Consider the following 72,089-nt stretch of genomic DNA (forward strand, 5'->3'; position numbering starts at 1 on the left):
ATACAGATGAATTAAATATAGATTTGCTGGAAGACATACATAACTTTAAACTATTGCCTGCCCCTTGATTTTCTACTCTTAAGATATTTAACTTTAGAGAAACTGTAAAACCCAGACACCCCTTTATTATTGCTAGAAATTTCAGGGAAATTTAATTTGGAGAATAAAATAGAGAACTGATGTAGATAAATGAAACACAAATATATAGTAAAGTTAGAGATTTTTTAAAATGAAACTACATTTTAACTGTCAGAATGTTTTGCTTTTAGTTTTTATTTTGATGTATTTGAGCTATTGAAAAATAATGAGGTCTTTTCCTTAAAGTCCCCAAACTCAACATTTTTCTAAAAAGGCATATGCAACCAACTTTCAAGTGTCTTCTTATGACCATACTATAATTCTTGCAGGTCTTATCAACAGTAAGAGTCCAAAAACTCATTCTATATCTTATGAGCATTATCTTTATTTTTTCTTTTTGCATTACCTTTATTCATTTTTCCTTATTTTGCTTAATTAAGCCAAATAAAAACATTGATGACCTACTAAATGCAAGGCATGTATACAGTTTGAAGGAAAATCTTACTTGATATTCTCCATTAGTTTGGTGCTCGATACTTTTCCCTCAAAGACTGGTCAATAGGGACAAGGTTGAATAGAGCCAAGGTAAAGAACTGTTGTCTATTTGTCCGGTTTCTTCTTCTTCTACCTCAGTGATTTCAACAGCTTTTTAAGCAGGGTCCTTTTAAGAAGAAACACAATGTCATAATAGACATAAAAAGCTAATTGCTAAGTATTCCATAAATGTTAGTCTCCCCCCCCCCCCACCTTATCTTCTTTATCCTTCCCTTCTACTACAGGCTTTCTCAAATCAAAATCACTATTCTTACCCTTGCCAGACTACTCCCCCCTCCCCACCCGCCAATAATAGAACTTTTAAAGCTGGTTGATATTGGTTCTGCAGGAGGAAGGAAAGAAAGTATGACTAGGAATCTCTCACTGCTTCTCCAGGCAAAAAATTTCTCCACTGATTCATTTCAGATCTCGTTTGCTTTTTGACAATTTAGTGGTATGTTAAAAACACTTGCCTGTATCACTAAAATGATAATTATACTGTAGTTCCATATTATGCTACTCATTAGTTTGCAAGTTCCTGGGTATCAGAAACAAAATCTCAGTACTCAAGTCCTATCTTGGTCAGAGTACAACATAACTATTTATTGAATGAATAAAAATGTGCACTGACTGAATGATTCTTAATTTAAGTGTATTAAAATCTTATGTAACCTTCTGGTAATGAGGGCACTACGGTAAAAACAAATTAAATTTTCAATAAGTTGTCTATATATATACCACTTTAATTTGGAAAGTTTAATTCACTAGAAGTAATTATTTAACAATAAATATTTCTAAAATTATGTTTATTTACATACATATATACATACACATGGGTTAAATGGTTTTTTAAATTGAGATTTTCATGTTATATATCTATTTTGTAAAATGAAAAATTTTGGTAGAAAGATTAGAAGCATCAAAAACTTTTGATTAAGCCAAACTGACAGGTAAGGGACTTTTATGTTGATAGCTGAGTCAAGTTTATCTGCTGGGGAAGCCAGGAATTCTTAAAATATTATAGACAGCAGTTAGATGTAAGTACTCTGCAGTTAAGAGCAGCAGTAGTTTATTTAACAGCTTGTTTGGAATCAAGTAGTACTTACTATTTTGTTTTTTGCTGACTTTTTCCATTTACAAATGAATCAGTGCCCATTTGAAATAGTTTCAAAATACAGTCAAAATGAAATGTCCCAAGTTCACCAATATATTTTATTAACTGGAATGATAGTACTTTTTAATGGTATTTTCCTGATACTGAGTTTGTGTATTTCTTCACACATTCTGTAAATGAACACCCGCCAAAATAAATATCTATTATATTTATGCCAGATTGTTTCTATGTAGGAACACCATGTTACACTGCTTGCTTTCTTGAAGGAATACAAAAGATTAGAAGTTGTGAATGTTGACTACAAACTTCGGTTTCTTTATTTGAAATGGTACCTCAAACTAGAATTTTCAAAACTGAAATTTACTGATATTAAAACGTACTCACAAAACAGAATCTAGGTAAATCAAAAAAAAAAAAGAAAGTTCAAATCTATAACCAACCCTCAGTACTAATTTTTATCAAACATCTATCAGTTTTTGTCCTAAGAAAGTATCTCAAAGTAATGACCCAATAAAACAATAGAACACCAAAATAGGCACGAATTTTTTTCTCATTTGTTTTGAGTGTGGTGCTTTGTAATTTCTATGAATGGTCTCTGAAGATCAAGTTCACTGTTTTTAAGATTGAGGAAAGAGACTTGCTCAAGCCTGAACAAAGAGAAGACTGCAGAGCCAAGGCCAGGGTTTCTGCAGTTTCTACAAAGGGCCTCCAGGGTTTCTCCAAGGAGCAGCAGGAGCCAATGGTGGGGCTGTGTAAGGGCTAGCAGGCAGGACCCTCACGTTCCCCATACACACTGCATTCTCTTTAACAAGAGTTGCTCAGCTTGCATCTCTCTGACATATTTGAAATTCTGGGTAAGAATAAGCTTGAAAAGAAGAATTGTGTTCTTAAAAATAAATATTTGAAAACCACTGTACTATCTTGTGCTCTATAGGAAGAAAACATGGGGACCCAAATTTGAAATGATGTCACTGTTAGTAGCTACCATGAGAAACACTTAGAAATTGCATTTCAAAATAAGGGAAAAGGGGTTCTGAATGTAGTTTCTATAAAAGTAAAACCTTTCTTCTTTTTCTTTTTTTTTTTTTAATACTTTGGTTATTGACTTGGTGGTTCTAGAAATTTGAATCCTATAGAAATGAAAATGAATAAACAAAGTTTGGTAGAGGAACTTCCAATTGTTTCAAAATACAAGGACAGCTGGAGCCTACAGAAAAGCGTAGAATAAACTAACAGAAATTAGAACACTGGAACGCTTTATGGACATTTTGACAGTAAGAGTAACATATGGGCAAAACACTAGGAAAAAGATTTCTGGAAACGAGGTGCTCAAGTGAGAGTAGAGGTAAAGGAAATGACGTTCCTGGTGGAGGGAACAACAAAGCTGAGGAAGGGAAAGCATGTTTATTGAAGAGAAAGATCCAAATGGAGAAGAATGTATGTGTCAGTGATGTATAAGCTCGAATTGGTAAAATGGGGTTATTTTGAAGAAGTACTTTGAAGGCAATAGAAGATGACACTGAATTTAAAGTATGCAAAAGGGGCAATGGGTACTACCTTTGGTACTCAGCAAGTGCTATAGTGCTAATAAGCCGACAGTGTATTTTGCAAGGCAATTTTCTTTTACTGTCTTAAATTACTGGTAGTAGAAGTATCAAAAGATACAAGATTGTTTTCAAGATTTATTTTTTTAAGATGTATTTATTTCAGAGAGAGAGTGTGTGTTTGTGTGTACATGCAAGGATGGCAGGGGCAAAGGGAGAAAATCTTCAAGCAGACTCACGGCTCAGCATAGAGCTCCGTGCAGGGCTTGATCTCATGACCCATGAGATCATGACCTGAGCAGAAAGAGCTGGACACTTAACCAACTGAGCTACCTAGGTGCCCCTGTTTTCACGAATTTAAATCACATATGCAATGGGCACAAAGAGACATTTTATATTTTTGCAATTGTGCTGGCAAAAAAATTAAAAAATAATAAAATAAATAAGAGGTAACTTAGCCATACTCCATGATCTAATCCATCTCTTTCATCAGATTATATAACACATATAATTTTTGTTTTTAATCATCCTTTTTTTTTTTTTTTGAGAGAGAGTGCACATGAGCATGTGGGGAAGGGAGGGGAAGAACAGAGGGAGAGGGAGAAAGCATCGCAAGGAGGCTCCATGCTCAGTGTGGAGCCCTATGTGAGGCTGCATCCCAGGACCCTGAGATCATGACCTGAGCTGAAATCAAGAGTCACATGCTTAACGGACTGAGTACCCAGGCACCCCCATCATTCTGCCCCACCCCCCTTTTTAAAGATTTTATTTATTTGAATGAGAGAGAGAGTGAGCACAAGCAGGGAGGAGGGACAGAGGGAGAGTGAGAAGCAGACTCCCCCCTTAGCAGGATGCCCAATGTGGGGCTCACTCTCAGGACCCTGAGATCATGACCTGAGCCGAAGACAGCTGCTCAACCGACTGAGCCACCTAGGTTCCCCCTTATCAGCCCTTTTTAAAGCATTTGGAAAATAAGAAATTTTGTTTAATAGTAAGTGCTCTGGGTTTGAGAAATATTTAAAATAGCCTCTCCTGGGGCAGTGTAGAAATATTTGTATACATTAGAAAAATAATGGATATTATTAGACAATTAAAACTGAGGAAAGAAAATTCTTTAGAAAATTTTGAATTAAATGACCCTTGAGAAGCGTTCTTTTCCATTTATAGCTTTTATTTTTGTTTCTTCACTATGCAAGATGTGGAGGCAAAATTTTACCTAGTATAATAAAATAAGTATTATAAAAAATAATCAATGAGCTAGAAATATCCTTCCAAGGTCATATCAATGAACAGTCTTTAGAAAGAGTTTATAGTATGATTATTAATTTTTAGGGAAAACCATATACGACTTTTTAGAAGTAACGTATCCTGTATATACATAAAATAGATCTCAAATGAAATTATCTCACAAAGATTTTTTAACTTCTAAATATTTTTTTCAATCTCTAGTGTCTTCAGACCACCCAGCCGAAAATGTTACATGTTTCCTCCCCTCCTTTCTTTCTCTTCTCCCAAGTTCATTGTGGAGGTCTGTGGCTATGCATGCATGCATGCACATTCCTTTGGTTCTTTCTAAAATCCGGTACAGAGAAAGTATTTTTTTTTAAAGATTATTTCTTTATTTATTTGACAGAGAGAGAGAGATCACGAGTAGGCGGGGGTGGGGGGTGTTGGGGAGCAGGCTCTCTGCTGCAGAGAGCCTGGTGCTGATGAGGGGCTGGATCCCAGGACTCTGAGATCATGACCTGAGCCCAAGGCAGAGGTTTAACTCACTGAGCCACCCAGGTGCCCCAAGAAAATTATTTTTTTAAGGAGCAAATTTTTTTCCTTCTTGGGAGTTACCTGGTTTTGCTGGGTAAATACTGTGATTCGCTTGTTGAGAGGTGTGCATGGGAAGTCTTTCAGGAGGCATGCTTGACTGAGAATAGTGGTTATTGGACAGTATTCTAAAATGAATGGCTACTATAACTGCAGTGTTTTTGTTTTTCTTAGAAAGCAGGCTTGGAAGGAGAGCTGAATTGCATTTAAACAAGACTATTAGGAGAGGGAAGAGAGGAGAGTGACGAAATGGCTGGTTTCACGAGAGAGTCAAGTATCCTATGGTTTCACTTATTTGTGGAGCATAACAAAGAACACGGAAGACATGGGGAGATGGAGAGGAGATGGGAGTTGAGGGAAATTGGAAGGGGAGGTGAACCATGAGAGACTATGGACTCTGAAAAACAACCTGAGGGTCTAGAAGGGGATGGGGGTGTGGGAGGTTGGGGGAACAAGGTGGTCGGTATTTGTGAGGGCACATGTTGCATGGAGTACTGGGTGTGGTGCAAAAACAATGAACACTGTTATGCTGAAAAGAAATAAAATAAAGTGATATATGTTTAAAAAATAAAAAAAAAATGGCTGGTTTCAGATCAGAACGTGGTTTTGAAGAGTAATGATATGCCAGATAATGTTGATTATAAACTTTTTGGTAACCTCACTCCATTTTCCAGTTCTGACAGCTAACTTCTGCAGCTCCCATTTCGTGCAGCTAGATCTGCCTTATGCATGGGAGGGGAGAAAATCAGAGGCTTCTTAATCTAAGAACCTCTGGATTACTCACAAGCATAAGTGCGCACACGTGCTTGCAGAACTGTGCACGCATGCACACAAATGTATATAACCATTAAAAATGTTCCTGCTGGTTAGCATAAGCCATTTTCCCTTTGACTAGGGGAGGTCAGTTCCTTTAAAGGTCACTCTGTTCTTCCAGTCACTGTGGTTATACTCATAGTTTAAAAAAATGAATTTTAAGAGCATGCACAAATTTATTTGGGCCTCTGATAAGCCACTAGAAACAGATGGAAAGTGCCAACTTTTGGGGGCTTCCAGGGACACACAACCTGTGAATATAATCATTTAGAAATTTCCATCATTTATCTTACTTTCTTTTGCCCAAGATTACTTTGTACTTGTGGGATACTAAGAACAAAAGCTATATACTTATATGGATAAAAGACTTCATTCTCATTTCTCTTTATAACTCAAGAAACATCACATCAAAGTTGTATTAGTTTTTCACAGTGGTGGTATTATGAATATAATTCTGCTAATTCTTAAAACAAGCAACTACTGTCAGAAAAAGCCTTTTGTTACATAATTAACTTTAACACTGGATCATTTTTGTTGTATGGTCTTATTGTTAGGTGCCTATCTTTATTTCACACCTACTTTTGTCCTATAATAACTAATATTTTCTGAACTAGAATAGATCTTAGAGATCATCTAATCCAGCTAAACTGTGCAGAGAAAGACATTTCATCTTATAGATTTCATGAAAATAACTTTTATGGAGTACTATACAAAGATGGATAACTTTGAATCCTGGAAACATAGATGTATTATATATATACTAAAGAACTTTCACAAAGAAACCTTTTGAAAATACTAATTAGAATTTGTAAGTTGATACTTAGGGATGAACAATATGTGCATTGACTTGCTCAATGAGAGGGCTGACAGAACTGTGTTAGTTAAGATGCCTTGGGCTGTAAATAACAGAAAATGCAATGAGAACTGGCTTAAAACTAAGGAATATTTATCTGATGCTAAAATGTTTTGAGTTAAGGTCGTCCCCAAGTTGGCTAATTCAGCAGCTCAATTACTTCATCAATGACAGGATCTATCTAACTTCCCATTTTGTCATCCTCAGTATCTAGGGTTGTCAGATTAAGTATAGGACATAAAGTTAAATCTGAATATTAGTTAAATGATACATATCCTTTGTGATATATTCATTATCTGAAATTTCATATTTAGCTGGGTCCCGGCATTACTGTTTCTCAAATCTGGGAAACTTATTAGCCTCTTGGTTTTTCTTTCTAGGCTAGCTCCACTTATCATCACAAGACGGCTACCTTATCTCTTGGTGTCATATGTATATGCCAAAATCCAGTGGCATAATAAAGATTCGGTTGCTAAGGAAGAAGGTGGAGGAGTGATGGTTTGGTAGGTAACCAAAAATACAGGTCGCCAGGCAAATCTGAATTTTTGTTGATTGAAACATAATTTCCTCTAATATTAAGTAGTTAATTTATCATAATATGTAATTCAGCCTGCCTTCTGATTCAAGGACAGGATTTCTTTTCTGTAAAAATCTATTTTTTGTTTTTGAGTCTCTTTGTTGGAACTGCGAAAGCCCCTATCACTGACTGCATCTAAAATAACAATTTTTATTGAGAATTCTGAACTAAGGGAGAGCATGGCTCATTTGCACATTTCCCCTTTCCACATTATTCATAGGGCACATTTAAGAGGTTTTCCATGTTCATGGTTGCTGCTTCTTTCCTGCTTCTTTCTGTCAGTTGTTCACATTATGCATGGCCACATTATACCTCTGTTTCCTATGTTCTCTTCCTCCTTCCACTCTCCCACCTTTAAAAACTTAAAATATCCATAGGGCCATATTTGTACTTAAATAATAATGGTTTTATATGGGCTAGATAAGCTAATCTGTGTTAATATTTACTTTACTAATGTGTTGTACCTCTGAGGTAATTTAAAGCTTTAATCATTTCAACAGTTCAACCTCTTTAAAAAGCTCTTCAGGAATGTTGCCAATTTCAGCATCTTAATGGCATGGCACTTTTGGCTTCCCTATCACATTCCCAGAGGCAGGTGGCTACAGGGAAGCTTGGCCTATATGACTCCACTGCTTGGAGTATGTTCAGTATGTCTGTCTGGTCTCTCTTACGCCATCTTTTATTCCCTCATCACATTTACATTGTAATCCACTGGTTTCTGCAGTTGTTTTCTCCACCCCATTTCATGTCTCATCTTGAGTGATTCATAAGTGACTTCAGTATTTATAGATGTGCCCCACCCAACACCCTAGATTCATCGTTTCTTGACCTCTTCTGCTGCACTGGCCTTTAACTTCTTTGGACTTCAGTGATCTACTACCAGTGCCATATTCCATTGCTACCTCGCCATTCCCAGCAACTCTTTACCCTTCTTAATGACACGTCACAACGTTACTCTCTTATTCTGAGTCCCTGCTGTTTTCCCTGATCCCTCTTCCTTACCTCTATCAAACGATTTGATTTCAAAGGAACCTAAACCTTAAGACTATAACAAAGATTCAAGTCTCTGAGCCCCTATATGAACCGGATTCTCTCCATCCTGCCCTATGTCTTCCATCTAACCCTGCATGCTATGGCTTATCTCATCAACTAATCTCAACGTCCATCACACTCAACCTCTAAACTCCTATCCTGGATGGGTGTAAAATTTTGTCTTTTGAAATGCAGCACCTATGTACCTACTAAACCTGCTAAGTAAAGGTAAGCCATTGCCATTTATCAGCAATGCAAAGAAGACAAGAGCACGGACTCTGGAGCTAGCCCACAAAAGCTCAGTTCCAGGATCCTCCACTTATTAGCTGGGTACCCTTAGAAAAGAAGCCTAGGGGCACCTGGGTGGCTCAGTGGGTTAAAGCCTCTGCCTTCAGCTCAGGTCATGATCTCGGGGTCCTGGGATCGAGCCCCACATTGGGCTCTCTGCTCCGCGGGGAGCCTGCTTCCTCCTCTCTCTCTGCCTGCCTCTCTGCCTAGTTGTGATTTCTCTCTGTCAAATAGATAAAATATTAAAAAAAAAAAAAAGAAAAGAAAAGAAGCCTAACCACTTTGTGCCTCATTTTCTTCATCTGCAAAGAGGGGATAAGAGTCAACATATCTCTCAGACATATTATGATGGATAAATGAGCTGATATTTAAAAGGTGCCTAAGACAAACCATAAATGACTCTTAATCTCACAAAACAAACTGGGGGTTGCTGGGGGGAGGTGGGATTGGGAGAGGGGGAGGGGGCTATGGACATTGGGGAGGGGAGGCGAACCATAAGAGACTATGGACTCTGAAAAACAACCTGAGGGTTTTGAAGGGTCAGGGGTGGGAGGTTGGGGGAACAGGTGGTGGGTAATAGGGAGGACACGTTTTGCATGGAGCACTGGGTGTTGTGCAAAAACAATGAATACTGTTATGCTGAAAAAAATAAATAAAATGGGAAAAAAAATAAAAGGTGCCTAGAGTGGTATATAATGGTTAAATAAATATTTTACTTTTCCCTTAGTTTTGTTTCCATTTTTAATAACAGCTATGCCAAACCTTCACTCTTAAATTCTACAACCAGCTCATGGTCCATTACTTCAGCAGAAGATCTGGCCTAATTCTTAGAGTATATATAGGATATTAGGTGCTAACTCCTTTAAATTATCGTCCACTGGGGGCGCCTGGGTGGGTCAGTTGGTTAAATGTCTGCCTTTGGCTCAGGTTATGAGCATCAGGTTCCCTGCTCAGTCAGGAGCCTGTTTCTCCCTTTCCCTCTGCCTGCTGCTCCCCCAGCTCATTTTCTCTCTCTCTCTCTCTCTCTCTCTCTCTCTCATTCTCTCTGTCAAATAAATAAATAAAATCTTTAAAAAAATTATCTTCTCCAAAATTTAACTACATTGGTACACTGTATGTCTTTCTAATCTAAAAGAAAGAAATGACCTAAATGAAATAAATTTTCCTCCCTTTCTTAAGATCTTATCCCTCAAATACCTAACATTTTCTGTGTATATTTAACCTTTTTCTACTTGCTCTTGTCTTTAACCAATAAACATGGTTTATTCCTCAAAAAATAACCAGAAATCCTTCTTCAACTCTGTTATTTCCTTTTTGCTATTTTCCTATCTTCATCCTGTTCTTCATCAGATGTCTACATTTACTGTTTCTATCTCTACTTCTCTCATGACTATTCTTGACAAATAATAGTAACTATAAGAAGGTCTAATATTGGGCGCCTGGGTGGCTCAGTGGGTTAAGCCGCTGCCTTTGGCTCAGGTCATGATCTTGGGGTCCTGGGATCGAGTCCCGCATCGGGCTCTCTGCTGAGCAGAGCCTGCTTCCCTCTCTCTCTCTCTCTCTGCCTGCCTCTCTATCTACTTGTGATCTCTCTGTCAAATAAATAAATAAAATCTTTTAAAAAAAAAAGAAGGTCTAATATTAAAATTAAGTGGAAATAAAGTCAGAGGGGTCAAAACTTTAGAACTTGGCTTTTGCCCAACTTTATCCTGACATAGATACTCACGATCTTGAATGGCCATATATCTATATAATGGTTTTCTTGCTCTTTTGTTCTGTCTTAACTAATTAATTGTTTTAGTTTGACTGCCCCTGCTGTTTCCTGTTTCCCTCTTCTAAAACAAAACCAGCCCCACAGAGTCCCACTACAGTCAAAGCTTCACTGTTCACTATTCCACCACAATTATTATCAAGGGTAGCAACAACATCTGTACTGCCAAACCAAGAGGTCAATTCTCAGTCTTCATCTTAATCAACTTCTCAGGAAGTTGGTAGAGTTGATCATTTCCTCCTCTTTAAAACCTTTTTTTCAGTGGCCTTCAAGATACCACTTCTTTTAGTACTCTTCCCATTTTGCTAGTTATACTATTTGATCTTTCTTAGCTTGTTTTGCTGGATTCTTCTCACTTATCTGCCTTTAAAATGTAGAGTACTCCAAGCACTATCCTCAGACATCTCTTATTACCATTCTTCATCAATTCCCCCTTGCTGACCCCAATTAGTTTTCTAGCTGTAGATACTATTTATATGCTGATGACTCTTAAATTTATATTTTAGTCCAGATTTTTCCCTTGAACTTGATATTCATGTATCTAAATGCCTACACAACATATTCCCTTGGATGTCTAACAGGCTTTCAAACTTAATACATTCAACAAACTTTTGTTTCTCCCCAACCTTTTCCACCTATAGTCTTCTCCATCTCAGTCAGGGAGAGTGTATAAACGTGGGGAGCTCTGTGGGGAACACAACAATAAAGCTGACAAAAGAATGAAAACCAGTGAAGGAGACTGAGAAGTAGAAAAAGAGGAAAATGTAAGGTCAAGAAAGAAATGAGAGGAATGCCAATCCTGGAAAAGCTATAAAGATAACTACAAAGTGAGGGTTAAAAATTATCCAGACGATTAGCATTTCAGAAATCATTGATGACCATTGCTTTCGTATATTAGGAATAGTTTACTTGGGAAATAGAAACATGGCCGTCTAGTGTTAGTAAGTGCAAGCACACATATACCTTACAAAATTTAAGCCAAACATTCATCCAGAGTTTCAGTTCTGTACTGTATTTTTGAATGCTTCGGGCTACCTTTCCATCAGTATAACTTATAAGGACCTCATATCTAATATGTCCTATAATGAACTCATTTATTTTCCTTTCTCTGTTCTTCTTACTCCTAAACAAATTAATGCCAAATACCAAATTTTCCTAAATTCTCTATGATGTTGAACAACACCAATACCTATTCATGCACCTACAGTAGAAAAAACCTTAAAGATCATTCTGTTTCTTTCTTTCCACCCATTTCCAATTTGTCAAATCTGATGGAAGCCCCTAATCTCACCAGCCTAACTTGAGTCTCTATTGGCCTCCGTATCCTCAAGCCCCATACTAATAAGCCTTCTAACTGGTTCCCTTGCCTAACAACTTCCTATGCCCAACTCTTTCAGCTATATAGTTACTAGTTATCTTGCAATAAAGCACTTTAGTTAAAAACTGAAAGGTGCTTCTGACTTCCCAATCGCAATAACACAATCGTAGAATAACATATCAAGGCCTTTGAAATTTGGCTCTCACCTACTTTTGCAACCTCACTTTATGACAGTTCCTCACTTGCCTTAACATAATCAAACTGAAGTACATTGCAGGGGGCTTGCAAATATTTCCCATACTTCTGTCTCTGGAATAAATAGCTAGAGTTTTCAAGGTTCAAATAACTTTTTCTCCCTAAATTGTAAATACAATTTCAGAAAGTTTGGAAAATAAAAGAAAAAAGCCATAAAATTGTCATTGTAATATAACATCTTTGTTTCCCTCCTAATAGTAAACATAAGTTTGCATAATATTCTTGCATAGTTAGCTATTCCTTGTCGTGGTGCAGAAAAAGAATGTCAGAAACTATATCATATTATTTTGAGGAAGGAAAAAAATAGAAGAAAAAAAGGGTGGGGTCAAAACAGAGCTATGAATAAGGTTTAGGATGCATACCATGATGACCTACTCATCCTCCATGGGTGAGCCACACATTTGGCTTTCAATTTTCTAGCAACCAATGTTAAAAACAGAAACTTTGTTAGTTATCCAAGTCCCGGTGTCCATGAGATTAGAATAAAATGTCCCAGTAATTTCAACTCATCTTGGAACAAATACTGTAAAAAGATGTTTCTTCTGAGTTTCTCCTAAAGAGAACACCAGGAGATATATTTAACAACTTCTGGAAAGACTCCTTATTAGAAAAAACATGTCTCATTTCACATAATTGCTCATATTGAGAATCAATATAGATTGGTGCCATTTCACAAATCAGAGTGATTTTGCAAAAACCATCTTTTTGGAAATCATTTGATACTTTCGAGATACCCAGATCTTTGCTGGTCTGCTTTAAATCATGGCTAAATATTAACACATTGAAATACTCACATATAGTATATATTAGTCACAGCAGTGGCTGAATTTTACCTGTCAATAAAACTTTCTGAAAAATGTTTTTCTTAAAAACAGAATTTTAAATAGTTCTTGTAAAAGGTGAAATCTTAAAACTTCAGGTCTCCTACTGGGCAGTTAGGTCTTATTTGGAAGACTGGACTTTAGGTTAAGAAGTAAAAATTCTCTCTTCTTGAGCATGCGTGTGATTCCCCCTGAGAAAGTTCTTGTGGCTGAGGCAGGGATGCTACAGTCTTGGGTTTTTATATCTAACAGAATATAGGATGTTATCCTAGAAGGACTCAAAATTAGTTGAATAATATACTCTAGTTTGCAGAGATTCTCACTGTCCCCAACCTTGAGTCCTCTCCACAAAGATAGCTAGGTACAGCGACAAATTTTGGGCCAGACGTATCACCTTTATTGTTAAATTGTAATATTACATGTCCTTAAGAAGCTTAGATACTAAAATCTTTGTTTTTACATTCTCTGAGTTTTTTAGAACATTTGATAAGATAAAAGCAGTTTTTCAACCTTTGCTTTTATCAATGTTTGTACGGTTTTGAGATATGGATTCTTGTCCCTAATTAATTTTGTCACTAACTAGATGGCCAACCTTGAGCAGGCTACTTAAAGTTTCTGAGCTCAGTTTCCCTCACTTTGTAAAATGAGGTAATTGGCTCCATAGGATTCCTTCCAGTCCTAAGTCACACTGACCCTCTGCCCCTCAGCTACAGGGGAAGAATCTCCTTAGTCTGAAGAGAGTAAGTGGTTACTAATGTTTCTCTAACAGTGGATCTGGAATACTAGGTAACAGTCACACATCTTAGGGGAGAGACTTTGCAGGGGAAAAGTCCTTGTTCTAAGCTGCCACTTACTAGTACATTGTCTGGGGCAAGAATTAACCTCTCTGAAGCTCAGTTTCCGTGACTATAAAGTGAGAATAATACAGGCCCTTATAGGGTTGTTGTATTAAACGGGACACTATAAATCCAGCCCTAAAAGTACAGTGTCTGGCACATAGCAAGTGCTCAATCAAACATATCCACTTTCAACATTGTTGTTTCCTTGGGTCCACTGAAATAATTGCTCTTCTAACAGCGTTTCTCCAAAATGAGTATCAGCACTATTATAGTTACAGTATTTAAAGGTTTTTAAGGTGCCAACTTGGCTGACTAGTAAAAAAATTGGAAAGACACCGGCTCAGGGGATTTTTAAAAAATTAACCAAAACAACCTGTGTGTTGACCTTTACCCTGTAGTTCTTTTATATAATAACAACCTATTAATAGACATAACTTTAAGCTGTTTGATTTAGTGCTAATGTAATCCAGGCCAAATATGCTACCTTTCTTGCCTGCTACGAAGAAATTTAATGGAAGTTTTCTTCATTTTTCTGTTTGATTTGAAATAAGATTGTGGGGAAGTTCTTAGTTTTGGGTTCCCATCAATAGATATTTAGTCCCTTTAACTTCTGATCATTTGTTGATTATATTTAAATACAACTAAATGTGATAAAATCATTCTTAGATTGTTGAGATAAGCTTTGAAGGCTGTATAAGTACTTATTTTATAATTTAAAAACAATTGCCTAACCATAAAAGAAAAGGAAAAAATTCCCCAAATGTGGGAAACCAGAGTTCTTGGCTATGCTCTTAAACTACAGCAGGAAATATGTGTTTGTTTATTATGACCTTAGTGCTTTCATAGCCAGATTAATTCAAACACAGAGTTTTCATTCCTTTTAACCCATAATTGTCACCCTGACTTGTGGAAACTGATAATTTGCAGGGAGTTCAAGGAGAACATTTGCATAGTTCCATCTAGTAGAACCTGGATTGTCCCATAGCCTAGAGATAGACCCTTTGTGAACAATTCTAACCATAGGGCCACCTATAGCCTGTGTCAGTTACCACAAAGTAACTTTCTGGGTCAACCTGTGTTAAAGGTGGCTTTCATGGACTATCAAATTTTATAGCAAAGGAATTCTGAATTATCATTACAGGTTTAAGAATCTCTCCTTATTGATTCTTTCTAGGTTTCTCCTCATTCATGAGATGTGAACCTCAACTGATTTGTACCAAGTTGTGGAAGAGTAATTACTTGTATTTCTGCTAGAAAGTTCTCTGCAAGATAAAGGGTGAGTAATATGTTATATAGATAGATAAAGAAGAATCTACACTGATTCATAAATCTTGAATACCTGATTGTTAAATATCTAAAGTGTATCAAGCCATTTGTATAGACTTTCATTATATTAATTCCATTTCAAAAGTTTTTTTAGGAACTAGCTTATTATTTTCTGTCTCTATAGCTCTATTTCCTTTAATATTTTATTGTTTAATTAACTCTCATGGAACTTCTCTTATTTTAGCAATTTTAAAGAATTGTTTACCGAATTTATATACAACTTTCTAAAAACTGCCTATAATTATTATTAATTTGTCAAAATTGATTTAATTAGAATAAGAAGATTATTCAGTGGATACGTCTTGTAGCTTCTGAATTAAAAAATGACAAGAAGGGGGGCTTAATTGATGCTAAGATATAAGGGATCTGCTGTTTCTACTCAGTATCACAGTGGTAGTTGAACTGAAATGTTTGTGTTTTGATGTCCCACCTGCTCAATCTTATACTTTTTGGTTAGTATGGTAAGAAAAATTGGTAGAGTTGAATGTAAGGAATAGACAAAAATGGTTTAGCAAAATCCTGTCTGAGTCTGGCAGAAATCCTGCTCTCTCCCCATTTTGTCCACCCTCAAACTTGCCAAGCCTTGTTCACTTTGGCTTTATTTTAAAAATGCATTTCTGGTGAGTGAGGAAAGGTTTTGTACTGTGTTTTCAATGACTCACCCAAAATAACTCCATTGAACTTGTAAACGGTCCTGTTCTGAATGCAGATTGTGTTTGTTCTGAGATGGGCATGAAGGAGCTGCAGAAAGGAGATTAGAGAAGGGAAATGTGGGAGAGGCAGTGCAGTTTATATTTATTTAGGTTTAGGCACACATAAGAATTATTTTTAAAAAAGACATTGTGTATGTGCGCATGTATGTGTGTGTGTTAAAGAACTGTCTATGAGGTCAGTACCATTTCAAGCTTTTAAAGATACATTAGTATTAGATATGGTTCATGTAGCCACCAACCTCTTCTGATTCTTATAAAATGAGGTAGGAAAATTTACATGTGAATATATAATTCCAAATATATGCATTGTGAAACTTTTTAAACTGCTAAATGGCTTCAAATAGGAAATAATAATATATGTGATGTAAGCCAGAAATCAATCTTAAAATAGTAAGAATATATCTATCAAGACATTGATCATATGATAGGACAGTGTTAAAACTGGGAAATGGAATAATGACATCCTCTTGTTTTGTTGTGTCAGCATAAAAATGTTTAATATCAAGTGGCATAAACTGAGTATTTAATACTGATAGATGTGCTTCTTCAAAAGCTTTTATGTTTGAAAATGTCAGAGATCTTTAAAACAATATTTAAGTCAGAACTGAAAAGAAAAAGAAAAAAGGACTGATCTAAATTTTCATGAATTCATGAAACAGACCAAATCAAACTTATTCTGTTACATAATTTTGCTTCAGTCAATTGTTGATGAAGAATAAATGAGCTATTCTTACCTGTTGCTCAGAAACACCAAAGAATTGAGCCACTAGGGGAAAAAAAACCCAAGCTATCTACAAGGTTTTACCAGGGAGAAGGTAAATTTAGCATTATGTGACAAACTGAAGAAATTGTGATCTGAGGACAGTGAAATGGGTGATAAAATGACAAGTTTTTAACATGCACAAATTAGAAAGTATGTAAATTTACCCAGATTATGTAAATAATCTGCAAGGCAAAGTTCTAGTGGTATTAACACCTGCTTCTCCTTCTGGTGTGTACTTGAGAAAATAAGGGAAATCAAAATAGCAGATTGTTATGCTATATTAATGCTTACTTAGGAGGATAATGAACTAGTATAATACTCCCTAAATTCTTCCCAATGTGGAAAAACCCTAAGGATAAATAATAGGTTCAAATTATAGACTACACAAATGAATTTTATTACTTTAAAATATACACAACTAGAAATACTTTCATGACTAATAATGACTTAAAGAAATATATTGGAAAAAAATCTCAAATCAGACTAACCACCTTTCCTCATTGTTCATTTATATGGTTTGTAAATAAATCTTTATTGTAAATAAACCAGTATTTATTTTCAAAGATTTCAGCCATTGAATAATATTTTCCTTTCATCCTCTTTTATCCTGTTGCAAATTATTCCACTGTTATCCCTGAAAATGTTAATAGCTATATTGAGCAGGCCCAAAAGATTTCATGTTCAAATGAATTTTAGAAATACTGGGTAAAATGAAGTTAACCAGTTTTCTTTTTTCCCAATAAATCTTGAGAATTTACTTCTCAAATCTTTTACATTATTGACTGGATTGGGTTGTGAGAGGTGGGGATATAACATATAGTGTTTTCTAAACTTATTTCATACAGAATTCTTTCTCAGGCAATCCTACTGAAATAAAAAATGCTGCTCTGTTTATTTAATCTGCAGTTCTACTTATCTGATACCTCCCAGCTCCCTTTTATATTAACAAGGGCTGAAAATTTGGTAAACTGCAATGTTACCACTTTCCGATCACTCTATCATTAAAATTTTGATGCATAAAATTTTGATTACATAAATATTTTTGAACAATGTAATAACTAGAATAAAATGCCTTAGCTTAACCAATAGTAAATCTTGTTTAGTAATTTTGAGGCATTTGTTAAGATCTGAAAAAAACAGAAAATAACTAAACTAATTAAACCGAGCAAAATGTTTCATTTCTGATATAAGCTTTTCCATTTAAAACTGTCTAACCAGAGTATGTTTTCTGTCCTGGTCTGAAATTATGCCATTTAAAAAAATTCATCTGCATTAGCATGTAGATGTCACTTACCAGTATAAGAACAATCCCCTTATTATAGAATTGATTTTTGCCTTCTGCAATATAACAATTCCAGCAGCTATCCTGAGCATCTACTTCCATGTGATTCCATGTGATGCTCACATCAGTTTAGGAAGGTTGTTATCATGATTGCTATTGCACAGATGAGGAATGTGATGGCCAGAGATAATAGCTGTCTTGCCTTAGGACATAAAACTAGAAAGACACAGAGACAGATTTCAAAGTTCAGTCTGACACCAAAGACCCTAATGTTTCCACTACAACTTGCTGAATGGAATTATCCACATTTTATATAAATTTGTCTATTCCTCTACCTTGTAAGCACAAGTGAATCAGACATCATTCTTTATTCAGAGCTTCTGCAGTGTGGATTTGCAGTTGGTCTAAATACAGTACTTTTGGGTGGGAAAATCCTTGAATAACCACATAACAAGACTCTTCTCATGTGTGATATGGCATTCATTGCTAAATAAATGAAACACCTTGGGCATTTTTAAAAATTTCAAAGTTGAGAATGCAATTAAAACCCTTTATGTTTCAAAATAGCTTGCTATTTCAAGGATTTCCTTCCCAACTACTTCTGTACCCTCAACATTTTGCATTAAAAATTTCCATGTAGAAGAAAACATACAATTGTGCTATTGGAGATTCAACAATTTCTATATTCTATTCTAATGTTACCTGCTGGCATCCTCCCTACCCCTTTCTTTATTGCTTGACTCTGGTGGTTGGTTTTTAAATTTAAAATATGGTTCACTGTTGCCTTTCTCAAAACTTCTTTGCTGTCTAAAAATATTTAAACAACAAACCTAAATAAAAAATAATAGGCCTTAGAGGGGTACCTGGGTGGCTCAGTTAGTTAAGTGCCAGACTCTTAATTTCAGTTCAGGTCATGATCTCAGGGTGGTGAGATCCAGCCCCAACGGGTTCTGTGCTGGTAGCAGAGCCTGCTTAAGAGTCTCACTCTCCATCTGACCCTACCCCCATTCTGCCATGCGCACGTTCTTTCAGTCTAAAACCTTGAAAAAAAATTAGGCCTTAGAAAAACAACATGAAGCAAATACTTTATCCATTTGTCCAACCTGAAGAACATAAAGAACAGAACATATACCTCAACAGTAAAGTTATCGTTTCTGGATTAGCACTGTACTAGAAGTATAGAGGGTACAAGAAGAATACAGAATAATGTTCTTTAATCTCTCACAGTTTACAGTGTGGCTGGGAAGTCAAACATACACCCTCAAAGGCCAGCCATATTATTTATTGCACAATTCAGTCTCAACATAAGTGACCTAGACATTCAGTTGTCTATCAAGGAGTTGTGGGAGAGATGTGATCAGAAGTGGTGGGAAGATGTGGTTGAGGAAAAGTTCTGACTCGGATCTTGAAATTTATGAAAGTATGGCACAGAAAGAACAGCAATAAACTGAGATGCAAGGATATAGAGACAGCAAGAGCACGTGGGGATAATGGAGTTGAAGCTGACGGGCCCAGAATGAAAATGTGAAGACAGCATATTTTGTTCTGTGTTGCTTTTGACCACCCCTTTCAGAGCCTCCTCTCCAGCTACTTCCCTTTCTCCCTTGCTTACCTTTTCTACAGGGGACTAGGCTCTAGCCTATTCTGAAGGGCCATTACATTATTAGGGGCATTTTGCTATTGGACTCTTGAAGACTGGAAAGTCTTTTAAGATTCAAAAAAAGAATAAAGTGAAATTTCAAGACAATGAGATGCTAGTATCAGTGTTCTAGCACCCCTTCTATTTTCACAGTACATACATTACATAGGCCCAGAATATAATGGTGGTTCTGGAAAGTTATTTGGATTGTTGATATGATCTTGTAGACACTGGTAAACCATCATAAGTCGGTGTGTGATATTTGAATAGGATTTTAGTCTTTATACTAAATGAGATCTAAAAGGGGGTGGGGGAGGAGGATGACCAACCGCATTTTTAAGAGTCCCTGAACTTTAACATCATTTGTTTCTTGAAACATCTTGTAAACACCAAAATCCAAGCAAATATTTCTACACTCTCCCAGCCATTCTTTGCTCTATTTTCCTTCATCTTTATGTCCAACTTCACTGTGGAATTTCAGATTAAACATTCTCAATTCACTTTCATATATAACAAAACCACGATAAATAACTTTCTTAAGCATGAAAGTAGCACTTCACGAAGTTTGGTCTTCTCCAGTTTGACATTTGACAAATACCAATTACGCGCGTTTCTTTCGTCTTCAACCTCCCTGGGCTTGAGTTAAGTCCGCGAGCCTAAACCGACACTTGTTTTGAAGCGATGAAGAGCGGCGCTTGGCCTTCCCACAGGTTTTCTGCGAGAGAAGTTGACAGGAAACAAAGATCGCTAACAAACAAACAAGCAAACAAATCTCGCCCACTCCGCAGGCCAAGGCCAGGAGGACCCGGCGTCCCACTCCGCGCGCGCCGCGCCACGCTCCGCCCCGCGCGCCCCCGGCCGGAAGGGGGCGTGGCACGCAGACGCGCCGCGGCGGACCGGGCCCCTGGCTTGTCCGGAGGAAGCGAGAGGCGGGGGCCTGGGAGCGGGGAGCGGGGAGCGGGACCCGGGCGGGCCGGCCGGCGCTCGTTCTCAGCCGCGCTCGCTCCGGCCACTCGCGCTCCCGCGCCGCGCCGGCTACATGTGAAGCGCCGGCCCTCTGCCCCCTCCCTCCCTTTCCTTCCCTCCCTCCCTCCCGTCCCCTCCTCCTCCTTCTCCTCCTCCTCCTTCTTTTCCTCCTCCTCCGCCCCCTCCCGCGCCCGCTCCCGCTTCCCGGGGCCCCCAGCCCGGCTGGGCGCTGACAGTAGGGGCGGGGGGTCCCCGCCGCCGCCGTGTCTCACTCAGGCTCCGGCAGCGGAGCCCCCGGTGCGGCCATGGACCGGCCTCTGGTGGCGTCGGCGGAGGCGGAGGAGGAACTGGAGTGGCAAGTGGCGAGTCGCAGGAGGAAGGCCTGGGCTAAGTGCCGCGGCTCCTGGCAGGCGTCGGAAGCGGAGGACCTGTCCACAGAAGCGACGACGCAGGACGAGGACGAGGACGACGAGGAGGACCTCCCGCGCGCGAAGCTGCCGGCGGCGGCGGGAAGAGGTCTGTGCACCCGGCCGAGCCCGGGCGGGCGGAGGACTCCGGGAGGTGCAGGCTGGCGGGCGGGGGAGAGTCTCGTGCGCCCTGGGCGACTGCTGTGAGTTCTGGAAGATCCTCCAGGGCTTAATAAGCCGGGGGAGAGGGGACACATTGGACCTTTAAATGCTTGCGCTTGGCGAGACGTTTCCAGAGTCAACACAGACACCCCGGTGCCATATCGTTTCCCTTCAGATGGACACTAAGACCTGTTGCTTTGGCTGCATTTACCCCTTAGATTTTCCTACATGGGAGTGTCCAGGTGGACTCCGCGGTGGGAGTCCCCCTGGGGTTGGTAACGAGCTGTCCCCTCACTCTGCCCCGCAGGAAACGTGCCCAACGAGAAGATTGCGATATGGCTCAAGGACTGCCGGTGAGTGTTCGCTTTCGCGGCTCGCGACCCAGAGGGAGATCCGCGGAGATGGCACTCCCGAGCGGAGTCACTAGAGCTGCAGCTGCTGTGGGTCCCGTGGCCGTTGCGAGCTATAAGCCGGAAAGTGAGCCGGCGGATAGTTTCCTCCTCCAAAAGATTAGAAATGGAGTGCTGTGACCGCTGATTATTTGGTGACAGTGTTGACTTTACAGTTGTTAGGGCTTCAGCCCCTGTGCTTGATGTTAGCATCAGAGATCAGAGACCTGAAACAAATAATCATGCAGTGTTATTATTCTTGCCTTGTTTTTATTCGAAAGGATTTTCACATTTCACACAGTATTTTATTTTGCCTTTGTTTTGACATCTGTATATCTGGCATGGAGTTATTTCCCTTTCAAATGTGTTTTAGATGAATTTAATTTACTTAACAGGAACTGGGCTTTAATTTTACTTTAGTGCCTTAATTCTATTTGGACAGCTATAAAACCATCTAGCTTTGTTCTTGAAGTTTACTCCTTGGATGTGCATTTGTTAAATGACACTGGAATGCACGAGGGGAAATAGAGCTTTGAAGGCATTCAGATGGCATAAATCTAACTACATGCTTTGGCAACTGGTACAAATTTTTGATAAAGTACAAGAGGAGATGAATTATATTGCAAGTAAATCTTACTGCAGTCAAAAAGGGCTTGTTTTATATTTAATTTTTTTCCAGTTTATTTCTTATTTGTAAAATCTCATATGAAGAATGTTACTTTTTAACGCAGTTAAGGTGTTTGTTTCTGCATATATTTGCCATCTTATTTTGGGCTTTTCTTAATCTTTTGTTCAGGTACCTACAGAGGTAGGGAAATGTATTTTGGAGGAAGAAGAAGTGATTTTTATATATGCCAACTTATTTTTCTTCCCTAAACACAGATAGAATATTGGCCACTACTCTACTGATGTCCTGTTTTGATGAATTTCCTGGATTTTTGAGTAATTTTATGAATTACAAAGCACTTTTCAGTACAAAACTCCTTAACCTTTATTGGGGGTGTCTTAGACCCTTTGAAATATGAAGAAGTATATGGACCTTCTCTCTAAAGATGAATCAGAAATAATGTTTAACAGCAAGAGAAAAATCACATTGTGTTTATTTTATGATGTATAGGAATTAAGATTATATGCGATCATATCAAGTAGATAGGACATTTATCTTGTAAGATAAATGCAGGAGGCAAATGGTATTCATCAGACAAACCATCTCTGAAAATTCCAAAAGTTTTATTGCTAATTTTATGTAGACAGATTCTAAAATTTGCTGCTCCTTCCCGCATAGGTTTCCTGTGTAGATTTCCTTCTTATTCCTTACAATTGCACCTATTTTGTACAAAAAGGGCATTCATTTGTACCTGGGAAAGCTAGAATAAATAGTCTTGTAATGTTAGCTATATAATCACAGATTTGCCTACTAGGATATATGCAACTCTAGTTTTTTTTTTTTCTATAAGTTTAGGATCCTTTTCAGTTAGGCCTCTACCTACTTTATACATTATAAGTGATCTAAAGCTACCTTTTCCCCCTTGATACAGTCTTACTTTTTTTTTTTTCTTACTGCTGTCCATGTCCTGAATAAAGATACCATTTGTCATTCCTTTAAAGGGGGATCTTTATTTTGATGATCATTTTTTTGACTAAGTGGAAATAAATTGCTTGAAATAGTACCTAAGAAAGGATAGTTTTTGAGAGAATTTCTAAGAGAGCAGTTTTAAGAGTGAGAAACTTGTTTCGGAAGGAGAATGGCAGTTACATTCTCTTTATTTGCCATTTTCTGTTAGTGCACCCCCCCGTAGAGAAATCTGCAGAAGGAGTAATATACTGTTTTGTCCTAAAAAAGTAGCCCAGGCAAGAAGAAGGACTTTATAAAGGCATAAATTCCAGTTTTATTAAAATATATGAAAAAACTTAGCTCAAAATTTTTTATTGTCTCTGTGGTAGCTGTGATTCTTTTACATTTCAAAAGAACTGCCATTTTACATTTTCAAAGAACTGCCAATGCTTGTATATTTGCTTGCAGAAAGTTTTAACATTAAATTGTCATTTCACTAATATTTTTTGAGACTGATATTTTTATGATCCTATACCTGATAGTGAATTTTTAACAGGTATAAACTGTTACTGATGAAAGGTTCAAATCACAAAACAGAACTTTCAAAATAAAACAAGTTTCTTAATATAATTTAGTTTTGAGAAAGAAATGAAAAACATTTTCATTTTCACATTAAAAAAAGATTTCTGAGTTATCTGTGTTTAAACAGAAAGAATGTGAAAGAATTTTAGCAATGGCTGCTTCTAAGGTTGATTCTCAAGCTGACTTTTTAGTTTTTAGAGTTAAATGAATTTATATATATTTCATAGTTTAAAAACAGATAAAATCTTAAACTTCTCCATTTAGACCAAAAAAGATAGTTGGAGTAAGGGACGCATTGAGCAATGCTCTAAAATGCTGGTGATAGGTTTAACAGATGATGTTTTAAAAAAAACTGTTGAGCTTATTTCTAACCAGACTCTGACTTTTAAATTTTATTAAAGTAAAGATTTGTTTTCTTTTAATTCTGTTTCCTGTTTCTAGGGAAAGGATTGAAGGGAGCAGACATTTTCTTAAATGCCTGCTGACATTCTTTTTTTTCTGTTTTTGTAAAGAAAAGTCATAATTACAGTTCTTGCTCTTAATTGTTGGCAGATCAAATTTGTGATTAAATCATTCCTGGTGAACTGACTTGAGGATAGGTGTTTGCTTAGTTAGTAGGACATTACTTATGTAATACACTTGAATTCCTTTTGTGTTTGGGGAGGAGAGTTAAACTATGATTAGAAGCTTGCTTGGCTATGATCCTTTAAGTGTAAAATTGTGCAGTGACAACCCTCCAGATAGCTTTTTAAGACTAAGGTTTATATGTTTATGTGGTTTCAGTACCCCTTTGGGAGCCTCATTGGATGAGCAAAGCAGTAATACGCTCAAGGGTAAGAGAAAGATGCCTTTCTAAATATGCTCTTTATGAGAGCCCTACTATTTGTCCTTTGAGTGAATGTATACATATATAAATTATAAAAGTAATGTTCACTTTATAAACTGTGCCATTCTGAGAGAAAAGCCAAAAGAAAGAAACTTTGTTATAAACCATAAACAGTGGATAGTTTAAGCAAATTACTGAATTTCCACAGTGTGAAACTCATATTTTTGTCTAGTCAGATGTTATGAAGACTGGTGAAATGTAGAAATATGGTATGGAAATATAAGAAAAATAGTAAGTGAACTGGGTCAGCTTTAGTGCAGCATTTCTTTGCTTACATTAACTGAAATTGCCACACCTGAAATTTTACCACCTGTGCAAGACAGAATTCTAAAGTTCAAAGTACAACAAGAATGTGCAGGTAGTGGCAAGGCATGTAAAAAAACATTTATAGTATTAGAAAAGTCTAGCTTGAGTTCCTGACTGTTAAGGGAGGTAAAAAAAAATGATTGTTCCAGGATCTGATTTTCCATGAAACTCTTGGATAAGATGTTAGCGAAATGAATATCTTCAAAGACATAGCATAAAACAGCCTATATGGGGGCTTTTAGCAACTTTACGTGGCTGCAAATCATGGTTTGTTTGCGATAGAGTAAAGCTTATACTTGATTTTTGAAATGATATAATCAGAATGATGAGTACATTCAGGTTTGAAATACTTTATTGTATCTTATTTTTTTGCTTGGTCAATTTGCTTTAGCTAAAACTATGATTTCATATGGGGATCTAGAAGAACAGAACACCAGGATGAGTCTTCTAATGTTTCTTTCAGGTGTACTTGTGAGAAATGGAGGCAGTTTTGAAGATGATTTGTCTTTGGGAGCTGAAGGTATATTTGTTTGGAAGTACTGTATTCCATACAGGTTTAAAATTTAAAAAAAAAAAAAAAAAAGGCAAAAAAAACCACCAGTGCTTTCAGGTGTACAGCCTTCGGAGCCAAAGTTAAAGGTCTTGAAAATGGCTCAGACACATTTTACAGAGCTTTTATATGTTAATAATCTAGTCAGAGCTTGTAGGATGCTTGTAGAAATGGCCCTGAAAACCACTGTGAAGTGTTCATGTCTTCCTTGGACTTAATTGGTTAAAGGAACTGTTTGGGGGCAAACAATGGTCATAGAACTGAGGGAAGAATTGCCCTACCAGAAGGAAGGAAACTTAAATATTTATACATGAGAAGACTAAATTGAAGCTTATTTTTAGTATGAGGTAGCCTTATGTCAGACTTACAGCTGTGGCCTGTCTTTCTCTTTGTATTCAAGTGTTTCCTATCTTTTTCCCTTTCTCTTTTTCCAGATTTTTAGCGCACTAAAGGACAAAAACAAAATAAAGTTATTAGAATTTAATTAGAAATCATTATGCTGATGTCTATTTCAGACTGCATTAATATTTTAAAAGTACATTGTGCCATATTTAAATTTTCACTGATGTTATTATTTAGTCCAGTAGATTTATAGTAAAGTTTTCCACAATGTAGAATTAATCATTTTTATTATTTTGTTATTTTACTGGTATTGGAAGATTATTGGTAGCTGTGTGGCTGGGTTCTGAATGTGTGCTTTTTATCAAAAAGAATTGAGGATTTTATTAAATCTTTGTAAATTAAATAAAGTAAAAATGTTATTAAATCTTTTCAAATTATAAAAGACTTAAAATGTAAATCTCTTAAATTATAATGATGACTAGTGAATTTATCCATTGAATGTAATATCCTTGATCTTTTGCTGTTTTAAATCAGTCTGTATGATAGATTACTTATTTAGAAACTTCTAATCTTCAACTTTAAATATGTGAATATATTAGGTTTTATTATTTCAATTAATGTGCTTTCAAGGAATAAACTCTGTAAAGAGGTTAAACTTTACTGCTTACCAATTAGTACAGTTGAGCATATTGTCAGCCCCTTACTAAAATGCATTTCAGTGTTAACTGTAAATAGCATTTTTGACATCTGACTTAATTTCACAATATGGAATTTTTTTAGACTTTATTTTTTTTAAGAATAGGTTTAAGTTCATAAAATTGAGGGGAAGGTATAGATATTTCTCCTGTCCTTTCTGCCTAAATATATACATGGCCTCCCTCATTATCAGCTTCCCCCACCAGAGTGGTACATTTGTTACAACTGATGAACCTGTAATGAGGCATCATCATTACCTGAAGTCCATAGTTTTCACTGGGGTTCACTCTTGGTCATGTATGTTCCGTGGTTTAGACAAATGTATAATGACATGTTATCTATCATTATATCATGTGTGTATTTTCACTGCCCTAAAAATTATTTCTGTTCTGCCTGTTCATCCATATTGATTGAGTTTATTGGACACCAAAACCTAAAAGGAAGTTCCAGAGAAGAATGGAAATATTATGTTGTAATACTGAAAATTATATCAAGATTATTTTCATTCATTCAGTAAATATTTATTGAATGCAATATGTTAGGCACCTTTCTGAGTGGATGTACAAAGAAATATAAAAAATTACCATGACTTTGCAGATCAGAAGTAAAAAAAAAATCTGGGATACTGAAATAGATATGTTTGTAATTATTCCCATTCTTTGTATTTGTCTATAAATGTTAAATGCAAGCAGTTTAACTCACTTTAAACTTAACATTAACAATACTTATCTGTTTAAGTCTAGAATAAAACTAAAAAGTAACTTCTTAAGAAAACTTATTTCGAAATGAATAGAAATTTTCAAAGTAGATACATAAAAAATTGGTTGTAACTGGGATGAATTTTTAGCCTTTTAAAAAGCACAGTGGATGTGCTTTTGGGGCACCTGGGTGGCTCAGTTGTTAAGCAGCTGCCTTTTGCTCAGGTCATGATCCCAGAATCCTGGGATCTAGTCCCACATCTGGCTCCTTGCTCAGCGGGAAGCCTGCTTCTCCCTCTCCCACTCCCACTGCTTGTGTTCCCTCTCTCTCTGTCTCTCTGTCAAATAAATAAATAAAATCTTTAAAAAAAAAAAGAAAGCACAGTGGAAATTTATGTATACTGTTGCCATACTTAAATAATGCTAAATCATGATTTTGCTCTTAAGGTCTTCTTTAATAACAACTTTTAATATATTAATTAGAACCACATTTACTACAGATGCTGTGTATCTTCTTATTTATTTCGAACTATTAAAGAAATTTAATTGGTTATCTGTATGTCTTTTATTTTAAACATTTAGTGAAGGGAGTTGTTTTACACAGTGCTAACAAATTAAAACAATTTCCTGAAGTTACTTGTTTTGTTTGTATTGATCTGTATGAGACTTTTAATGATTTAGATTTAATGAACCAAGACAAGAGTTTGGGATAGTAGGCATTTAACTGTAATATTTGGCGAATCTTCTTTCTTAATGACTGTATCACAGTTACTGTCCTACTAACAATTCTGCTCTGCATCTATTCTTTTACCTGTAGCCAACCACCTCCATGAAACGGATACTCAAATTGAAAACTGGTACGTAGCTCTGCTGTTTGTTCTCTTTTCAAGAATGAAGAACATTTATGAAAATAAGGTTTTATATAGTCTAATTTTGTTTATAGCAATAATATCTTGGCCAAAGAGAGAAGACTACAGTTTCATCAGAAAGGAAGAAGTATGAATTCCACTGGATCTGGGAAAAGTAGTGGGACAGTTTCAAGGTAACTTATTCTGAAATTATACTAGTTACATTGTGTTATAGATGACCTATTCTTACCACTTTTTTAGTCTTGCATTTGGCTTGATAGTATGAAATCAAAAAGAATCCAAAATGTTGCATTCATTGCTTTTTTTAAAAAAAGGTTAAGATTAAAGAAAAAGCAGCAAATGTGTTTATAATGATGCTGGAATTCTTGTTATAATGAGTATTTTGAGCCTTATCAACAACTTGAAAGAGGAAGTCCGTAGTGGAATAACTTCTTCCAAAATTCTCCAATTTTTTTTTAGGGTCTTGAGTTACTCTAACATAAAAAAAGTCAATAACCTTTCTAATATAAAGTTTGATATTTAAGCATAGACTTATCTTCAACACATTAAATCAAATTTCTTCAAAATATATATTAAAATAGGCAAGTACATGGGCCTATGGGACCAGTTTAAATTGTTACGCAGATTATTATATTGGAATCTGAGCATTTTCTCTGAAACGAATTGAAATTTTCTTCAGTTCAAGTTTCATCTCTAACATTTTCCTCAGTAAATCTCCTAAGGTGGATTATCACTGCTATGAAGAAGAGATAAGAAATGTTTAATTCTTTATGGAATCAGAGCAAGAACTTACCTTTGAATAACCCATTCTCTCCATACCTTCCTTACTCCTCCTACTTCCTGAGTGAAAGTGGTTAGAGAAAATTTGAATGTAGGCCCCTCCCTCCCTTTCTGAGTTCAGCTTGTTACCTGTATTGCATCTTCAGTGACAGCCAAAGATAGCAGAAAAGCTCAAATTCTGCAGAATGTCCTGTGCTACCAGCTTCCCAGTGTGTTTTCCCTTTTCATTTCTTTCTTAGTCTGTTTATTCCTTATTCTCTCTCAGCTGTCCTCTAATTATTTTAGCTGCTTTACTGGGACTCTTTTAAAATGACAAAAAAAATAAGGTGAGGAATCATTTTAGGAGTCTTGTTGAGTATCTGATCAGGAACTAGCTCTTTTTTCCAGTCCTAACAGTTTGAAAGAATGGGCTCTTTTTAAGAGTTATGTCACATTTACTACACAGAATACAAAGATGCTGAAATAAATAATGGTGTAAAGAGCAGAAGCTCTTTTTTATAATGTGATGTGGACTATAAACTTATTTTATATCTTGATGTTTCTTTTCTTTTTTTGTAGTGTTTCAGAATTGTTGGAACTTTATGAGGAAGATCCTGAAGAAATTCTTTATAATCTTGGATTTGGACGAGATGAACCAGATATTGCTTCTAAAATTCCTTCCAGATTTTTTAATTCATCATCATTTGCCAGAGGGATAGATATTAAAGTCTTTTTGAGTGCTCAAATGCAACGGATGGAAGTAGAAAACCCAAATTATGCTTTAACAAGTAAGGTTTTTAAATATTAACATCCAGAGTGAGATGGTCTTATTTTTTAAAACCTTATTAAATTTTAGGAATAGCACTGGAAACTTAATTATTGAAGTTAACACAATAGCTATTTTACTTATTCTGAATTTTTATTTTTTTGTTTATAGAAGTTAACTTCCCCTCTTCTCATTCTTAAGTGTTACTATAACTGACAGTAGAACCTTGTACTTATCTTAAACTTACCTCCAGATTGCTGATGTTCAAAGAGGGAAGAAGTAGGAGAGAGCCTTGTTACTATTAAATAAAGTCAGTGAATTTTAGGTGCTTTTCTATATATCTAAAATAGCATGGCTAATTTGCCAATTTTTATTTATATTGTATCTTATTTTTCTCTGATGCACAGAAGTTCCAAAAAATGGGATCCTAGGTGGTCCTTGGAACAGTTTTAAGAGGTTTATAAATCCAATCCTACCTCCCCCTTCCCAACAATTAGGTATAAAATGCATACTTACGTACATTTTCTTGAGAACATTTGGAAGAGTCTTAATGGAGTCAAAGACATAAAAACAGAATCATAGCTGTTGATCAATAGCTGGTCCTTTCTGTTTTATTCAGAGTTGTCATACTTTGTGCTTCTTTCTGGTTTTAAGTCATAAAACATAAATTCTTTTTTTTTTTTTTAAAGATTTTATTTATTTATTTGACAGAGAGAGATCATAAGTAGGCAGAGAGGCAGACAGAGAGAGTGAGAGGGAAGCAGGCTCCCTGCTGAGCAGAGAGCCCGATGTGGGACTCGATCCTAGGACTCTGAGATCATGACCTGAGCTGAAGGCAGCAGCTTAAACCACTGAGCCACCCAGGCGCCCCATAAAACATAAATTCTTAAATAAATTCTTAAAACATAAATTCTAGTGCTTACAGTGAAAAATCTTCCTCCCTCTCCCCAGTAAATGTAGAGAACTTTTAAATGTTGGATAAGGAAAAAAGTTCTGGTTTTATAACCAGATCTTTGTGGTCTAAGTTCAATTATTGGCATTCTGGAAAGTAGTAATATGTATACATATACGTTTTAGTAATGTATACATATATATGTATACACATATAAACAGATATATATATATAATTAACGTTGTTTCCTCTTTGTAGGTCGTTTTCGTCAAATTGAAGTGCTTACTACTGTGGCCAATGCGTTTTCTTCTTTATATTCTCAAGTCTCTGGGACTCCCCTCCAGAGAATTGGGAGTATGTCTTCAGTGACTTCTAACAAGGAGACAGACTCACCTCCACCTTTAACCCGAAGTAACACTGCAAATCGTTTAATGAAAACACTATCAAAACTAAATTTATGTGTTGATAAAACAGAGAAAGGAGAAGGTAGTAGTCCTTCCCCAGCAATCGAAAAAGGAAAGATCCCAAATGTTTCAGTGATGGAAGAAAGTGGCAATAAAAATGATCAAAAGTCTCAAAAAATTGTAAAGAAGAAAGACTCATCTTCTATGTTGGCTACAGTTAAAGAAGAAGTATCAGGTAGTTCAGCAGCTGTTATGGAGAATGCTGACGTTGATAGACTTTGTGATGAAGCCAATAGGAATTTTAACCAAAAAACTGAAAGTGAACAAAGTGAAGAAATTCAAAGTCATGCGAATAAACTGGGTGAGGAATCTGGTATTGTAGAATCTGACTTAGGTAACGATTTCAACATGTCCAGGCACAGTGAGCCAGAAAATGGCAATGAGGTGAAAAGTGCCCATGTGTCCACACCTGAGAAAGAGCCATGTGCACCTCTTACGATCCCATCCATAAGAAATATAATGGCACAGCAAAAGGACTCCTTTGAAATGGAAGAGGTAGGTAAATATTACTGAGACCTGTTTCAAATAATGAGTTAGGAAAAAAAAAAATGCCAAAAATATGTTTATAAAACAAAGATAGCTAATAGATTTACACGAGAAGAAAATCATCCTAATTTTGACTTCTCAAGTTTTAGTTCTGTGTTTCAAGAACCAAGAATTGGTCACAGGATTATGCATTGCCAGGGTAATGTGACAGTTCATTAGCTCCTCTAGATCCTCTGTTATTCATGATGATACTTGAACTTTAGCCCCCTTTCTCCGTTTGATGCCATGAAATTAAAATCAGTATTGCATAATAGTTAGAAACAGCCTCTGAAATAAAAGAGAAGTTTGAGTTCTTTTTTTGCTACTAAATTTCTATGTGCCTTTAGGCACACTTTTCTCAAAGTATCTTAGTGGAAAGGATAAGTGTGAATAAGGCTTTGAGAAAGATAGGTTTTTGGCATGGGACTGGGAAGAACCCAAAGATGGTATGTTTCTGAACGGGAGGATAGGGAACCTCAAGGAAGAAGGTTTGAAACACCATTGAATATAATTTCTGCAAGCCCAGAACACCAATGTTTGGTTATTTTTTTTTTTCCTACCTAGAGATACTACTGCATTTACATAAATTACATATTGGGCAAGATAGAGATTCATTTCGATGAGGTCAACTAAAACTACTTTTGAATGGCCAGAGCTAATACTTAAATTTGGCACTGTATAGTTTGAGACAGGAAACTGAAGTTTATCAAGACCTATGTTGTGGCAGGCACTGTACCAGATCCTTGAAGTACTTTTCTCTTTAGTCTGTGAGGTAGGCAGTGCTGGTCTTATATTACACATGAGGAAACTGAGGCACACATATACTGATGAAAAGTATGGCTGAAAGTTACATAACGGGCAGTTTTCTTTTTAAAATTTATTGCAGAATGGCATTAGTTATATCATAGTAACTCCCAGTAATTTTAGAATCACATGCTATTATTTTAGGGAGTTGAAAAATGGGATAATTGATTCTGCTCATAAACGTCCTTTTGTTGAGTATGTATCTCTCACATTAGTGAAGACTTTTCATTTACTGCAAAAGTTGTATTGCTGATATAGCTATTTATCTTTTTTTGATGTCTTTGAATTTATCTTTTAGTATTTTAATTCTAACTAAAAAATGAAAAGGGAGAGGAGCAGTCCTTTGAAATAGTTTACATTATTTGTAAGCTTCTTTTCCCCTTATTTCTTCATATATTCTTTATAGTTCTATTTAATTTCTGATGTATTTCTCATTATAATGAGTTCATAAGATGACTACTTCATTAAAAAAAACCTCTTTTTTTTTTTTTTTTTTAAAAACTCTTTTTGTTCTGTTTTATTATTTGATTCCTTTTGACTTTGTTTTGGTCCAAATCTGTCCTACCATTAATAATTAAAGTGTAATTACTTGCCTTTCGTTAGGGACCCTCTTCTATGACAGATATGTCAGTGGGTTTCTGTGTTTTAATTTAATAGCAGAGTATGAAAATTTAAACAAATTATGTTAGATATTTGCAAATCTAATACAGATGACTCTGATGAGAAGACACTTTTTAATTTGCTTTTTAATTCCTAGAGTTCCTGAATTTTAAGCTATATATTTTTTAAATTATTGCTAGCATACACAAAAGTCTTTAAAACATTTGTAAAGTACTAGATCTGCTTTGGTGGCAGGTTAACATTTAATGGTTTAATGTGTGGGGGTTTTGTGGGGGTTTTTTGCTCCCTCTGCTGGCAAAAGCAATTAATGAAGAAGGTAATGGAAGCTCACTTGGAAGTGAGCTTTTTTTTTTTTTTTTTTTAAATACAAAATTACAGGCATTGGTGGTTGAAGAATAATACAACATTTTTGTTTTCAAAAAAAAGAATATATGGATATGATCAACCATGACTGCGTTGTTAATATGGGGAATTTTAAGGATAACGAATCCTTGTTCTTCAGATGTATTTTAAATATAGATAAAAACCTCCTAGAACTGTGTTTTTATCCCTTTGGGAACTTTAAAGAGAGCTTGTAGAACAATGGATAAAGAAAGGAAATAATGTGTTTCTTTAATTTCCTCTTCTCCCAAGTGTGACTTGAATTATACTGACAAATGAAGAGAACAATCTTACTGAAGCAAACTTTTAGATCCCATTCAAAGTAGGTTGTTGCTGTTTTTCTTTTAAACTCCTTTCCCTTGAGGTTTTATTCCTATTGGGAACTTTCTTCCTGTAAAAACAGCAAATAAATGTAAGTTAGAGGACACTCCCTTTCTGTCTCTCATTAAACCAGTTCTCAAACAGATCAACTGAATGCCAGCTGCTTTGGGTAGCTAGGTGGGAGAAAATGTTGCAGACCTGACTCTGTGCATGACGCTGCCTCATCCTTCTGAGGCAAAGGTAAGCTCTGACAGTCACCAGGAGTGAAGACAGGAAATACTTCAACGTAAGGGGAATTAAATAGATGACAAGACTGATTCAGTTCTTGGAGAGAGAGTGAGAGTGATTACTTCTCACATTAAGAAAAAATAAATAAAAGGCCAGAGACTATTTTCAATTAAAAGTTAGTTTGCCTTATAAAAAAAAATGTTTTGTAAACTCTTTGTAATTTTCAGTGTGTCTAAAAGTTGTAAAACCCTCCTCTCGAGTTTTCTAATTCTTAACGACTTTCCTAGATAATTCTTGTTTCCTCTCAAAATAGCTAATTTTTATTAAGTACATCATGATAACAGTCTAGAGCCATAGATTTGTAGTATGAAGGATCCACAGTTAAACCAAAATGATCCTACTCAGTAAGCAATTGTTCATCTTTTAGGTGTAAAGGAAAAATTTCTCATACTTAAATATTAGAAGAAAGAGAACTTTTAGCTGTTTATTTCTGTAAATGGGTTGTTCTGTGTCTTACTCTACAAATTTATATTCAAATAGAGGTACTGTTACCTGACATGTGTATAATTTTTTAAGCTATTGAAGTTTTAGTGTTTCTAATTCTCCTGATTGTTGATCTACTATATCTCCTTATTTTTTAGTCATTGAATTTTAGAATTCTTTTTTGTTTTATTTATTGGCTTGAATTAAAATAATCTGAAATCAGTCAGATACTTGAGAGATAGTTAAGTTGTTCCTTTAGCCTTTCAAATTTGACTGTTTTGAAGACAAGCATTGTGTCTTAGAGAGAACAGAATGCAATAAGATATGAACTCTAACACGATACAAGCACCCGTCTGTTTTTTTGAAGTCCAATTAACCACCAAATTTTATTTGACATTTATCTAAAAGACTTAAATTAACTTTTGTTATATAAGCATTTACCTGATAGTAGAAACTAAACCTTGTAAGTAAAACCTGAAAGGTTTTTTTTTAAATAAAAATTTGCAACAAATGCAGAATAATAAACTGGGGAAGCCACTTGGCCAGCAAGTGCCATGAATAAGACTTGAATTCAGGTGTTTGTATAAACTTGCTGCATTTGACTACACCATACCACTTGGTAAAAGATCAGCCTAGCTGACAGTGTAAGACACTGGACAAGAACTTAAGTCATTTGGTGTACAGCCCCATACTACTTCTTTAGAAAAATAATGCTTTCATTTGAATTTTTTGAGATGTCCTTAAAAATTAGAATTTCTAAAACTCCAGTTTTGATTTTCTTTTTTTAAAAAACTGCTATATATATATATCTCTTTAAACTTTAGAGGAAGGGTTATTTGAGTTAGAACATTCCATGTATTGTTGCTTTATAGAACACCGCACAATAGTGTTGTGCCTGGAAAATGTGTATTAGGACAAATGTGACATGTTAAAAAAAACAAAAAAAAAAGGGCCAAAGTAGGTGCCTGCTGTGGTAGCAGGATATTGATTCACAAAGATACAGTTTTAATAAACGTTTTGTTAGAACATTTTTAAAAATGAAATAATGCAAATACAGTGTTACTTTAAAGCTATTTTCATACAGTTTAAAATTTCAAAACACTGAGACCAAGCGATTTTTCATTTGGTTTAGAGTGGTGGGGTTTTTTTTGTTTGTTTTGTTTTGTTTTGTTTTTTTGTAATTTTTATTATGGAAAGTTTCAAACTTACCCAGAGACCAAAGAAAATTGTGTAGTTGCACACCTGTTTTCCATTACTCAATTCAGTTATCAGTATTTAGCTAGAGTTAACTTAATGAAAGGCAATCTGTAGCAAGTGATGAGAATTGAGGATTTGAAACTCTTGAGTATCCTGCCACATAAATAAATCCAGGTTTTATTTGCTTCATAATTTTCTCTGCTATACTCCGTCTCCAATTTGCTTTCCTTCACACAACTGTGACCAGTAATAACACATACTAAGCTACGAAATTTAACTGTTACCACTAGCATGTCGTTTCATTTTCAGTCTTCAACAAGTGATTAATGATTTTATTGAGTAAGTGGGAAGAAAAATCCTGACATTAGTAATTTTATTAGTAAAATATGATCCTCTCAGCTTTTCTTTAAGGGTCCTTTTCTTTGAACTAACTATAGAGTTTGTAGTTTTTGTAGTTTATTTTTGTTTTGTTTTGCCATAGAGTAGCATCTTGAAAGATAGTATATTGAAGATATATATTCATTAAAGTCATATTATTTTGTGACTAATTTTGTAAATCTAAGGAGTGGAATATATGATAATTCTACATTTAAAAATTAGAGAGTATAGTTTGGTGTGTCATAATGCCCTGCCTAAACTGAGATTCCTAGAGTATAATTAAAGAGGCATTTGATTTCTGTTATACTTCTTTAGTCTGTTTGATTCTTACTTTAACAGAAAACTCTTTGAAGTAGGGTAGGCCTAAATAAAGACTAATAATAGACCTTTTGTTGAATATAAAAAGAAAATGCATTTATTTTGTTTCCTTGCACGCATAACAATGGTTTTCCTGTTGAATTTATGTCTGCTGTTTTGAAAAATATATATATAATTTTTCAGTAATAACAAAGAGGGTGGAAACTATTTTATATAATAATTTATAGATGATGATTTTAAATGACCAGTGTGTTTTAGTTCTCTAAAGTTTCTTAAATCTTGTTTATACGAACTTGTCTATACGAACAAAAATACCACAAATCAGAGCAGTTTTTAAATTAGGTAATAATATCTTTAACCTTTGAGATTTTTTTTCATGTTTGTCATTCCACTGTCATTCCTGTGGGATATTTCTTATTCATGGATGGATTCATAGCTGAAAAATACCAGGGTTCTACCTAAAACCTGTTTGCTAATTGCTTTCTCATTTGTTCAGGGTTGAAAACCCTGTTTGGCTAGTTTGACTACTTTTCTAGGATGCTGTTTGTTATTTTAAGTACTACTCATTACTGAGTAGTGTTAGGTATTAGTGTCTCTCCCTCCCCAAATGTTTAATCTCAATATAGAGTTAGTTATATTAGAGTATTTGGGAAATAGGATGGGTGTGGTGAATAAAGAATCTGAAAATTCCTAAAGTATGTAGTTGTGCAGGTGTGTAGGGGGGAAATATCGTAAAAAAATAACTTTTTTGTATTTGATAACTTCTCTGAATATAAGTTTCAGGGAGGATTTATGGTTAAAATCTTTCAACATTTTAGTTCTGTGATGAAACATGTTTTCTATTTATAACTCCCAAGTTACATCTTTAAAGACCTCTTATGTTAGGACAAAGTAGTCTTTATACAAGTATGGTTTTTGAGACACTCAAAATTTGTGGGGTTTTATAAAATTTTGTAATGGGAGCATGATACACAATTTTTTAAAGATGCAAGACTTGTAATTGCCTCAATTGTGTATCAGTCGTGATCTCCTGCAAAGTCCTGACATTTATCCTGGGATTGGCCTTACACTTGGAATTTTAACATTTATAGAACTTTTTCTTAGGGCTCTATTTTTCATTTAATAGCAGCTTTTTTTTTTTAATGAAGTAGTTTTTATACATGCATTCACTTCTCATTGCTAGCTACAAATTGTAGTCCTATTGTTAACTGGAAAATAGGTCATAAAATAAAGATGTGGGGCATTCTCACAATTTTGAGATAAGATGCTTTGCATTTTTTAAATATAAAGCTTTGGTTCCTACTTTTATTTATGTTGATTTGTTTAATAATTATCAAGAAATATTTTTCTTTGCCATAGATTTTTAAAGTTTTAACTACTTAAAACCATTCTTTAGGTTCAAAGTACAGAGGGAGAAGCTCCTCACGTTCCAGCTGCTTACCAGCTAGGTCTCACAAAATCAAAAAGAGGTAAGTAGACTAATGCCACTGGTTCCCAAACACATGACCAGTGTCATTAATTGATTTGGAAAAGGGGTTTATCTATCAGTGTTTGAGTACCTGTAAGTGTAAAATGAAGGTTAAGAACAGGAATGCATTCTCAATTATACTTTGGTTATAGAATTTTTTTGTAACCTCTTGAAGAGTTTGGTGTTCATATAATATAATTTTAGTTTGCCTATCCTGAAATGCCATTTTTTTGTAATCTTAATTATTTTTTAGCTCTGTATATGGGCTGGATGGGAAGTGATAGAGCAACAGATAGAGGCCTACTTTTTACATGGTTATGATTGAAATACATACTTGTATTTTTTATTTTAAGGATTTTATTTATTTATTTTTGGGGGCATACCTGTGCAAGTGAGGTGGGGAGGGGCAGAGGGAGAGAGAGAATCTTCAGCAGGCTCCATGCCTGGTGCGGAATCCGAGGCAGGCCTGATCTCAACCCTGAGATCGTGATCTGAGCTGAAATCAGTAGTCGGACGCTTAACTGACTGAGCCATCCAGGTACCCCAGAATACACACTTGTATTATCCACCTCTGCTTTTCATTATTTAAACATGTCTCCTAAATATATACATGAATATGCCTCTAGCAAAAAATACCAATCTCTCATTACTGGTTAAAGCTAGTGAAGTTAAATTCAAACTATGGATCAAAGGTGAGTGGCTCTAGATACTATCCTTCTCTCGAATTATTAATTATTGACCAAAACCTTTGAATCCATTTCTTTCACTTTTAATTTGCAACAAGAAAAACATGTCTGATGTTTAAAGTCACAAAGCGTTTGAGATTTAGAGAAAAGGAGAGAGAAGTAAGAAAGTTAAAGTGACCACTGAAGGTAGGACTGTTGATTTTTAAAGCTTACACATGCTGAACCACCCTGGTTTTTTTTAAACAAGGATTCATATGTATGTTCCTAGAATAGGAAATTGCATGTTTATTCTCTTCTGATCTCTAAAATGACTTTGTAAGAGACAATTTGCATATAATTTTTGTTGTATTGCATTGTGGTACTAAGAAACAAGATAGGTCACTATAGTTCTGGTCAGATACAAAAAGAACTTTTCCTGTTTAATTTCCCCCCCCCCTTTTAAGTCCATAAATATATGCATGTGTTTCTGAGCTATAAAGCATGGTTCAGAGCCATCAAGAAATTTTTCCTTTAGTTAGGTTGACATGGAATACATTGGAAAAAATAGCTTGCCCTGCATCAAAAAAGGGGATTGAAAACTATATGTAAGTACTTCAGGATCTTTCAAGATCAAGGTCCTTGTGGTAGAAAAAACAGAGCATGGTTTGTATTCATTCACATCTGAGTTTTTCCCTCTTCCCAATAAGAAGAGATCTCTTATTTCTGGTGGTACAAGTAAAAATGTTGACCTTTTTATGAATCACATTTTTATAAATCAAGAGTACCATGGTTTTGTACGTGCATGAGAAGGAGCAATATAGTGTTTTCATCATTTTTTAATACAGCCTATCAAATTTTGATAATGTGATAATGAAAGTATCTTAGGTTATCATTACAGAATTAGAATCACTGGTAAAATATGCATTTCACAAGTTTAATAAAAATGAATATATTACATGCATAAAAATACTTTGCACTTTAGTCCTAGGACTTTTGAAGTTACTTACAGTAATCTTAATCTCATACCCAGTCCAGGGATTTAGTACTGAAGCCTGTGGGTGCCTGGGTGGCTCCGTCGGTTAAGCATCTGACTCTTGATTTCAGTTCAGGTCATGATCTCAGGGTGGTAAGATTGAGCCCCATATTGAACTCTAAGCTGGGTATGGAGCCTGCTTAAGATTCTCTCTCCCTCTCCCTCTGTTCTACTCCTACCCCAGTTCTATCTCTTACCAAAAAAATTCTGAAGCCTAGAGAGGTTTAGTGACTCAACTTTTGTCACAACTGACATTCAGTAAGCTATATTGAGAGCAATCAAACATTTTCCTTATTCAGGATGTATAAATTTTCTTTAATCTTATATAGAATATATAAGTGTTCTGTTTGTGTCTTTATGATATTAGACAAATACAAATTCTAGGTTTGGTTTTGTTCTCACTTTAATGTTTTGCTCTAACTTCCTGGTTTTTAATTAGAAATAATATTTAATCTTTTCAGCTATCACAGAGGTCTGACCTTTTTTTTTTTTTTAAGATTTTGTTTATTTATTTAGCAGACAGAGATCACAAGTAGGCAGAGAGGCAGGCAGAGAGAGAGGAAGGGAAGCAGGCTCCCCGCCGAGCAGAGAGCCTGATGCGGGGCTCCATTCCAGGACCCTGGGATCATGACCTAAGCCGAAGTCAGAGGCTTTAACCCACTGAGCCACCCAGGCGCCCCGGTCTGACCGTTTTTAATTCCACCTTTTTCTGTGGAGATCTGTGTTTTTTTGTGAAATGTGTGACTAAAGAACATAGATTGTGATTTACAGTTTACAGAATGTTTCACTTATACCCTATTTAGTTCCTAAAGTAACCCTGTGAGAGATAGAAGAATTATTTTGTTTTGTGGAGGAGAGAAGTTACTGCTTATTGTGATAAAGTAGGAACTTGAACCCAGGCCTCCTTGTTCTTTCCACTGCCCAGCACCTGCTCTGAAGCCCGAGTAGCCTACAATCTGACCTAGTGTGTGTGAACTCAAGACTAACCACAGAGGCAAACTCAACACAGACTGTACACTGCTACAGATAAAGCAGATCTCAGCAGAGAGAACCTTGAGTGGTGTTGGTCACTCCGGCTTCCCCAGGCCCTCCAGCAGTTGCCCTTTGCCCAACCAGATAGCCAGTTTCACTTCTAAATCCTTTAAGCCACTGTTTAATTTTATTGTTGCTTTAAGGAGAAGGTTATCATTGATTTATTCAGCAAACATTTTTATTGTTCAATTTTTCTAGGTACTAGGATACAAAATAGAGTAAATGAGGTTTCTGTCTTCAGAAGACTCATAGTCTAAAAAAAAAAACGACATGCAAAAATGTAATTATGGTGATAACTGCTCTGATGTAAGATGTTAATCATTCCTCAGTTGATATAATGCATAATTAGTACCCATGGTAACAGCTTATTCCAGTTCCATTTCACAATTGTTCCAGTTTACCTAGACTTATCAAAGGTATGGATAGTTTCTTATATCTCATTATGCAGTTTTGTTAACTTAAAAACAATACTACAGAATTATTCTAAATTATAATGGGAAAAAATTATGCTATTCCGTGATGCTCTACATTGGACCTGAGGCTACAGTAGGATATTTTTCAAAGTCCAGTGAATTTTAATTGATTTTGGATTTTATTCAAACATACTATTAGGTTCTATCATTCAAATCTTGAATGTGGATTTGCTAAACACACTTTATTTAGCTTGGTGCTTTTGAAGGTTTACAGAACTTGATCTTCTCATGAAGCTTCTTTCCTAGGAAATGTAATAGCTGCCAAGTCCTCCTCTACTTACAGTGTGGATGGGCATGTGATCATTCTTGCTGTGCCTGGTTGGCCTTTTTACTTTATAAAGTGTTTTTAGGTTATCCTAACCAAGAATTAGAGTTTTCAGGCCAAAAACCAACGGTTTTTTAAATAAAATTAACAGTATTATGTACTAGTTGAATGTATTTGAATTTCATGCAATTGTTAGGAAATCATTGATTATCATGACTTTAAAATGTTTGCATCATTTCAAGTATCAGAAACATTTAAGTACTCTGGCATGCAAATTATTTAATTTATTGGCACCTTAGTTATAGTCTCATTTTCTTATTAGGAAAATAATCGAACTTTTTACACACTACATTTAAACTTCTAATTTCATCTGCTAAATATCTTTACATATCTACTGATGGAAATGGTTTACTTTGGGATTTCTGTTTTTTTAACATGATTCTTCATTTCAGCCAGTTGTCCTCCAAAGATAAGACATTAATTGGATTTATCAAAATACATTAACACTAGAACTTAATTAGCAACTAAATGCTGAGAATTTTTGATAGGACTGATTCTGTTTTGGGATGAATTCGAGTTAACCTCCTGTGCTTTGAAGTCACATCTTGTATAAGGATGCATATTTTTCTAAGAAGGAACCAATATATGTACCTGTTAGGAATCATATATCTGTAATATTTTCATGTCAGTGCAGTCATATTTAGCAGTTTTGCCTAACTACATTTCTTTCGGTAGACCATCTATTACGTACTGCAAGTCAGCACTCTGATAGCAGCGGTTTTGCTGAAGATTCGACAGACTGCCTCTCCCTTAATCATCTTCAGGTAAAAATTTCTATTGTAGTAGGCACTGTGATTAACTTCATATCCGTGTGATTTTTCAGTAACTATATATTTCAAGACCTCATCTGTCTAATCTTTATTTTTCAAACGACAGAATAAAAAATGCCAGGATGTGGATGTTATCCAAGCATTTGACTACAAGTTTTGGTTTTCACTAATTATACATCTCTCTCTGACTGAACATTTAGAAACAAAGAGAGCTTCTCCTTTATTTTTGGGCTTTCAGTAAACAAAGGTTTTTTTTTTTTTTTTTAAAGATTTTATTTATTTATTTGATAGAGAGAGATCACAAGTAGGCAGAGAGGCAGGCAGAGAGAGAGAGAGAGGAAGGGAAGCAGGCTCCCCGCTGAGCAGAAAGCCCGATGTGGGGCTCGATCCCAGGATCCTGGGATCATGACCTAAGCGGAAGGCAGAGGCTTAACCCACTGAGCCACCCAGGTGCCCCAACAAAGGTTATTTTGATCATTATTCTGTTTGGTATTTTTCTTCTATTTTCCCATAATTGTTTCTGTATTTTACCATAATTGTTTTACTTAATAACTAACAGTAACTATGTTACATAGCTTGCTGAATATTATATGACTTTGATGCTAGAGTGTTAGATAACCCACACAACAGGCACATCTTTATCCTTAAAGAGTTTATAATTTGTGTATAGTATATGGAACCCTTGTATGCAAAGGTACAGAAGTATCTTGAAAGTGTTTAAAATATCTATAGCCAAATTTTAAAGAAAGCTGGAATAGGAGAAAAAGATGACCCAAAAGAGACTCTAGGAACCTAGTACTGGGATACATGGACAGGAGAAAGAGACTCAGAAAGAATAATCCAGTGAGCAGAAGAACTGGAAGTTGAAGAGCCTTTTTTTTTTTTAAAGGAAATCTGTGGACATGAGGAAGATAAGAATTTGGCTTTTTGGAAAATGAGTGGTTGAGTGAGTGGTTCTGAGGGAGTAAATGAGGAGAAGCATGAATGGAGATTAAATCAATGATAAGAGGAGATACGAATGTTGACTCCTTTTTCAAATAAGGATGATAGGTCTTTGTGTCTTTCTCATATGAAAATGACTCAGGGAAGTTGTCTGGCCAAGGGAGAGAGCTCTAATAGGACAGTCTGATGCGGAAAAATCTGGGATGAAATTGTGAAGTGATACTAGTCCTGGAGAGGATGTGATTGGATGCACAGACTGGAGGATTAACTTTGAAAAAAGGGATAGTTTTCTTTCAGAACAGAAAGGAAGGAATGGTGGGGAAAGGTATGGGAACGTTTGTAGGTGTTGGGGAAGAAAATTAAGAAACATTTGTCCATCTTCTCAGTGTTTCAGTGTCATATGTTGGAAGAAAAGGAAATGGGTGCTGAAAAGGGGAGCTAAGGAAAATAGTAAAATTCTGGAGTAATCTTTGTGGGAAAGTGGAGGGGTTGCCAATTAGAGTCAGTGAAAAACAGTTTTTAGTAGTACCAGGACTCTAACTGAGGTGGGAGATCGTGAATATACAGAAGCATCACATCAGTTTGGTGTTTTTATTAATGATACTTCCTATTCGAATTATCCATCTTCCTACCTGTTTTCCTTTCACAGGTTCCCGAGTCTTTGCAAGCCATGGGGAGTAGCGCTGATAGTTGTGACAGTGAGACAACAGTGACATCATTTGGTGAAGACCTTGTCACACCAACAGCACAAGACCAGCCTTATTTTAATGAATCAGAGGAGGAGTCTCTCATCCCTCTTCAAAAGGGAAGAGAGAAGGCAGCAATAGCTGCTGATAAGAAAAGGTCAGATAGCCAGGATTTCCCCCAAAGCGAGACTGTGGAGAATGCCAGAAACACAAAATCCATGTGTAGCACAGGAGGTCACATTACTGAAATTAGTGAAATGAGAGAGGATTTGTCTCCAGCACAGCCAGTGGACCTGCTGAGGGAAGCAAGTGCTGAAAGTGACGTGGATAAAAGCAGTGAATACGAATTTGCCCACTATACCACACACCATATTCTGAAATCACTGGCTTCTATTGAAGCTAGATGCAGTGAGAAGAGCTCTGAAAACACAACTGGGCCTCCATCTTCTGTGGACAGAGTTAATACAGCTTTGCAAAGAGCTCAAATGAAGGTTTGCAGTCTGTCTCACCAAAGAGTAGGACGTAGCTTGATAAAATCAAAAGATCTCTTAAAACAGAGGTACTTATTTGCGAAAGCTGGCTATCCTCTAAGAAGGTCTCAGTCTTTACCAACCACCTTATTGAGCCCAGTAAGAGTTGTATCCTCTGTCAATGTCCGGTTGTCCCCAGGAAAGGAAACCAGATGCAGTCCACCTTCCTTTACCTATAAGTACACACCTGAAGAGGAACAGGAATTAGGGAAAGAGGTGATTGAACATGATGGTCCATCTTCAGTTAAATCCACTATTTTCATCTCTCCGTCATCTGTGAAGAAAGAAGAAGCCCCTCAGAGCGAGGTGAACCGGTCAGAGGAATGCCATCATCGAAGGACTCCTAGCTGTTCACTGTATGCTCCAGTACCTGTATCTCAGTCCACCTGTTCTCTTCACTCTGTCCACTCTGAGTGGCAGGACAGGCCCCTGTGTGAGCACATGAGAACTCTGAGCACTCACAGTGTTCCCAACATAACAGGCACCACCTGTAGTGCCTTCAGTGCCCCTTTTGGGTGTCCTAACTCGCATAGACATGCTGCCTACCCTTACCGAGCGTGCTCTGTGAACCCTCCTTCTGCCATCGAGATGCAGTTGCGAAGAGTATTGCATGATATTAGAAACTCACTGCAGAATCTCTCACAGGTATGAGAAAAAAATATCTTTTTTTTTTCTTTCATTGATTTGAGCACCTCTTAATTCACTGAGAAGCTAGGTCCCATGAGGCATGATCCACTTTAGCTTCATTTTCTTACATGCCCAAACTTATGTGTACCTGCCCTCCTCCTATACTCTGCCCTCCTGTATCAAGGGAGAAGCTGTAATTAGTCCTGAACAAGGTTGATTTCTCTGTTCATAATCTCCCTCCCTTCTAGGGAAGAGATTTTGCTCATTGGGTAGCCTCCCTTCTTTAGCCTCTTCTCCGTGGTCTTTTTCTTAGTCAGGTTGTCCCTATTATTAAAAAAATCTTCACTCTCAAATACTTTCTCTTCTTTTCTCTGCCATTTGACTGTGTTTACCACTTCTTTCCTTTCTAAGCTTCACTCCCCTCGGCTTCTGTGTCGCAGTGCGTTCTCCTGGTTCTGCTCATAGCTCTCTGACTAAACTTTTCCCTCCATCTCCTGACTCCTGGTGCTGGGTCTCCTGGCACAGAATGAGTCTGCTTCCACTGGTTTCAGAGACTGGAACTACCTCAGAAAAGAAAAAATCAGGTAAAGTGTGAATTTGAAAAAAAAATAGTCTGTGTGTCTTGTCATTTTTAAAATTATTGCTCTCAGATATGTTAAGTGGGCTGGAAATAATTCCCCCCAAAAGCTTTGAAAATAACTAAATTGTCTTTAGGTTTGCATTTCACATTTTCTTTCTAAATCTCTCTCCAAGCTACTTGTGTTTAGACAGTTGAGGAAATGGAAATGACAGTGTAATATAATGATCCCAGTGTTCAGCTAGGAGTCAGGAGGCTTAGAATATATGTAATAGATCTCTTAGGATGACAAAATAGGAAGCCACTAGGAAAGTAAAAATGAAAGTTGCAACTTTTTTTGTAAGAGAGGGAGAGGAGGGGCCCCTGGGTGGCTCAGTGGGTTAAAGCCTCTGCCTTCCGTCATGATCTCTGGGTCCTGGGATCCAGCTCCGCATAGGCCTCTCTGCTTAGCAGGGAGTCTGCTTCCCCCTCTCTCTCTGCCTGCCTCTCTGCCTACTTGTGATCTTTTTCTCTTTGTCAAATGAATAAATAAAATCTTTAAAAAAAAAGAGAGGGAGAGGAGTATATACTTTATTTAATTGTATTTTAGGGAGGGAAGAGAGGGCAGAGGGAGAAGTAGAGAGATAATAATAGGCAGGCTCCACACAGCACAGAGCCTGATGCAGGGCTCGATCTTACGACCCTGAAATCACAATCTGAACCGAAATTAAAAGTCGAACTCTTAACCGACTGAGCCACCCAGGCTCTCCAAAAGTCGCAATTTTTTTTTTCTCTAAGATTTTATTTATTTCAGAGAGAAAGAGCATGAGTGGAGGTGAGGGCCAGAGGGAGAGGGAGAAGTAGGCTCCCTATTGAGCAGGGAGCCTGACGAGGGGCTTGATCCCAGGACTTTAGGATCATGACCTGAGTGGAAGGCACACTTAACTGATTAAGCCACCCAGGCACCTTAAGTCGCAGCTTCTTAAGTTATGTAGTAAAGTATACCTTCTTTTAGATATTTTATTTACTTATTTTTCAGAGAGAGAGAGAGAGAGAGCGTACATGGGGGGAGTGGCAGAAGGGGAGGGAGGAGGAAGAAGGAGGAAAGAATCTCAAGCAGACTCTGGAGCATGGAGCCCAATGTGGGGCTTGATCTCACACCCCTGAGATCATGACCTAAGCTGAAACCAAGAGCCTGACATTTAACTCACTGAGCCACACAGGTGCCCCAAGTACACCTTCTTTTAAATATAGATTTTATCCTCATGACAACTGTCTCCTAATGATTTCCGGTCTAACCAGAATGTGGGTGTTCTTCCTCCTTATAAATCTTAGTTAGTTTTATCTGTGAGTGAGAGCCAACCTTTCAGCTGTAATTACGTGAAACACAGGGCTCTGTCGTCCTATACCCTAATGGAGCACCTTTCTAGAGCAGCTTGTTACTCTGCTCTGGATGTGGTCATCTCTTGGATGTCCTATCAGCAACTCAGCTAATTAATCTTCTCACCACCCCTCACTGCCCCCAGGAGACAGAGGCTTTGGTCTCTGCTTATCTCTCCACTCTAATTCTTTGTGTGTGTGCCCGCCAGCAGTGTTGGACTGCATGCAGGCTTCCAAATAGGTGTGCATTCCTAGGTGTCTGTTTTTACAAATGCCACTGTTTTTATTTTTGTTTTTGTTTTTGAACCTAGAATGCCCCGCCCTTGCCTTTCTTTGCATGACCAAGTGCTGTTTACTGTTAAGGCTCAGCTAAGGGGTCACTGGTGCTTGGATCATTTACTCACCTAATCTAGCTTTTTGTTTGTTCTGTCATAGCACTCCTTTCCCCCACCCCAACATTGTAAGTTTTTTTTCTCAACACTTTTTTTTTTTTTCTTCCTCTTCTTCTTACACTGTGAGAATACTTGAAGGCTGGGAATGCCTTTTATCTTCCTTTTGTCTTTTTTCTTCACTCTCTAAAATAGTAAGATATAGTAGATGCTTAAATGTCTATGAATAAGTGTGATGACTGCTTACTACTCTCTCCAGCCAACTCAGTAATTCCCTGTAATCTCAGAATTTGCGATCACTTCTACATTTTTGAGTTTTGTTTTTGTTTTCTACTTCCTCAAGGCAAGAGGGAAGTCCTGTAAGATATAGATTTAAATAAATTTAAATGATACATGTTTCTTTGCCTGTTCTTTGTTCAAATAGGCTGACTTATACCTGAAACAGATAGGAGTAATCAGGTGGCACAGGGGACTGATTGGGTTCCTGCTTACAAAATGAAGTGGCATGTTTTGGTGGTGGTTGTTGCTGCTTCCCCCCCCCCCCCCCGCCAAAATCAAATAAAAAATATGTAGGCCCCAGATCACCTTTTTAACACCTTAGATAATTTGGAAATAACCACTTTAACATTGATTTGTAATCCTACTTTCACTTTTTTTTATAGTACCCTATGACAAGAGGACCTGATCTTGCTGCTGCTCCATATAGTACTCAGAAATCATCTGTTCTACCTCTATATGAAGTGAGTTCTTATTTAGATCTCTGTGGTACAAAGTAATTCATATGATTTAGAAGTATAATTTTGTCATGTTGTATTTTAGAATACTTTTCAGGAGCTCCAGGTAATGAGGCGGAGCCTGAATTTATTTAGAACGCAAATGATGGATTTAGAGTTGGCAATGCTGCGTCAGCAAACTATGGTTTATCATCATATGACCGAGGAGGAGAGGTAAAAGTTCATTTTGTCTTAATCTAACTCAAAATATTTTTCATTCCAAAACAGAATTGTCACCTTTTTTTTTTAAGCTTGGTTTTATGTCTAGTGCTGTGTACCTTTTATTTTGTGAATCATTGTAAATAAAATTAGGCATAGTGTTTTACTAATTAAACTGCTTTCAGTGTATTAAGGAAGACAGTGGTTGTAATGTGTTTTTAGTTTGGAATATTTGAGATACAGGGTGGAGGAAGAAAGACCATTTGTCCTACTGGTCACACCTGTGGCAGATGCTGTCACGCTAATTTTTAGAACTGGCCATCTCAATACTTTCTAATGGCTTGTGAGAGAGTGGTGAATGTGAATCTCCAAACTGCTTTTTTTCAACCTTGTGCCTGTCATCACACTGATAGGTATGAAGTTGATCAGCTTCAGAGTTTGAGAAATTCGGTCCGCATGGAACTTCAGGACCTGGAACTGCAGTTGGAGGAGCGCCTGCTGGCCCTCGAGGAGCAGTTCCGTGCCATGCGCATGCCTTCTCCCTTCCGCTCCTCAGCCCTTATGGTATGGTGACTTGGGGCTTGTCTGCGGGTTTCACTTAGGACTTATGTATCATGTTCCACATAATTTAGGACCAGTGCCTTAATTTTAAAATACTTATTTTAATGGCATTGAGGCAAGCACAATGTTTAAGAAAACTTTCCCACAGATCAGTTGAATGTGCAAGTTATGATTCTTTTCTTAAATATTTAATATATTTAGAAATATATTGAAAAATGTTAATCATTTTTTAGTAAAGATTAAGGAGCAATACAAAATTTTTAAGAGTTTTAAAAATGGTAGTGGGTTAATATGTGACTAATTTAGATTTTAATCCCTGCCTGTAACTAGCTGCCAAGAACATAAACATGTATTTCACTCGGTCTTTTTTCCCCTTCTTGCCTTTGAATAAATAACTATTCCTTTTAAGTTTTTCCTTTATTTTGGATTCTTTGCAAGCCTTTAATTTTTTCAAATGAGATCTTTTTTAAAGGCGGAAAACATGTATACAGCCAAGAGAATAAATACTTTCTCTTTGTTTTGTATCACTTTTCAAACTTAAAATGTTTCTTTGAGTGAAATTTAAATTTCAGCAATTGATTATTATTGCTGTAATCTTTGCAGTCATGAAATATATTGTTTTGAAATGTTGAAATAGTGAACCTTGCTGTTACTTGAACCACATACTTGATTTTGTTAACAACAGATGACTCTACACACATATATATGCACCCGTATGGAGTAGAATCAGTAGAATAAGAATGTGTATTACACACATATATGTGTAGCATAGAATAAGATTATCACTTATCATTGGTGAATATCTTTTTCCATAAATGGTTTCAGTCCATTATTTTTAGAAATGCATATTGGTGACAGCAGAGAATCAGAGCATCTATGAATGTGTCAATTCAGTCAGAATTAACACATTTTATAGGATCCCAAGACAGTTGAGAGGGACCTTCATGACATAAAAGAATGTTTCAGGGCAATAATTAGTTCATTTTTTGTGAAACACTTGGCATTTTGAAGAAATAATTTATACATACATATATATATATTGTTCTTATTTTTCCAGGGAATGTGTGGCAGTAGAAGCGCTGATAACTTGTCATGCCCTTCTCCATTGAATGTAATGGAACCAGTAAGCCTCTCTCCTTTCAAATCACTGGGGAAGGGAATGATAATAACATTTCATAAACACACTATTTTCCCAGTGTAGATGAAATGTTTTTGTTTTTAAATACATAATTTGATGGTAACTAAATTGATTGGAAGTGAGTTTGGCACTTCTGAAACTCTTTTGCCATCTTAGTCCATTAGAAAGCCAATTATTTGCAACGGTGATTTATCTTTACGGTGTAAAGGAGATAATGCATTATAAAAAGTATTTAATTTATGCTACAGAGAAAATGTGCTTTCATAGTGTTTCCAGGTCCTTTAGGTAGTTGGATTTGTAGGATGACTACTTTTTGAACAAAAGTCTGATTTTTGTTATGTTTTAAAGAAACTGATTCATCTGGATGTCAAAGCATTATGATTAACTATTTTGCTTTTCACTAGTTACTATTCCTTAACAAGTAATTTGGACACCCATGCATTAACAAGTAAAATTTCATCCAACCATCGTCTAGTTACATATTTTATGGCTTGGTCTCACCACAAATTTACGTTTTCCTATGTTTTTGCAAATAAAATTGAGTAGTTACTAGATGAATTAGAATTATGTCTTTACAAGCTAAGTGATTTTTAGCAGTAATCACAACTAGAATTTTAATCTTCTTCTAACTACCAGTCTTAATTAAAGAGAGAAGAATGGCAATTTTTCTGACTTCCAGGTCACTGAACTGATGCGGGAACAATCCTATCTGAAGTCTGAATTGGGCATGGGACTTGGAGAAGTGGGATTTGAAATTCCTCCTGGAGAAAGCTCAGAATCCGTTTTCTCCCAAGCAACATCAGAGTCATCTTCTGTATGTTCTGGTCCGTCTCATGCTAATAGAAGAAGTGGAGTACCTTCTGGTGACTCAGTGGGCAAACCCAAGACCCATCTGGTACCAAGCAAGAAAGTATTCCGAGCATCAGTGGCCCTAACACCCACTGCGCCTTCTAGAACAGGCTCTGTGCAGACACCACCAGATGTGGAAAGTTCTGAGGAAGTTGGAGCTGCTGAAGAAGCCTTGGAAGCTGTAGGACCTAAATCTGAAGTGGAAGAAGGCAATGGAAAAATCCCATTAATGCCAGCTGCTGGGGAAATGCATAAAAATGTGGAGCAAGATGAGTTGCAGCAAGTCATACGGGAGGTGAGTAAAATCTATGCTTAATTTATTTGGCAGTATGTGTTGGAAGAGGTTTTATTTGGACATTATTTATAAGATATTCCTTTGATTCACTGTATTCAGTAATTTTCAGAGAGCTTTTAAATTTTCAGAGAACTTTCCCATTGATCTAGCTCATGTCTATTAAGGTATGTTTCTAATGGCATTTCTGTAGATTTTATACTCCAGTGTAAAATAATAAGTATGAAGAATTTGATCCATTTGGCTTAATGGGTGGTGGAGATATACGGAAGATACATGAATTGTTCAAAGATAGAAATACAGAAAGAAAAGGTTTACTCTGGGTAATAGCAATGTGTAAACCTGGAGCATTTAACCATAGTTCTAGGTTACGAAAAGGACTGCAAAAATTAGGAAGACTAGTAGTCACAGATCAAAAGTTAATCGAGAAAATTAGTAAAATAGCTGTTTTGGACACTAGGATCAGGCAATAAGAAGGAATAATATATATATATATATATATCTCATATGAAAATAGTGAGAGCACAGATCAAAATTTTTGATGGCTTTTAATTTTTTCCTTTTCTTCCCAAATCACACTATGTCCGGGTACAAAATGTAATAGAGTACACAGGATAAAAGTTACACATGTTAAATATATTTTTTTCAATCTGTTATTTTAAGAGTAACTGAGGAAGAACCATAATTATCCATAGTTCTTTCCCAGTGATACTAAAACCCATAATGAGAAAGGATCTTTCCTTTGGTCAAAAAGGGGGACAATCCTATACATTAAAATAAAACAAACAAAACAAAAACTTAAGAGTCTTTTTGAGTATGTTGCTCTGTAACATATAAAAAATACATATAATACATGAAATCCTTAAGCTTAAAAGACTAGTAGAAATGTAAATAAGACTAATTCAGGAAACAATAAAATTATACAGAAAAACATGAGTATAATGTATTCAAGCATTTAGAAATAGAAAAGGGAAAAATGGGCCAGAGAAATTAGGGTCAGTGTCTCCCTGTTTTTAATTTGCACATTTCTAATAAATTGAACCTAAACAATTGAACCTAAGGTTTTTTAAAATTAATTTGTGAGTAACATATGAACAAATTTGTAGTGGTTACAGGTTAAGAATGGTGGCAGCAGACCAGAATCTTCTCTCAAATGGGCCATTGATCCTGAGTCCAGAGATTAGTTCATGTGTATGAGGTGCCATCATTCATAGCTGTATATAGTAGCTTGAGAAGTACAGTAAAAATAAATACAGTCAGTTTTACTATGGTATGATATATATGCACTCCTAAAAATTGTGCTGTGCACATTGGTGCAGTTATAACCACAGAGCTTATGGGCAAAATAGGATTAGAAGCATAACCAAAACTTTGTAAATGACATATTTATTTATTTATTTATTTTTTAAAATTTATTTATTTATTTTTTTCAGCGTAACAGTATTCATTGTTTTTGCACAACACCCAGTGCTCCATGCAATACGTGCCCTCCCTATTACCCACCACCTGGTTCCCCCAACCTCCCACCCCCGCCCCTTCAGAACCCTCAGGTTGTTTTTCAGAGTCCATAGTCTCTTATGGTTCGCCTCCCCTTCCAATTTTTTTTTTTTTTTATAAACATATAATGTATTTTTATCCTCAGGGTTACAGGTCTGTGAATCACCAGGTTTACACACTTCACAGCACTCACGATAGCACATACCCTCCCCAATGTCCACAACCCCCTCCCCCTCTCCAACCCCACCTCCCCCCAGCAACCCCCAGTTTGTTTTGTGAGATTAAGAGTTGTAAATGACATATTTAAAGGAGGATAGAAACCTAACAAAAATAGCACAATTTTATACATGTTAAATGGTTAAGAAATACGTAAATACTGCAATAAATATGGTATTTGACCTTGAAAAATACCTGAAATTTGCTTGTGGAACTGGGCTTTGGAAGAGTTGCAGCTTGTGAGGTATTGCAAGGTAGCAGAGGAGAGTAACATGAAATCCCAGCAGAAAGTTTTGATATCAGATGTGAGTGGGTATGGCTCATGACACATTGAACTGAGATAGCTGGTAGATATTTAATGTATGTGTATTTCATGTACTATGTTCCTGCGTTCAGCTGAATGCAGTTATCTGCATTCACCCAATATTTCTTATAGATGAAACTGCACATAAGCAGACGTGAAATTTATATTATACTCAAGTTGTTTCCTAATATTTTAATCATGTTGAGACAAATTTACATTTTCAAAACCAGCATTATAGCAGAAGAGACTGTATATTTATAATTTCTTTTCATGACTTGAATTACCAGCTCAAAGTTTAAAAGGTCTTAAATTCTATAAATTTATTTGTTCTACAAATGTATTTTTTTCTAAGTTAATTATGTAGCCAGCTAATGTGTAGCAGGCTCTGTATATCCATCTTGCTCAGTTAGGTGCAAATGATTAGAATCCATTTTTATTTATATATTTCATTTCAAAGAGTAATTGTATGAAATTAAGTAATTATTTTTCTCTGCACTATATTTATATATCAAGAAGTAAGTTTTAGGGGCGCCTGGGTGGCTCAGTGGGTTAAAGCCTCTGCCTTCAGCTCAGGTCATGATCCCAGGGTCCTGGGATCGAGCCCCGCATCGGGCTCTCTGCTCAGCAGGGAGCCTGCTCCCTCCTCTCTCTCTCTGCCTGCTTCTCTGCCTACTTGTGATCTCTATCAAATAAATAAATAAAATCTTAAAAAAAAAAGTAAGTTTTATATGAGGAAGTAAGTTTTAAGGTACATTTTCTTCCCCTAGAAGTGTGATATTTTTGTTCCCTTTAGCTTGCTCTAGTTCAAAAGCTTTCCTTGAAAACTTGACTTAATTTCGCTTGTTTGGCATAAATATTCCCTAATGCACAATTAAGTCCTCATTTTTATTTTTTATTTATTTATTTATTTATTTTAATTTTACTTATTTATTTGACAGAGAGAGAGACAGATCACAGGTAGGCAGGGAGGCAGAGAGAGGAGGAAGCAGGATCTCCGAGGAGCAGAGAGCCCGATGTGGGGCTCGATCCCAGGACCCTGGGATCATGACCTGAGCCGAAGGCAGAGGCTTTAACCCACTGAGCCACCTAGGCGCCCCAAGTCCTCATTTTTAAAGTTGTTAATAGGTCACCTCATGTGTGTTGTGAGTAATTTCTGAGGAGTAAAGCATTCCTAGACCAAAACATTTTGGTTCTTTGGCTGATAGAACATAACATATAGAAAAGACAGTTGTTTCTTGGTCCTAGAGAAGTATTTGATCATTTGCATAGAACCTCCCATAAAGGGGTGCCTGGGTGGCTCACTAGGTTAAGCCTCACTAGGTTAAGGTCATGATCTCAGGGTCCTGGGATTGAGCCCCGCATCAGGCTCTCTGCTCAGAGAGCTTCCCTCTCTCTCTCTCTGCCTGCCTCTCTGCCTACTTGCGATCTCTGTCTGTCAAATAAATAAATAAAATCTTAAAAAAAAAAAAAAAAGAACCTCCCATAAAATAAAGATTTTATAATTTTGAAGACATTTAAACTGCATGCAGGGCAAATGTCTGAGGAAATTTTCAGAATTTGTAACTAAACCCGTTCATTATAAACCGTTCATCAGAAACTCCCTAATTCAACATTTGGCATAGTTTGGAGGAAGTTGGGCTTCACATTTACCCTTTTGCTATTTACAGATAAGGACTTAACAAGCAAAATATATAAATAAAATAAGGTGTTAAAAGGAATTTTGATGTACTTAAGAAAATAAACTATTTTGAAGCACTTAAAAAATATACACTATTAGATTAGTTAGTCCAATGCCATTTATAATTTTAAAAAAATGTGTTGATAATATCTTAGCTCAATTATAAGGATGTTCTGTTAAACTTTGTTTACAAAATGTATTAAATTCATATTAGTCTTAATGCCATTCATTTCAAATCCATAATCTTTTTGTTTAAATACCCATGGTACTGAGTAGCTTGTTAAAGCTACGTAACAGCTACCAAAAAAATTAAATTAGACTCTGCCTTTCCAGTAAATTCTGTGCCCCTGACACCCATTAAGAAAAGCTACTCCTCAGGATGGCAGGATTTAAGCCATTTGAATGTTTTGCAGGTAAAGATTAAGCATGTTTGGCAGACACGTTCAGGGATGTTTTTTACTGCACTCTTGGATGCATGAAAACAATGATGTCTGTCAGTTTTTTGTTTTCACCATTTCACCATATGTGAAGTTTTGAAAAAGTATGCTCTCATTATAATGTGTTAATACAGTAGAGTTCTTCTGAAGGAGAAAGAGCTTCTTTTTCAAAGAAATGTTTTCTCTTTCAGAGAAATGTTTAATATACTCATTCAATAACAAAGCTTTTGTCAGATTAAAGGCAACGCACTTTTGCACAGATTGTATATGTTGTAGTGGGAAAAAATTACACTCTTAAAATTTGCCCAGGTGGTCTGTGATGTATATAATCAGTGGCCTGAAATTGTTCACAATTATTTAAAAAGTTAAAAAAAAAACAAACTTAAAAAAAATCTAGTAAGTGAGCATGTGCCATAGAAGCAAATCAACAGAATTAAACATCAAACAATAAACATAGATTGCTTTTCTTTTTAGAGAGTACGTTTTGGTTTGATGAATTTCCTAGGCTTGGTTCATGCCTTTTAGTATCTTTATTACAGGCCATCTGACATGCATTAAACATGTATTTTGGTAAATACGTAGCTTGTTTGTGTTCTTACTACGGTTTAGTTTAGTGATCACTTGATCTAATGGCTGCCACAAAGTCATCACCCAGGCTATGCCTGTCACACCACACTTCACACTCGGAACAATCTGCTTCTCTTGCCCGTGAACATTCTTTTCTTAATCTCACTCAAATCTGTGTTCAGCTATACCACGGTTTGGAAATTGTGCTCGTAAGAGCAGTTTTCCCATCCATCCCAAAAGAGTTTTTTCACTCCTAATCCTGTAGCCTGTGAGACTTGGGAGCTAATTTATTTATCCGTACATTTATTCCTTCATTTAATTATTAAAGGCATTTATTGTTTTCAGTGCTAGTCTGTCTATAATCCTTTTTCTACCTTCTGTGTCAGATATTGTGTCTCTCTCCCTCCTCCTGCCTTCACTCTGTATTGCTTTTCTCTTTCTCATAAACACAATGCGTTCAGACATTTATTGAGCACTTACTTTATGCCAGGGTACATTGATAAGTGAGACCCAGTTGTCTCCCTGAACTAGCTCATAGTACAACACTTCCCCTTTGACCTTACCCTTCCTAATCCAGGCTCCTGCTCCCTGGTGGGAACCATCTGTTAGTGACCCTCCTTGTTCCCCTCTCCTCCGAGGTGCTCTTGCTGCAGTTTTCTCTCCACAGTGTGACCTGAAGTTGCCATTTTTTTTCATGACCTACTATTTTAAGGCCTGTCATTCTCTGAGAAGTTTTTACTTTTTCCTCTTGTAGCCTATACAGGTCTCTCATTCTCTGTTCTTATGTTTTAGTGAGTTAATACATTTATATTTCCTCTTAATATTTTATGAAACAATATTCATTTTGTGCCCTTCTACGTTACAATATCCTCCTTGGTCAGACTATTTTTTATGCTTCCACTAATGTCTGTACCCTCAAAAAGTGTTGGCACACATTTTTGGTTTGTAGAGAATATTTTTTGGCTTCTGTTTTATTTTTTGAATGATAAAGAATGATGAAAGTTACTAAAATTGCCATATTGCATGCAATAACAGGACTGGGAAGACAACTTCTTGTCTTCTGTAAATACAGGTTTGCAAAAGTTCTGATTCAACACATTGTATTTCTGCTTATATAATACATTGTGGCTAAGAGGTTCTAGTTTTCGTAATATTTGTATACAACACATATTCATTTAAAAATAAATGTGAAGTACTATGAAAGCCAAACACTTTTCCTGATGTTTAGTTTAGAAATATTGGTAGAAGATAAAAGGAGAAGTTTGTATTTATTTAAATTATTCCAATACAGATGGTTGGTAGCTAAGGAGCATTTGTTTCTGTGAATACTTCTGTATAAATCTATGTATTATGTACCGGTTTTGCGTGACAGATTAATACAGAGCCATTTTTGGAAAGACTTTAATTGAGATGTGTTCAGGATGTACTTAGGAAAATTTTAGGAAATAGATCAGGCTGACAGGAAACTGTGGAAATGTAGAATTTTTAAAAGCTGGTTGAAAGTGTCTCAAGTTCTAATTTGGGAAGACATTATCAGTTTATTTCAGGAAATCCACATTTAAAGCCTTCACAAAGAGCTATTTGGAGGTGATGCTGTATTATTAGAAAAAGGCATGGATAGGCGTGCATGTGTCTGGGCATCTGGAAAAGAAAATCTTGATGGAATTATTGTTGCCCCTACGTCTGATTGCCTTTTCCAACAATAAAATAAGATTGTATATCCTTATCTGAAGCAACATTTTCAGACAGATGACAAACTTCTACCATACAACTAAAGAAAAATTTATTTCTTTAGAGTTTGTGGTTGTTTAGAGAATGTTTTTCATGTTTTAAAATAAATTGTACTAAATTATCATTTTTTCTTTCCACTTAAAATCTGTATGTTACTTCGAACAATATATAACTTCTTTAGATACTTTGTTTTCAGTTGGTGTAAACAGGCAATATACCAATGTATTAGTTTGACGCTAATGAGATTTCTTAACAATGACAACACTAAGTATACTATTGATGACCATACGAAATTAGACATTAATAAAAGAACAAAAGTGAATCTAACATTTAATTAGTTCTTCTGGGTTCCTTTGTGTCATGAAGCAAATGGAGTTTTTTAATCTATAAATAACATTTTTTTTAAGATTTTATTTATTTATTTGACAGACAGATCACAAGTAGGCAGAGAGACACAGAGAGAGAGAGAGAGGGAGGGAAGCAGGCTCCCTGCCAAGCAGAGAGCCCAAAGCGGGGCTTAATCCCAGGACCCTGGGATCATGACCTGAGCTGAAGGCAGAGGCTTTAACCCACTGAGCCACCCAGGCGCCCCTATAAATAACATTTTTAATGTTCTCAACGTAAGAATTGTGTTATTTTATAATAGAATTAGCTGAGTTATGCCAGATCACACACTGACCTAGGTTTGAGGATAGATGGACATGATTCCTCACTACCTCTCTATATTTCATGAGTGTTTCTCTATGGCTTAGTTGATTGTAGGAATTAAATGTTTTTGTTTTTCTGAAAACAGAAAAAGTAGATTATAGTCATATTGTTAAATTCTTATTTTTCTCTTTTTCCATTTTAGATTAAAGAGTCTATTGTTGGCGAACTCAGACGGGAAATTGTAAGTGGACTTTTGGCAGCAGTATCTTCAAGTAAAGCATCTAATTCTAAGCAAGATAGTCATTAAATGGAATTTATAGGTAAACTTTTCTGAAATTTTTTGCTCTGCTAAATATAAATAACTACTTAGTGTTTAATGCTTTCTTAGTCCCCAGAACTGTTACTCTGGCTCATTTTTAATTTTTAGAATGTATATAATAAGTGATCCTGCAGTGTGAAAAATTCACACAGCCCCACTGGAAGTGTAAGTAGGTCAAATCTTGTAATATTTACCTCCAGGTGATTATTGATAGTGTGTTATTTTCCTGAAATTTCATTATAGTAAATAAATACTGGAATTAAAGAAATCAGAACTTGCAAAATTAAGCATTATTTTGATACTATTGGTTATAATGGTATTTCAGATATATAACTTATGGACCAAGATTGAGAATTAATCACAAATTATTATTATCTTTTTGTATTTTAAAGAAAAGTATCCAGGGCACCTGGGTGGCTCAAGTCAATTAAGTGTCTGCCTTTGGCTCAGGTGATGATCCTGGTGTCCTGGGATCAAGCCCTGCTTCTGGCTCCCTGCCCATCAGGGAGTTTGCTTCTCCCTCTGCCTGCTCTTGTGTTCTCACTTGCTCACTCGCTCTCTCTCTCCCCTCTTCTGAAATAAATAAAATCTTTAAAAAATAAAGTATTCCATAGGTCCATATCTAATCATGGCATAATTTATAAAGAAGATGTTATTTATATATACACACACACATAATGCACGTGTGTGTGTGTGTATTTAGAGAAAAGTCTCATCCTCCTTTTAAAGAACTTTTAACACAAATATTTGAAAGATGTTTAATGCTCACTTCTCTTTTTAAGGTTGGCATGGATCCTTTTGGCTGTGAGATGTTGGAGTTATCAATGATATACACTGGTAGAGGTGTTACTTGTGCTTCAGAAGATACTTGCTGCTGGACTGGGCTACTGTATACAGTGTACAATGTTTATTTCTTCTATGCATATCTTTTTTAAAAACGTACATAGAAACATAGGCACTTTGCTGACTTTATTTCTTTTCTAAACTACCAAAACTGTAGCCATTTGAAAAGCCTAATATTTATTTGTATGTCAATATTTTCCAATTGATTCCCTATGTAGAATTAATTTTAAAACTTGAAAACTTCCAGACTTAAACAACTTATAAATAACATATTTCTTCAGACTAGCTTCTTAAAACACTGACCTCTATGAGGTATTTACTGTGCAATAACTGATTCATTTTTTGAGAGCTTGAAGCAACCAATGATTTTCCCTCCACTGCTGTTAATTAGTGTCACTTCCAAGGAGAAAAATTGTTCTGTTGTAAAATTTGCTCTTAATTCTTGAGGAGGTTACTAATAGCAGTAGGATAGAATTGTATGAGGTTACCTACAACTACTTAATGTTCTTACACTGTAAGCATTGTTACTTTACCAAGACAAATGTAATTTTATTATAGCTTATGTAGTATTTTTCTTTTGGAAACATGCGTTATGTTAAACACTATACTTTTTGCATTGTCCAAACTTCTTATATTATAAGGAGATGTTTCTTCTTCTTTTAGACTAAGTAGTAGAGTACTGCCAAAATAATGGGACTTCTGACTTGAATGGATTGAAATGAATAAGCTGGTTTTGTTTTTCAAAATGGAGGTATTTTAGATTTGTTCTCCTCATAATAGATGGTTTTAATTTAGTTTTAACCAGTGAGAACTGTTTGCTTTTTGGGGAAAAAAATAAAAAGGAAAGTGGTTTCCTATTTGGTTTTGTATGTATTAAATAAATGTGTAAAGTAACAACCAAATTTATTAGAATTATTCCTTCAGCATTTATAATTTTCAACTCTTATTATATTTCTTTGTGTGAAATTTTAATCAAAAGTGGTTGAGATGTTAACAATATTCTTTGAAAGAATATCTAAAAAGTTTATAAATGTTTGAATGATCACACAAAGGCTGATTTCTAAAAATAAAACAATAAAGTATTTATTTTGCCTAACATCTTTTTAATAGTTTCTTTTCTTTAACAACAATGTGAACAGTTTGGATTAGATTTGATGAGTAACAAATAAGGTCCAAAAGAATTGGCTATAACCTAATAGGCTGATATTTTCTTTTTCTGAAGAGGCTTCTATGATGCTTTGAAAAATACAGTTAAGACCAGACCACCCTGGAGAAAAAGCTTGTATTGCTCTTGGTCTCATCTAGTTTTGTGGTCCTAATGATTATCATCTGAAGCCAAATAAAACTTTCATTTAAAATGTACTATTAAACTCAAAGAACAGACATTAAACTATTATTTTATTCTCTGGTCAAAGTATTCAACTTAGTTGATTCTAATAATAGTAATGATACATATAAACCAGGTACCCCATATTAAACATAATATAGGCATCGATGATTTTAACTGTTCAGCTTTTTAGCCACTTACAGTTCATTTCTGACAATATAAGATACCCAGAGTTTGATGGTCAAAATTAGAGATAAGAGAGTTGTAGTAGTACACTAAGCCAATGGACAGATCATTTCTCTAGTATATACATGGAATAAATTTAGTGAACCTTCACTATTAGAGTTTCATTCTTCTCTCCATTTTAAACCTTTGTGTTTAAAAGCCACCATGCTAGCTCCTGCTTTGTAGAAATGAATGAGAGAAAGACCAAAGTATCTTTTTTTATTTGGGTAAGTTTACAAGTAGCAAATGAAAAAATAAAGAAGAATCATAAAGAGAATTTGAGAGAGTCTTAAAAGTCTTAAAAAATGGGAAGTGGAAAGGATGGGTTCAAATAATCAAGAATGTTAGTAAAGGTTATTCAGAATGTATAAATTGAGTTTGAGTTCCTATATGCATGACGAAGAACTTTTTAAGAAACCAAGCTGTTGGGGCGCCTGGGTGGCTCAGTGGGTTGGGCCTCTGCCTTCGGCTCGGGTCATGATCTCAGGGTCCTGGGATCGAGCCCTGCATCAGGCTCTCTGCTCGGTGGGGAGCCTGCTTCCCCCTCTCTCTCAGCCTGCCTCTCTGCCTACTTGTGATCTCTCTGTCAAATAAATAAATAAAATCTTTAAAAAAAAATGGTCTCTAGGTGAGACTGCTTGTTAAGAGAAAACAACAACAACAACAACAACAAGCTGTCTGTAGCTTGCACATGTGCTAAAAGCCTGAAGAAAGAAGGCATAGAAGAAAAAGAATCTCAAAATGGTGGTTTGGAATTTGGGAGTCACCGTGAATGATATACCATGGACATAACTGGGCAGCTCCTCAGACTTGAGTACATATTGTTCCTCTGTGAACGTTCAACTGAATTTCAGTAACATTTAAAATATGCATTACATCAGTTAAGACTGTTTGCTCAGCTGGCCATCTTCAACTTTCTGAAAAAAAAAACAACGTTTTTAGGGCGGTTTTAGGTTTACAATACACTTCAACTTCTTTAGAGGGCAATAAGGATGCAGTAAAGTACATATAAAATAATGTAAAGGAAAAGTCTGCTTGGGGGATTCCTGAGGAGATAGTGACTGCCCATGCTCCTCACTTGTCCACATGGGATTGTGGTGCTTGTGGAAGAATAATACAAAACCAGACATAGGTTCTCCTTTTTTCTGTTTTCCTCTCCTGGGAAGGAAGAATTGATAGCTTCCAAGAAGCGGGAAGAAGAAATATTCTATAATTAAAGCTGAGGATCTAAGTTGTACTAAGTTATGTATGATTAGAATCTTTTATAAATGTTGAATCATTTAATTAGCACTTATCCTGGCTGCATTCTAAATAGAGAAAGTTGTCATATCTAATTAATGTTTTAAAAACTTGTTTATTACTGTTATATCTGGCCCTTTATTCACTTTGTTCTCATTTTCACAACCCATGTTCTTTCTCACTGAACAATGGGTTACATACAGAATGTCAAATGTGCTTCACAATAAATTAGAAATGTACTCAAAGAAACATATCAAACAAATAGCACTATCCATTGCCTCACAAGACTCCTTTCGGATACCCCAAAGGAGACTAAATCTTGTGAACAATAAGTACCTTACTTTAGAGGGTTCACTTACTTTTTTTTTTTTTCACTTTTTTAAAATTTCTTTTCAGCGTAACAGTATTCATTGTTTTTGCACCACACCCAGTGCTCCATGCAATACATGCCCTCCCTATTACCCAGCACCTGATTCCCCAACCTCCAACCCCCCGCCCCTTCAAAACCCTCAGGTTGTTTTTCAGAGTCCACAGTCTCACGGTTCATCTCCCCTTTCCCTAAACTCCCTTCTCCTTTCCATCTCCCCATGTCCTCCATGTTCTTTGTTATGCTCCACAAATAAGTGAAACCATATGATACTTGACTCTCTCTGCTTGACTTATTTCTCTCAGCATAATTTCTTCCAGTCCCGTCCATGTTGCTACAAAAGTTCGGTATTCATCCTTTCTGATGGAGGCATAATACTCCATTGTATATATGGACCACATCTTTATCCATTCGTCCGTTGAAGGGTATCTTGGTTCTTTCCACAGTTTGGCGACCATGGCCATTGCTGCTATAAACACTGGGGTACAGATGGCCCTTCTTTTCACTACATCTGTATCTTTGGGGTAAATACCCAGTAGTGCAATTGCAGGGTCATAGGGAAGCTCTATTTTTAATTTCTCGAGGAATCTCCACACTGTTCTCCAAAGTGGCTGCACCAACTTGCATTCCCCCCAACAGTGTAAGAGGGTTCCCCTTTCTCCACATCCTCTCCAACACACGTGTTTCCTGTCTTGCTAATTTTGGCCATTCTAACAGGTGTAAGGTGATATCTCAATGTGGTTTTAATGTGAATCTCCCTGATGGCTAGTGATGATGAGCATTTTTTCATGTGTCTGATAGCCATTTGTATGTCTTCATTGGAGAAGTGTCTGTTCATACCTTCTGCCCATTTTTTGATATGATTATCTGTTTTTGTGTGTGTTGAGTTTGAGGAGTTCTTTATAGATTCTGGATATCAACCTTTTGTCTCTACTGTCATTTGCAAATATCTTCTCCCATTCTGTGGGCTGCCTTTTTGTTTTGTTGACTGTTTCCTTTGCTGTGTGGAAGCTTTTGATCTTGATGAAGTCCCAAAAGTTCATTTTCGCTTTTGTTTCCTTTGCCTTTGGAGACATATCCTGAAAGAGGGTTGACTTAATAAAAGTTTGCTGGAGGGGCGCATGGGTGGCTCAGGTTAAGCACTTGACTTTGGCTCAGGTCATGATCTTGGGGTCTGGGGATCGCCCTGCAGTCTGTTGGGCTCTGTGCTCAGTGGGGAGGTCTGCTTCTCCCTCTTCCTGTCCTTCTACCCCTCCTCTGACTCATGCGCTCTCAGGCATGCTCTTGCTTTCAAAATTAAAAAAAAAAAAAAAAAGTTTGCCGGATACCCACCCTTAACAAAGCTCTGAGTTTATGAAGATGGATATACAAAGAATGAATAAGAGCACATTCTAAAGCCAAGTAATAGACTATATTATTCAGACCTTTGAAGGAATCAGGACATTTAGGAATTAGATTGTTTCTTTTTTGTCCATTTTAAAAAGATCCAATGGGTTCTTCAAAAGGATAGAAAAGCATATTAAGGAAATGTAGGTAATGTGGGTTGGAATGACAACAAAAGGTAATGAATGCATTATGAAAAATAGACTTCAGAATGACTTAGAACTGGAACTGAGAAAATAATGTTGCTTTATTTCAGAAATAAAAATATTTGAAGTAGTGATGAAATATTTTAGGGAAATAACTAGTTACTCTGTAGGCTAAGGAGAAAAAAATTATAGGAAACTTGAGAAGTTAACTTTATACTACTTACATGAGGACCATACAACTATAGAGAAAGCATGCACGTTATAAATATTTGTATGTTCTTGTGGTTTTAGAAAATTAACATTCTTTTGTTTTGATAACCATATTGATTTAGACTTATAAAAATGTTCCTTCAATCCTGATGTCATAAATACACTTTTATGGAATCGATAAAAATAGTATCAAATGACAAGTGTACTCAACTTGGACAATTGGTAGGTATAGTATCAACAAAGATAATGTTTTAAATCAGAGATTAATGTTTTATGTTAAATTATTTTCTGTTCTAAATTCTAATGTGCATAAATCTTAGTTTTCCTAAGAAAGCAATTTATCAGTATTAACACACTTTACAAAGTAAACCTCTTTATGATTTTCTGTCTTTTAAAATAGTGTTAAACGTCCTATATTTTGCTTCATCTGATAATAAGAATGTAAATGCTACTCTCTCTTCAAACAAATGCACATATTAGTAAAACACCTATTTTTTCCAATGTAATTAAGCTTAAAGCTAGTCATAAGGAGTGTTTGACTGTTTTTATTAAATAAAAAAGGTTAAACGTATTTTTATAGGCACTTCCTCAGAAAACAAGTTACTAGATCACTAGAAAAAGTAACAAAATGTTTTAAGCAGGAGGGCTTAGTATATATGAGATTTAAGCATTCACTGACTTGACAAGGAGGCATACCTTTCTAGTGGTTAAGACTCAAGCCGGCTTCAAATCTCTACTACATAGAACTGGGATGGTGAGTCTCGTGCCTCTTTCACAAAGTTGTTAACGAATGTAAATGCACTTAGCACAGTGCTTGGCACCACTCAGTAAGGTTTGTGGCAGCGGTCGGTGGTAGTCATGATGGGTAGATACAGGGTGACAGGTAAGGAGGTCTGGCAAATTAAACTTTACATGGAAGAGAGAACATGAATTTATAGATCCAGGCCTGAATTTTTTGTCGTCATGTTCTTTCAAGAAGAATCAAGGATTGACAAAAGATCCCTGATTATCCTACTTTGTGAACGGCGAACATGACTATGTTCAAAACAATACAAAAGACATTTTGTTCTTTGGGGCAAAAAAAAATATTTTAAAAACAATTTTATTTATTTATTTGACAGACAGCAAGAGAGAACACAAGCAGGGGGAGTGGGAGAGGGAGAAAAAGGCTCCCTGCTGAGCAGAGTGGGGCACAAATTTTTGCTCATGGAATACCATTTAGAGCAATGCTTTGCAAACTTTAATATGCATAGAAATCAAGTCACTGCAGATCTCGTAGATATGAAGGTTCTGATTAAGAAGGCCTCGGTCCTATTTCTAGAGTCCAAATTTTTGTGTTTCTAGAAGCTCCCAAGGTGAGATTAATGCTGCTAGTCTATGAACTGTACTTTTAGTAGCAAGGATTTAGATTACTAGGTCTTAACTGCCTGTATGCCAGATGCTTTTTTTTTTTTTATGATTTTATTTATTTATTTGACAGAGAGAGAGAGATCACAAGTAGGCAGAGAGGCAGAGAGGGGGAAGCAGGCTCCCTGCTGAGCAGAGAGCCAGATGCGGGGCTCGATCCCAGGACCCTGAGATCATGACTTGAGCCGAAGGCAGAGGCTTAACCCACTGAACCACCCAGGTGCCCCATGCCAGATGCTTTAAAAGGAGAAATTTGGTAAGCAGGAAAAGGACTTTTTATCTCCAAGGAGTTGTCATTTTAGAAGCTCTCTTCAGGAAACTTTCCATTACAGCCCAAAGTTCGAAACTGAGAACAAAGATAAGCACAGCACATCAGGAGGAAAACTATGAGGGGAACTACCTAAGGTCATGTGCAAATGTACAACTTGTCAAGACAGGCCTGTTGGCGGGGCGCCTGGGTGGCTCAGTAGGTTAAACCTCTGCCTTCGGCGGGTCATGGTCTCAGGGTCCTGGGATAGAGCCCTTCATCAGGCTCTCTGCATAGCGGGGAGCCTGCTTCCTCCTCTCTCTCCACCTGACTCTCTGCCTACTTGTGATCTCTGTCAAATAAATAAATAAAATCTTAAAAAAAAAAAAAAAAGGCCGGTTGGCAACTGTAACAGCTAAGCAAAGAGCTATTGCGCTATTAATGACAGCCGGTGATAAGTCTTAATGTGTTGACTGGAGATTGAGAAAATGCAGACAGTCTGAGTGCTTCTGTATTCAACCACTCAAGAGCCAGGATGAGACCCAAAATGGAATGAACTAGCTCTGGAGATGCTGTGGAAAGAGTAAATCAACTCTAGAGTGTGGAATTTGTTTCATTCAGTGGTGTTTGGAAAAATTTACGATTCCTTTTGGGAAGGGATTAGTGAATAAAAACAATTATACCTGTGTCAAACACACTGTAATGTGTTATTCACATTTCTGAGTTGTTTAGTATATTCATCCACAGATAATTCATGGTTTGTTTGGTACACCTCAAGTAATTCCTTTTATTATTTCAATAGTCCTGAGGTTAAAAAAAAATCCCTTAGGGTATTGCTAGCAATTATTGTATGATACGATATATGGTATGACATTAATTATATGTATTACTCAGGCCTCCTCAGTCTAGGAGGACAAATGGGATTGTATTAATGATGATAGACTTTTTTTTCTTTTATCTTTTCCCATCACCACCTCAGGACTGCTCGAGAATATCCTCTTCCTAGACAAGTGTTTACTTGGAAAGTCCTCAAGAGTTATTCATGTATCTTCACGATAGTCCTTATCTATCAATGCCAAGTGGTCTTTTCTCTTTATTGGAGGCTGCAGTGCTCCCCTGCTCTTCTACTGGGGTCCTTAAATGGCCAAAGCTGTGACGATACCATGCCACACAGAAGAGGGGCGAGAGCGTCTCTTGCTCTGTCATTGCTTACTCCACTGGCAACAAAGCAGCTCTGTTATAACCCCGCCTTCTCACATGAATCCCCCCTAGGAGTATACCGTTGATTGCTTGTGCTTCACTACCATCTCCAAGGGGCTTGCCCATGGGTGAGAAGTGTTTGATATAGACACTTGGCTGTCCTTCCCATCCCCTGTTCTCTGATGTTGGCAAGCTCTCTTGCTGTCTGCCAAAACACCAAACTGACCATGGCTGAATCTTTAGCATGAACACAAATTAGTGTGTATAGGCACAAGCTGGTTCTCTTCTCCTCTTGGACACAGACTAGCATTTAATGACAGGTGTGGAACATTCACATTTTTATTATATTTTCTGAAATCTCATCACAATTAAATTCATTAACACACATCTAGTGAATAACTGTTGAGGACAAGGTACTAGTGACAAAGCTGATTTTTATATGGCCTTCTTTTATTACTTTGGTGTATTAGGGGAGATTAATAAGATATAATAACAGGGGTATTTAGCATACTGCCTAGCATATGGTAAGAGCTCAAAAAATAGTAACTATGAGAGGTAGTAATGATAATAATAGAAAAGAAAGTAAAAACAGCAATGTACTAAGATATCAAGATGAAATACTGTACTGATTATCTTAATCAACTGAGTGAAAAAACAGCTGAAGTTATTCCAACTTTATGTTAAATAAACCACTACAAACATTGTGTGACTTATCATGCCTAAGTTTTATTTAATTCAGGAAAATCTCAGTGCTGATACATTTGTCACAAGTTTATCTTTTCTCTTATTTTTAATACACTTAGTTGGCACTGCAATAAATGACCAATTAGGATAATTGCCAATGGTGAGATGCTTTACTCTGTATCACTTATCTAAAGGATTTGGGGCTTTGAAAAATTGAAAGCCTTAGTTTTGGCTATTTGTAGCCCTTTACTGTTTTCTTAGGAATGCCCTTGACAACATCGTTCTCTTAGCATAATCCTGTTTCTTTTCTGTTTTTCCTTTTTTTTAAATGAATCAGTGAACAACTGAGATAAGATTTTAAAAACCTGCTCAGCAGAGCAATTCTCACTGGGCAAGAGCAATTACAGAATATATGTTGTGGGGGGGGGGGGGTGTGTATGTGTGCTGTCAGGCACATACGCATGGGCATGTTGTTTTTATTGTTTTATAATTTTGTATTTGGAGCAATATTCCTTTGAAATACAAGCTACAAAAAACACAACCTTCTAAAGTCTCCCAAAAGGGTGGAGTACAGGTTTTTAAAAGTTAAGAAAAACTGGGGCACCTGGGTGGCTCAGTGGGTTAAAGGCTCTGCCTTCGGCTCAGCTCATGATCACAGGGTCCTGGGATGGAGTCCCGCATGAGGCTCTCTGCTCAGCAGGGAGCCTGCTTTCTCCTCTCTCTGCCTGCCTCTCTGGCTGCTTGTGATCTCTGTCTGTCAAATAAATAAATAAAAAATCTTAAAAAAAAAAGTTAAGAAAAACTAAAAATTAAGCCAATTATCAATGTAGGACTATTACAAATAAGATGTACTATACCCAAAGAGAGTACATTATGATGATTTACTTTTGAGAAGTTCTGTTCTTCAGAATATCATAATTTTAATTGATATGTAATAGCTAAGAGATTTTCGAGTTGATATAATTCTGAAGGACATACAATTTAAAGTTTAATAAATATTCAACTGGTAGAAACTGCAAATAATTCTGACAATTTTTAAAGTCACTGCAATGGAAGAGTCAGCCTCTTCTTTCTAGACAGGAGAATTTACAGCTCTGGGTCACAAGGATTGCTAAGGGAGGAACAGTTACTTCATCATGATTTGTGTATCTTAGAGACTAAAGATCAGGAAGTGTGCAAATCAGTATTTCATGACTAACAAGAGGCACTTTTGAGAAGTTACAGCCACTGCCAACTTCCTGGTTTCTTCTTTAAACAAGGAACATTTAGACACCTCCAGAAGATTCTGGTACAATACCAGAAAAACATAGTATATACAGCAGGTGCTTGCTTCTTCCTCACCAAACTATTTTTATGGTTGTTGGGGACAAAACACCATAATTACTTCTCAAAGACTATGGGACTTCTAATTAACAATGATGATCTACAAAAATAACTATAAAAGAACTTCACAGTATTTATAAGTCCCTGATAATGTAGTTATTAAAATACATATCTGGGGGCATCTGGGTGGCTCGGCGGGTTAAGCCTCTGCCTTCAGCTCAGGTCATGATCTCAGGGTCCTGGGATTGAGCCCAGCATTGGGCTCTCCGCTCAGCAGGGAGCCTGCTTCCCCCCCCCTCTCTGCCTGCCTCTGACCACTTGTGCTCTCTGTCAAATAAATAAATAAAATCTTTAAAAAAAAAAGTCATTTAAAAAAATAAATAAAATACATATCTGGCTGTTTCTTGGGAAGAAATGTGTAAGTGGTTTTATATACTGGAACTCACATTTACAGGTTCTAAGCACATAAAAATACGTTTATAGATTGTGCCATATGTCATTTCTTTTCCTTCAAGAAAATATTATATGCGAAGATTATGTCCTTTGAAGCATTAGCCATCTGAGTACTTTTTATGTTTTGCCTTTTTTGAAATATCTAGGTAAAAGGCCCACCAAGTTCCAGTTCCACTTACCAAATATTAATTGTCTTTGTTTGCCAGGTACCTTGCTTCTTCACAAGTCCTGAGCATCTAACTCCTTCATATCCAGTCACCTCCACTGCTAATTCATTAGTTCAGGCCCTCTTGCTTCTTAGGCCCTTTTGTAATTATGGCACTAATTGCCAGCTAGGCCTTTCTGCCTATAGTAGTTCATCTGCCACCCATATTCCTCCATACTATTAGATTGTTCTAAAGGCAAATATGATTCCATCACCTCTTTGCTCTTATTGCTCAAAGACTTTCAATGGTGCCCTGCTCTTTTTGAGTTCAAGTTCATCCCTTTTTTGCATCTTCAAGCGTATTTCTTGAAATCCCATAATATACAGATGTGCTTCAGCCGTTTTCAACTGTGCTGCTCCAACCTTCCCTGTATTTGCCTGTTTTTGTTCTCCGTGAGGAAGTTCTTTCCTTCTCCAATGTCAAACATTTTAAGCATTTCTCCCTCCAAGAAACTCTGTGATCTACCAAGCAGACATGATTATTTTGTCTATGCCTCCACTCTGTGGAGTACATACCTTTTATGTTTGTGTGTGTGTGTGTGTATCATCTTTACTGAAATATAATTCATATACCATACAGTTCACCTATTTAATGTGTAAATTCCATAGTTTTTAATATATCCACAAAGTTTGCAACCATCATTAGAGTTAATTTTAGAACATTTTTATGACCCCCAAAACACTCAGTACCTATTAGCAGTCACTCTCCATTCTTCCTCAACCCACCCCCATCCTAGGCAACTACAATTTTCTTTCTTTCTCTATAGATTTGCTTATCTAGGGGTGCCTGGGTTGTTCAGTCAGTTAAGTGTCCACCTCTTGATTTCAGCTCAGGTCATGATCTCAGGGTTGTGAGATCCATCCCTGCATCAGGTTCCGTGCTGGGCATGGAGCCTGCTTAAGATTCTCTCTCTCCCTGTGCCCCTCTGCTACCTCTCTCTCAACAAAACAAAACAAAACAAAGATTGGCTTATTCTGGGCATCTCATATAAATGGAATAATATAATATGTAAGCTTATGTGACTTCTTTCACAACAATATTTTCAAAGTTCATCCACGTTGTAGCATGTATCAGTACTTCACTCCTTTTTACTGCTGAATAATATTCCATTATATGAATGTACAACATTTTGTTTATTCATTCATCATTTGAAGGACATTGGGCTGTTTTCACTTTGTCTATTACAAATTATGCTACTAAGTACTTTCATGTGCAAGTTTTTGTATGGACATATATTTTCATTTATCTTGCATAGAAACGGATTTTCTGTGGCATAAGGTAAACATATGTTTAACCTTCTGAGGAACTGCTAGGCTCTTTTCCAAGGTATCATCTGGCTAAACACAGAGTTACCAAAGAATAAATAGAGTTGTTATATGAACTTTTACATTGCTACTAGCAGCATATGAGGGTTCCAATTTCTCCACATCTTCTATGCCTTTTATTGTTATTATTCTAGCCATCCTAATGGGTGGCTGGTAGTATCTCAATGTGGTTTTGGTGAGCATTTTTCTGAATGATACTGAGCATCTTTTCAGGTGCTTATTAACCATTTATATATCTTCTTTGGAGAAATGTCTATTCAGATCCGTTGGGCATTTAAAAAATTGAGTCATTTTTCTTTCTATTATTGAGTTGTAAGAGTTCTTTTCATATTCTAGCTGAGTCTTTTGTCAGATATATGATTTATATATGATTTTCAAAATTTTCCTCCTATTCTGTGTCCTGTTTTTTCACTTTTTTGATGATGTCCTTGAGGCACAAAAGTTCTTAATTTGAAAAAAATCATCGCCTAATGGTCATGGAAATTTACTGTTGTCTTTCAGGAGTTTTATACTTCAAATTCTTACATTTAGATTTTTATGGATTTTGAGTTTTAATTTTTATAGATGTGAGGCAGGGATCCAATTTCATGAATTTTCATGGAGATATAGTACAGATCATTATTATTTTTTCATTTCTTACTATGGTGTAGTTAACTATTTAGTGTATGTTTTTCAAACTACAGTATTACAGGAACATGACTTATTCACCATAGTATACCTAGAACAGTGTTTGGCATGTAGTTGTTCAATACATACTTATTAAATGGAACTCAACTGGGTGGAAAATATTGGTCATTTTAAATTGTTACCATGAAATTAAGTTATTTTTATTGAAATATGGAAAATAATATTTTAGGATAGTAATATTTTACAAGGATATGTCTGATTTAGATGAACATAAAAAGATTCCCAAACTGGGTTAGATCTATAATCTATCTCAACAGATATTGTTTACTTTCAGAGAAACAGGAATTATATTATAAAATGTTTAATTCTTCTCCATAATTCTGGTGTCAGTGATAAGATACATTACCACCCCCCCATATTAATTCCTTATGCAATCACTTTTTACTTGGTGTAGCAGATTATATTTTCTAAAGATAGGTCCAACAATATCATTCTGTTTTACATTCTCTTCTAAAATTTTGCCACTTCCCCATCAGGAGCTGGAGTCTATATCCCTTCTCTTCATAACTGGCTGAAACTTTAAGACTGCTTTAAATAACAGAGTGTTGTAGAAGTGACCTGACTTTCAAGGTTAGGACATAAAAAAATGTCATGAACTGACATTTTGAAAAAAATCATCGCATAATGGTCATGGAAATTTACTGTTGTCTTTCAGGAGTTTTATACTTCAAATTCTTACATTTAGATTTTTATGGATTTTGAGAGAACATTTGGTTCTCTCAGGATGCTTGATCTTGAGACCCAGCTACCATGATGTTAGGAAGGCCAAAACATCTAGGAAGAGGCCAATGTAAAGAACAGAAGCTCCAGCCTTTGGCCTTGGCTGAAGTCCCAGCCAACAGACAGCAC

At 36.2% G+C, this 72,089-nt stretch overlaps 1 protein-coding gene across 4 annotated transcripts; it reads left to right on the plus strand.

Annotated features, from left to right (window-relative positions):
- The first annotated feature begins 20,504 nt into the window (after window positions 1-20,504).
- On the plus strand, window positions 20,505-59,907 carry ITPRID2 (ITPR interacting domain containing 2). Of its 4 annotated transcripts, none has more exons than XM_046018147.1 (18): window positions 20,505-20,860; window positions 21,221-21,266; window positions 24,223-24,272; window positions 25,095-25,151; window positions 27,735-27,774; window positions 27,861-27,959; window positions 29,125-29,333; window positions 30,462-31,162; window positions 37,320-37,392; window positions 41,595-41,683; window positions 43,281-44,492; window positions 47,462-47,539; window positions 47,619-47,746; window positions 48,145-48,295; window positions 49,350-49,415; window positions 50,110-50,574; window positions 57,852-57,969; window positions 58,751-59,907. In XM_046018147.1, the coding sequence occupies exons 1-17, from the start codon at window positions 20,650-20,652 to the stop codon at window positions 57,954-57,956; spliced, it is 3,780 nt and encodes a 1,259-aa protein (XP_045874103.1). In that variant the 5' UTR covers window positions 20,505-20,649; the 3' UTR covers window positions 57,957-57,969; window positions 58,751-59,907. The 4 variants fall into 4 exon arrangements, with proteins under 4 accessions (XP_045874103.1, XP_045874104.1, XP_045874107.1 ...); XM_046018148.1 differs by having other exon boundaries at window positions 49,350-49,403; XM_046018151.1 differs by lacking the exon at window positions 57,852-57,969.
- Window positions 59,908-72,089: the final 12,182 nt, after the last annotated feature.

This window comes from Meles meles, chromosome 9 (genome assembly GCF_922984935.1).
Source record: "Meles meles chromosome 9, mMelMel3.1 paternal haplotype, whole genome shotgun sequence".
In the NCBI taxonomy this organism is placed as follows: domain Eukaryota; kingdom Metazoa; phylum Chordata; class Mammalia; order Carnivora; family Mustelidae; genus Meles; species Meles meles.

Bases quoted from the DNA above. Each gene is read 5' to 3' on its own strand.
- ITPRID2 (XM_046018151.1), top strand. From the start codon at position 20,650: ATGGACCGGCCTCTGGTGGCGTCGGCGGAGGCGGAGGAGGAACTGGAG. The intron at 20,861-21,220 runs GTCTGTGCACCC...TCTGCCCCGCAG, and splicing joins GCCGGCGGCGGCGGGAAGAG to GAAACGTGCCCAACGAGAAG. The intron at 41,684-43,280 runs GTAAAAATTTCT...TTCCTTTCACAG, and splicing joins TCTCCCTTAATCATCTTCAG to GTTCCCGAGTCTTTGCAAGC.